The following is a 72,089-nucleotide window of genomic DNA, read 5'->3' on the forward strand; positions in this document are numbered from 1 at the left end:
AAGAAAGATATCAGGACTCCCAGAAGGATAATCCTCTCTTGGGTATCTTTCCTTTCAGGTTTGATGGCAATTACATCAGGTAGAAAGGAAAAAAATACACAAGAATATAAAGTTCATCTCAATTCAATAAATATCTGTTGATCAGTTGTTCTGAGATGAGCACTCAGATAAAGAAGGTCGAAGGGTAGAGTCTAAGCTTCTTAGACAGACCCACAGCCCTCCACATCTTAGCCCCAACTCCTTGGTCTTTTTCCCCCTATTTCTCAAATCCACACACACTCTTTTGAAATCCAACACCTCCCTCTGTCTGCTCCAGCTCTACCCTCTCTCTGCCAGAGATACACTCGCTTTTTAATCTGTGAAATTCCTACTCTTCAGTCAGTGCCCAGACCAAGAATTTTGAGAAAAATTGAAGCCATCCTGAGAGTTTTCAACTAGCAGTTTGCCCAGTTGATATAAGCTAGGCTGCAATGTTTCCCTGATGACAAAGAATTTTATAGAATACCAGTATCAGATGAGAAATCCAACAGGACAAAAAGCAATACCACTCCATAATCATACCCGCACAGCGATTAAAGCAAAAACACGACACAATCACAAGAATGACCAAATATCCCCTAGCAAGACTAACATGAGTCACTATTGCTTCTGTTTCAGTGATGCCTCTAAGTCCCCTCCATTCCTCCCACCTCCCAGATTGAAAGAATTAAGATGCTCTGTCACCAAACTGCCCTGCTTTCTTTTTACTTGATCTTTTTTTTTTTTTCTGTTTCTAGACACCTTTATTGCTTACATAAATCTTGGGACGAAGAGTTATACCACATTGAGGATAGATAAACTTAGGGTTTCTTAAATTTCTTTCACTCTTTTTCTTTATTTTGACAAGGCTTATTTTTTCACCATATGATCATTTCCACATAGATATGAATCTTCTATGAAAGAACTTTTTTTCTATCACCATCCCTTATACCCCTTTGACACTTTCTCCTTCCCACCCCCTCTCAGCCTCAGCAACCTCACTACATTTATTAGTGTCCACTAGCTTTTAAGTATTGTGTTTTGTTGAATCATCCATTCTGTAAAATTCAGTGTTTGTCTTTGTCTTTACTACACAAAATTCCCTCAAATGCCTTCCATTTTGCTAAGTATGGCAACATTTCACCTTTCCTTATGGCTGAATAATATTCCATTGTGTAGAAATACCACATCTTCTTGATTCAATCTTTTATCAGTAAGCACTTAGATCATTTCCATGTCCTACCTATTGTGAATTATGCTGTAATAATATTGTAGAGCACAGGATTTTTTGAGTTGATGGCTTCATATTCTTGACATAGATCCCACAGTAGTATTGCCTAGTCATGCAGTATTTCCATTTTTTAGTTTTTATGGTAAATCCAGACAGCTTTTCAAAATGACTGCAACAGTTACATTCCCACCAACAGTGGGAATCCACCAACAGTGGGTTCCACTTTCTCCACATCCTCCCCAGCACTTGTGGTTGGGAGTCTTTTTAATATACACCATTCTCATGAGTGTGAAATGATATCACACTGTGTTTTGAGCTACATCTTCTTATTAAAAGCACCAACAAATATTTTCCCATGTATCGATTGGCCTTCCAGATATCCTCTTCGGTGAATAAATTGCCCTGCTTTCTTTCTTTTTTTTTAAGATTTATTTATTTATTTATTTATACAAGCACTGGGTACAGTCAGAAGCGCGGGAGGGTGAGAGAATTCACCAGAGCCAGAGCAGGGAGCAGAGCAGGCAGAAGGACCGAAGTACACTGCCAAGGGGAGCAGCGGGCGGCAGGAGAGGTCTACGCGCCATGTGGGGCCCTCGCCTGCGGCCGGGGATCAAACTGGCGCTGCAAAGGCTGCAGGCAGCTTGGCAGCCCAGCGTTCAACCACTGTGCCACCGAGGAGGCCCATAAATTCCCCTGCTTTCTGACAACACCAGTTTCAAACTCAAATCACCAAACACAAGTCCAAATCTTCTATTAAACCCCTCCCAATTCATTCTTACCTAGACACTCCATGGTTCGCTGTGGTGTGTATTCTTCTTTCAAGCAGCAAATTACAAACCCAACTTTACCTACAAATGTATTTCTGGTGGCTTTCTGCAGGTGGTCATTGAAAATCTCTTCCTCCTGGTTTTCTCTAATCCAGCAGAGTAAAATATCTGTATGCACCCCCTTGTTCATTGTATTATTTAAATAGCCTAGAGTTGGAAATAACCTAAGTTCCCACTGACAAATGAGTGGATAAAGATGTGGGTTGTGTGTGTATGTGTGTGTGTATACATACATACATACATATATACACACATGTATGTATGTATATAAATCTTTAGGAAAAAAAGACAAAATCCTGCCATTTGCAACAACATGGATGGACCCAGAGGGTACTAGCTTAATGAAATAAGTCAGAGGGAGAAAGACAAACACTGCATGATATCATTCACATGTGATACATAAAGAAACAAAACGAATGAACTAAGTAAAACAAAAATAAACAGTTAGACTATAACACCAAATTAGCGGCTACCAGAAGGGAAGAAGAGAGAAGCTGGATAAATCAGGTAAAAAAGACTCAATTGTAGAGAACAGTAGAACTGGATTTTTACTGGTAAACCTAACCTAGTATATACACATGCTGATAAATTATGGTGCAACCTGAAACTTACACAGTTATTTTTTTAAAGATTTATTTGTTTATGCATACAAGAACTGGGGTGTAAGTCAGAGGTGCGGGGGGTGAAAGGATTCACCAGAGACAGAGTGGGGAACAGAACAGGAAGATACACTGAAATACACGGCTGAGGGGAGCAGCAGGTGAGACAGGAAATATCTGCTGTGCCATGTGGATTTAGCTCCCTGGCCAGCCTGGCATCGAGTTCGTGCTGCAGTGGCTTGACAGCGCTGTCTTTAACCCCTGTGCCACCAGGGAGGCCCTTATACACCGGTTATAATGCAATGTTACTTCAATTTAATTTTCTTTAACAAATAAATATAAATTTAAAAATTGCTTGAACTTATCTCATGTATGTCTATGTTACCTTGCATACTTCCAGCTTCCTAGAACTCTATTTAGAACCACATTCTGTTGAAACATTTCCTCCTCTGCTGTACTGCTCAGGATAACTGTCCCTCTCCTTCTCTCGCACAAGACTGCTTATTCCCTGATGACAGGGTCTGTGTCTTCCTCAGCACTGAGGAGGCGGTTAGGAGGTCTGTGGAATAAATACCCCACTCCACAAAGCAGCACAGAGGTCTCCAAGAGACTCAATACAAAGCACCAAATCGTTCCTAACTCTCCTTCACCCGCAGCCCGACCTCAACTGGAACCTCGGGGTGGGTGCATTAGAAAGTTGCTCTTCATCAGCACTTCAGCTCCTGCTTCTCATTTTTGCCTTATGTGCTGTTCTTAAATTTGCACAGCTGTCGTCACCGCTGCTCATCCACTGTGGCCACCTCTGTGACTTGCCCATCCCCTGACAGTGCTCTGCTCCTTTATTGAAGGCAGAGGACTGCAACTCCAGACAAGTAACTGGAACACAAGTTAATGAGTTGATGCCACCAAGCTTCTTCACCAGAGGGAAGAAAGGCAGAGTCCTAAGGCTTAAATCACCTCCATAAACAATCTGCAAATAGGAGTGGGAGAGGCTGGCGGGAGTCTCGGTTCTGTTAAATACACACAACTAGCAGTTTTAGGACACAGCCTTCTGGAGAGAAGTGTGTCCTAAAGTGTACCCCATTTTTTTTTTTTTTGGTTTAAACACATGGGCTTGAAGGCAAGCTGCATTTGTCCTTCTTCCTGCACCACAATGCACCTCCCAGCGAGCAGCTGCAGCAACCCATCTTCAAAGGCATGAAGTAGATGAAACTGCAGCTGCTTTTACCAAGGAAAATGCGATTTTGCTCAGGTTTACTGCATGTGGAGCAAATATTTTTAAGTGGTCAAAAATGACAGGTTTGGTTGTTGTTTTCTTCTCTTTTCTCTCCAAAATGATTCCCTGGATGACAAGGGCAGTGCAAACACCACTCACTCACCCAAGTTGAAAATGAAGACTTCCTGCTTCCTCGCTCATTCCTGCAGCATCAGCCCCTATTCCCTGTGCCTCTCTCTCATCAGAAAAGAATTAGGGTCACAGACAAACACACAGAGAGAAGCGCCCAGTATGACTCCCTGAAAAAGAAAGAAAGAGCTTTTCCTGTCATCTCTTTTTCTGTGGTTGAAGGGAGGTTGAAATATAATGAAATGGCCTTTCTTTCCAACAAAAATTAATTCCACCAGCCACAGGAAGGGTTGTAAACCAGATACCACTCTCAATAGTTTAAGAAACACGTGACCTGGAGAATCACCTCAATTTTGTCACCAGTAAAGCGGGGATCTTTTATCTGACCCCAACATCAATGGGATGTTATAGGAAACTTTTGTACAGTATCTTTAAAGTGCTTGTGGTTTCTCAGAGGGGAAAAAATGGAGTATGAGGTGAGCCTACAAAATAAAGTGTCGGCACGTCCAAAAATGAATCAAATAACTTCTTAAACCACATGCTGAAATTGACTTTGCAGCTTAGAATTCCAGCACATCCAGGAGAGACCCTGGCTGAGGGGTCACTGGGCCCTTCAAGAGCCATCGGGGGTCCTGCAGAGATCTGTGCCAGACCTGCATTGCCAGCAGGGACCAACCTTGCTCCTGAGGCTGGTGCTGTTGTGTTAGCCACAGCACAGACAGCCTCGGGGGAGTCAGTGGGAAGGGCGGGTCCTCCACTATCAGCACCCCATTGCACCATGGCTAATACCTGCTGAGGGCCCTTCTCCATGCTTTTCATGCATTTACTCAAAGAATCTTATGCAGAAAATGCCATTATTGCACCTATTTTAAATATGAGGAAGCTAAAATGCAGAGAAGCTAAGTAACTGTCTTCAAGTCTTCAGCCAACAAGTTCCAGCCCTGGGACTTAGCCCAGGGCACCCAGCCCTGTGCCCATGCTCTTGAACACTTTGTCACACAGCCATCTCACAAAATAAATCACAGCATTTTAATGAAGAGCATTAATTAAGTGCACCAGGTTATAGGGGGCACCAGTGCCAGAAAGTGAAAGGGAATGCTGCGAAGACCACACTCTGCCAGCCCCACCCTCACACACTCAGGGAACAAAGCTCTGATCCTCAGTGATAAAAACCAGACCCAGTGCTGACTGTGCACACACTGTTTTCTACATTTACACAATAATCTCATGAGGTAGGTAATATTAATGCCCTTTTACACATGAGGAAAACTAAGGCCCAGAGGGGATCAAAAGCTTGCCAGGTGGCCATGCAGTAGACACCCTTACAATGACCCTATTCAGAGCAGACACATTGACAGGACATGCACCAGCCTTCCATGAGGAACTGCAGATCCACAGCACATCCCCCCTCCCCATCAGCTTTCTGTGTCCCCAGCATCCAGGATGGGGTCTGCAAGGGCAGCTTTCCATAACAAGTCGCTGAATGCATGCAATGAATCAGTCAATCAATCCATGAAAGAGTGTGGTTCATAATTAAAATTGTAGCTTTAACAACCAACAATCCTCAAAGATCAGAGAAGCAGGTAGAGTAACAATGTTAATTTCAGAGTCACTGCAGGAGGTTTGCATGCAGACCTAGCTTCCAAGGAGTAGCAACCTGCCCATGTAGACATTTTGCTGAGCTTCCTGCAGTCTGACCTACTTCAGGGCATATGAGGGTTTGCAGAGCCACTGGTCTCTGTTCCACGCTGACTTATAAAAGTGGCTACTGCCCTTTGCAATTAGACACTCTAAGACCTCTATTCTGTGCCCTTAAATATATACAGTGACCTCTGTGTTGATGTGGCCAAAGGACAAGGAACGTGTGGAATTGTTCCCATTAAAATCAGCCCTGGGGCATCCACTGCACCACGAAGTGGAAGGCCTGGCTGGGTCCTCAGGTTTTTATTACAGGATCACACCCTTTCTCAGCCTATAAAGTTCTAATTTCCCCTCCCCCATCCACCCACCCACCAACACCATCTCCTGCCTCTGCCCCTTCCCCTCTCCCACATAGAAGTAAAACACCTTCCACAGTCACTGAATTAAAATTCTCCGGCTATGTTTCTACAGTGACAGAGAATCTGAGGCTACCAGAATGGCCAACGGAATATACTCTCTGCTGTACAAACTTTGGGGTGGTTTTTCTGGGGGGGTAGGGGAATGAGAGGGGAGCAGGAAGGAGAGAGGCACAGGAAACAGCAGACAAGTTGTGGCACTAAACTAAAGGTAGTTCTCATCTAGTGCATGGGAGACTCACTTTTTTGAATCACGTCTTCCTGGATTCACAGTACAAGGATGCTTCAGCTCTTGGCAGGATATCAGCTACAGAACCTCAGGACAGGGCCCCAATTACACTGCTGACTGTAAAGAAAAAAACTTGAACCAATTTCAGAACAAGAGTTAGAGGGATGAAAAAAATCCCTCTGAAAGCTGTGCGCTCTTACAACATTAGTTGGAAAATAGTTCCCTCTTGTGGTCTGACTGGAAATTGCCGCACTTACTGGAAAGTTTTCCAAAGCCTGGCCGGTAAGTTTTGTATGTGTGTAATGAACTGTGTGGGCAATCGGGTAAAAATTACAAGTGAAATCAATTATGTTTAGATTTATTTATCCATTATCAAACAAGTGGGGCTATCCTAATATAGGTGCTTCTTTAATACACTAAATAACAAGACTTAGTACAAACTAGTGAGGCGTTGAAATTATAATTTGAAAAATCAGTGGCAACTGTGACTGGAAACACAAATAATAGAGAATTCTAGAAGTGACAAAGTCACATTCTCTGGTAATACTACAAAGTTTTTGACTTTTAGTTGCCATTTATAACTGAAGGAAATTCTAAGTTTCAATTAGAAAAAAAATAACCATTAGACTAAGACCAATTAGTGACTGTTACAAGGGAAAGAGAAAGAGAGGTGGGCAAATTGGATGGAAGGGGTCACCTATATGATTGAGAATAGAATTAGACTTTGAGTGGTGACCTTAATGTAATAGACACACAAGTTGATTTTTAATGATGCATACCTGGAACTTTCATATGGTATAATGCAATGTTACTTCAGTTTTTAAATTAATAAAAAAATGAATAAAAATAAAGTGAGAAAGGGCCGCCCTCCCACCATTAGTATCGACACCTGTGGTCTTACACACATGCCTAACGGTGGCACCTGGAGCGTGGTGTGGGCGTGCGTCAGCGGACACACCTGAGACGAGACTGAGCATATACGGGCTGCAAGTAACAGATGACCATGAGGCCAAGTATAGTAGAGGCCAGAGAAGAGACCAGGAGAGAATGCCAATGCCAACGCCAGAGAGCCCAGGAAGAGTAAAGATTAGCGGGGGACTGGGAGGCCTGCCAGCCTCCTGGCCCCCCAGGCCCCAGCTGCCCTGCACCTGATTGCCTCACCACCAATGGTATAGAAAGATCAGTAAAAGCCTGAAAAGGCCACTGAGGGCTCCAGGACGCCTCCTTTACCCATCTGCCCAGATCATAGAGAACCTGCCCTGTGCCTTCCTGGCACTACAGTGGGAGAGGCAACATGTGAGCAGAACCAAAAGGGTCAGCCGGGGGTGCCACAGCCATGGGGAGTGACCCCCAAAGCCATGGGGAGTGACCCACACAGCAGGTCACCAAGAACACAGCATGGCTGGAGTGGCTGGCCACGTGCCACAAGCCTCTAATCCACCAGGCAATTGCACAGCAAGTCCCAAGGCGTCCCTTTTCCCTGCTGGACTATTCAAATCTCCTCCAACCACATCACTCTCTTGCTCCAATCCTCCTGGGGCCTTGCATTGCCAACCAAATCTCTTATCTGCTGCCCTTTCTCATCTCTGGAGCCCCACTCACACTGTCTTCGTGTGAAAAGCTTCACTGCCCAACCAGCAGCTGCACACAGTAAGAAGTCAGCCTTGCGCATCTAGACACAGTTGGAAGGAATATCACTGGTATGCCACTGGTCACACTCTATATGCCCACCCTGGATCACTGACACCCCCAACCTTCCTCAGCCAGTATCACCAACTGCAAGTTCTCTGGGGCTGAAAGCCCTGTGAAGTGCTGAGTGGCAGGGCCTGGCCTGGAGCCACCAAAACCAATCTCTCTGGCTGGGCCCTCTCACCCACTTGTACCCAGACTTCCTAGCATCAATGTTTAGGAAAAAGTATGGAGGGGGTTGTCTAGTAGAGCTTGGATTGTACCACTCAGGTCTGTCAACACCTATTCTTCACAGCCTTGCTTGTGAAGTCCAGGACTCTGAGGAGGAGCCCGCTGCCCCCTGGCTCCTCACCTGTATACAGACACCTTTCAGCAGCCACTGGGTGCTGGGGCTGGGAGAATGCCCTGGGTGCTGAGGCAGGGCCCTGAATGCCTGCTCTGGAACTATGATCAGTCATTCCTTTGTCTTAGAAATTCAGATGCCTGCGGGCCTCACTCTTGGGATTTCACTCTGTAAGTTTCTTAGCCACTAATCTATTGCATCTCAGGAAAGGTGATACCTTAGGAAATAGGTAACTGGTGGCATATCCAGTATATCAATGCGATGGAATATTATTTGGCACTAGAAATAAATGAGCTATGAGACTACAGAAAGACAAGGAAACTTAAGTTCATACTTAAGTGGTTGCTAAAAGGTTTCCCCACTGTAGTGCCAGGAAGGCATAGGATTACTGAAAGAAAGCAGTCTGGAAAAGCTACATATTGTGTGATTCAAAGTATATGACATTCTACTCTCTAGAATGTCACAGTGGTTGCTAAAAGCAGGGGGAGGAGGAAGAGGTGACTGGTGACCTGGAGACTTTTAGGACATTAGAAGTTAGTTATTCAGGAAGGCTTTGTTTTTGTTAGTCTATATTTAGAATGCTAAATTATTAAAGCCTGATTTTTTTTTGTAAGTAAAATCTATCTAAAAGAAATTACTGAACTAGGGATTCCATCTGCATTATATTGCTAGATCCAAAAATTTCAAGTCTGAGTTCATTTTTATTTCCTTTTGAAATTAGAGTTACTAAATAATTCCAAATCTAAAATTATATAATCTCTAATGATTGAAAGATAATTTCCAATTTCACCTTTCAAAAAACATTGATTCTATAATGAATACATGAACCCATACAAGATACAACACAAAGGATTAACTCTAATAGTACTAATATTAAACTACAAACTTTAGTTAAATAATAATGATGAATATTAGAAATAATTGTAACAAACATACCACACTAATGCAAGCTTTTAATAAAGCTGCGAGGGGAAGTTACAGTATGGCCCTCAGGGGAACAGAGATAATCACATTTCATTTCATTTCAACATTGTGGCAAGAAGGGTAGCCTCCCAAGTAGTTCTGTGTCCATACCCTGGTTGCTGTGAGCATGTTAGCCTGTACTTTCTGCTCCATTTCCTATGAGCCTAAAACTACTCTAAAAAATAAAGTCTATTAATTTTTTCAAAGTTCACATGTAATCTGGTAATTTTACTAATGACAGACCTTTCCCTGGAGAAAAATCTCAATTCTAATGACCAAAAGTTTGTACATTACCTATAAGTAAAAAAAAAAAAAAAAAAATTAACAGGGCCTTCCTGGTGGTGCAGGGTTGTTAAAGACATCGCTATCAAGCTGTTGCCTGCCACTGCAGCATGAGTTCTGTCCTCCACACCCCCAGGAGCCAGGGAGCTACCCACATGGCTCAGACCTCTCCTGTTCGCCCGCTGCTCCTCTCTGCAGTGTGTTTCAATAGATCTGCCTGTTCTGCTCCCCACTCTCTCTGGTGAATCCTCTCACACACACACACATCCCCCCACACCTCTGGCCTGTACCCCAGTTCTGTATACATAAATCTTAAAAAAAAAAATTTAACAGATCTCTTCTCTAAAATCTCTTGCTGTCTGTTTTAAAGTAGCTTTCCTTGTACAAAGACCCCCTTACTTTCTTCTGCATCCTATTTTCCTTCTGAAAACTCCGTATAGTGATAAAAGAAATTGATATAGAAAGGGACTAACATAAACACCCTTTTGGGAAAACAAAAGATGAAATAAAGTCATTCTTCCTTAGGAAGCAGACTTTATTTTACATCATTGTTCATTTTTAAACAATGTTTGCTTCCCCTCCCCCCCCACCCCGCCAGGTGTAGTCCCCATAAGAGTTTCCTTCACCAATGCACCCACCCCGTGCACCATCACCTCAGTCCCCTGTGCTTCTCCTCCCTCCCTCTGACCCCTCTCCCTCCTCCTCCCCTGCAGTCTTTGAAAAGGAAATGGTGAAGCCAGGACTACTCCGCTAGGGTGTCACCACTCCACTAGGGCGTCACCACTGTTATAAATCCCTTTCTTCTCGTGAAGAAGTTACTCTACATTCAATGTAACCCAGGGAGCTGAACTAGAAAACTGCATTAATAAACCGAACTATGTACTCACTCACTGCTGTAATGAACTACCACAAACTTAGTGACTGAAAACAACACGGATTAATGATCTCACAGTTCTGGAGATCAGAAGTCCAATATAGGTCTCATTAAGCTAGTATGAAGGTGTCAACAGGGCTGCATTCCTGCTGCTGGCCCCATACCTGGTACAGTTACCAAGTCAGCTGTATTGGTCTGAGTGTTTCTCATGCTACCATCTCTCCCTGTTTCTCCCTTTTCATCTTCCTCTTCCACTTTTAAGGAACGCTGTGATTACACTGGTGCTTCCAGGATAGTCTAGACTAATTTTAAGATCAGCTGATTAGCAACCTTAATTCCACCTACAGCTCTAATTCTCCTTTGCCATTCAGCCTAACATGCTCACTGCTTTCAGGCATAGGACAGAACTACTGGGAGGCTGCTGTTCTATTTATCACAATGTTGAAATAAAATGAAATGCGGTTCTGCTTTGTTCCCTTAAGGTGAAATTATTTTTCTATGATTCAATGTTAAAAGTTCTCTTGCTGAAAATTTTTCAACTATCAGTCTTAAATGCAAATAAATCTTTGTCCAACATTAAGAAGCATGCTCTAAGTAATTATGAAAAATTACAGTGGAACTAGAGATTAATAATCATTCAATACTTATTAGGGTTAATAATGTCAGGTGTACTTGAACTTAACTCTCTCAAGTCTCCAGTTTAAAAGTCTTTGGTCTCTGTGAAAGAAAGAAAATCAGGATAAATTTATGTTTTAGATCCAACTATCCCAACTCACTTCCTCCTTCCACAGGTAAAACATCTATGCTCGGGGAGATAAGAAACTTAAACACAATCTGAACTGTGTGTGCTGGGAGCAGAGACTCTCTGAGGAAGGAAACTGGGTCAAGAGATTTTATCATAGTTCTCTTTATCTTTTGAAATTTATACCATGTACATATTCCCAAAAAGTATTCTCATTTTTACAGTATAGCACACAGCTCTATCACAGTGGTGGATGGTAAAGGATGAAGAGGTGAAGGTCCTTCATCCCAGTTCTTCCCTGCTCCAGTGGAGAGAGAGGGCACTGGCCCTTCAGGGGGTCCCTCATCTGGAATTGGTGCTCACTGACAACAGAGGAGCTAGGCTAGAGGCACTACAGGACTCCATGTAAGAAAAACAGCAAAATCAAACTTCCTGAATGCTCCACACCATCCCCAAAAGGGGAGAGGCCCAGTCATACTCGGGTAATAATAGATCTGGTTTATGCATTTTGTAAAATAAGTAACTTAAAACTGAATGGGGGTTGGGGGAAGAAAACAAAGGTCAACAATTAAAATAAAGAGAAGCTGCATAATGCAAAAATAAAGTGCATTAACAATAATAAATCTAAACACTGATTATAAAAAAGAAGAATTGACTGAAGATGGGGGGGAGAAAATAAGAGCATTATGCTTTCAAAAACTGTAAGTAATAACTACTGTTTCAAGTAACTGGAAATAAAAGAAAAGCCAAGCAATAAAAGAAATGGAAACAGGACAATATATTTATACCAAACATTAAAAAAAAATTATACTTTTAACAAAGTTTTAAGTTAAGCTTTCAAATTAATTACAAAAAGAAAAATCTAGTTGGGTCCAATAACTAAATCTAAACTCTTATAACTGAGGTAGTCACACATTAGGAAATTTGCTGATGCACACACACACACAAATGATCTACTAACAAAATATTACAAAGTGAAAAAGGAATAGAAAAGGGTCATTTCATGTTCACAATAACATTGACATGAGTATGAATCACATGACTGCAAAATATGTAAAGCCACAGTTAAAATACAGGGAAACTTACAGAGACAATGGTCATAGATTTGAATCTATTCACCTGCATCACTTGGCGCTCACTGGTTGATCAAGACACCTTGGACGTGCTCAAATAGATAATCTCCCAAGACAACACGAGTCTTCAGGCAAGGCTGACTTGCCTTGCCCTGGCTGACCTTGCACTCTGACTGCAGCTCTCTGGTGGGCAGGACCTAGGCAAGTTCCAATCTGCACACAGGGAGTCCCTAAGCCAGTTCCTCCCCGAGGTAGTAGATGCTAAAACTGTCCAACTAGGCAGAGCTCTCCGTCCCCTTCCTTGAGACTGCAACAGCAACCAAGTTCCAGGCAGGGCCTCAGCTTCCTGTTACTCTTTCTCCCACACACCTGGGTTCCCAGGCCCTCAAGGTGAAAACTCTGTACTCGCCAGCAGATGCCAGGTTAAGTAAAAACAAAAGATTTAACTATACTTAATTGTTAAAATGTTTAAAATATATATAATAGAGATTCAGATTTTTCATTCTTGGAGCTAGCTTGTTCAACCTCAACAAATTTGAAAGTCAAACAAAAATCAACACATTTTCTAAAAAATGTGTATCCTAAGCTATATGTAGGTTGCGTCTGACCTTAAGAGAGCATGGGAGAACTAGGAGGAAAACAAAAAATGAACACATTTCACCATCTTCCCTCCCCTGATCAACTGAGTAACAAGGTAATATCACCAAACATTTCCAAAACTAACCCAAAAACACCAAGGGATTACTCAACTGAAAAAAATGAAGCAAATCGTAAGTAATGAAAAATTATGCCCATCCATGATAAATTATAGGGATACAGTTGTAAGAAGACATTTAAACAAGTCTTCCCTTTTGTCTCATGCATTTACCAAAGTAGGTATTTTTTATTTCCCAACCCATCATTTGTCAAAGAAATTACAGAAACTAAAAGCTGAAGGTTAAACACTTTAAATAAGAATTCATACTCCAAGGAAGTAAGAATCTTTCAACTTTTATTTCTAGGATACATTCATCTGTAACCTTTTAGTTTTCTTTACAATTTTCCCCCTAAGAGAAATGAATACAATAAAAATATAATCCAACTACCAGCAATGTTCATAACCAGAAAAGAATCTAAAATCTCTGGTGTGATAATATAGGATTTTTTAAAAAATATAAACTTCATACCAGAAATAAAGCCTGAATATTCTCTTTTTCTTTAAAAATATAATTTTCCTTCTTTGCTCTTCCATGTAAATCTTATAATCAACCATTTAGTTCTAAAGTATATTTTTAAACTAGTAATTATAACACTACCATTTTTTCCTACTTTGTATCCCATACTGTACTTTAAATCAACTAATAATTGCAGAACTGTTTTTAAAAATGAGATGCCAGTAGGTTGGAGCAAGATTCTTCAAGATACACCAATTTAAAAGAAAAAAAATTACCAGTAGCAAACTAAAACCAATGTTGACAAATTGCATTTTATTATGTTTATAAAATTAAAAAATGTATACAAAGCACTTTTGCAAACTGTAAAGCCTCTAAGAGGACATTTTTTTTTTTTTTCCATGTTTTGACTAGAAAGTCTGCTGACTAGTCTAGAATGTCAGGGACAGAAGGCTCTGTGAAATCTTGTTTTCTGTACCAAATTTGGGAAGAGGAAGATTATAAACCCAACAAAGTTGGGTTATTGGTTGAGGGATGTCTCACAAATATTGACTGGTTCGCAGTGGCATTTTTCTTACTAAGAATAAAGGCCAAGGGACATAGAAGCCCAGTACTTTACACCAGATTAAGAAGTTAGGCCATCTGTCTCTAGCTACGGATAAGAAATCAGAATTGTTTTTCCCTACTTCTGACTGGTTCCTCTAAACAGAGCTTCCTTATCACTTAAAAATAATGATAGTATTCCAAAGCCCAACACAAATGGTCTGTGAATGGTCTCCTTTCTTTAATTTAGGAAGATAATCAAAAAGCCTAATATAAACATAGGTACAACAAACCTGAACCAGAATGACACTCTACCTTTAAATAGACAGCATTAACCACAACTACTTTTTGGGATATTTTGTGGAATACAGAAAGCTAAGCAAAGGATTAAAAAGTTCAGTAACAAAATCATCTCAATGAAGGCTTCCCTTGCAAAAAAAAAAAAAAAGATAAACTTCTTTCTAAGAGCCACCTTAATGAAACTAGATAGGTTTGCACACAGGAACAGCAATGATGGGCTGCGGAAAGTTGTTCATCTGTATCCAGAAAAAGGTGACCAAAAGAAAGCATACTCAATTTGCTAAACAATGAGTGAACTACCAAGAGGGAATGGGTTTGGTTTGCTGCAGAAAAAAGGTTTTGCTAACAGAGCCGAACAAGAAAGGTATGCTGGGAGAAGTTGCCACAAGGGGCTGAGGAGCCTTTTTTCCTAGCATTTCTGAACAATCTTCCTGTGGCTCTCTGGGAGCAGGCCTAGCCTAGCACAGAGAACAGGCTAAATGGCCTAATAACTTCTCTTTTGGTCCGCTGATGCATTTACTCTTTTCTTTAGTGTCGTCATTCCCAAAGAGAATATTCAGGCCGAATTTTTTTCTTTGTTTTTCCTGCATTGGGAAGAATTATAAACTAACAATTTGAAATACCCCCAACTCTGAGTATTTTACGTCATTATATGAAAACTTGAATAATATGGAAAACTTAACTTAGATGCCATTTACACATCAAACAAGCCCATGTCACATTTTGATGATTCCATAATAAAAGTTGGCAACGATATGTAAAACCTTTTTGCCAAAGTTTTAACTATTGGACTTTAAACCAATTTCTATATTCCATGTAAAAGATTATTTATATTGGAGTAACATGCCTTCATGTTTTCTAAATACAACCAAGATTTTTTAAAAATATACATTTTTTTTAAACCAATCCACTCCCTTTTACAATCACACTTCAGTCCAACATTTAAAATATAAACTCAAACTGTCAATGAAAACAACAATGGACCAAGTGACAATATCATTTAAATGAAACAATAATGCAAAAATGATCAGCATCAAAACTTAGAAAATAAACAGAATCACTGGAAATCTGCTCATATGCTTAATGTGTTCTGAAACAAACCTCACACAGAACAAATCCAAGAGTGCTCATCAGACAACTCATTCCTTTCTCATTTTCTCATTCCATGACACATGGCTCACTATATTTACTAAAATTTATACAGTGATTAGTCTAACAGCAGAGATTAATATTAAGTACATAACCTACTCCAGAATTGGTGTATGCTCCCAATAATTCTTTTATGTGCTCCCTGAATTATAAAATGGTCCAATCTTTTAAGGAGCATGATATGAAAGGGCTTATATCTACTCACATACATTGTGCATTAAATGATACTAAGACAGTAAGGTGGGAGAAAGGAATAGAAAGGTACAGTAAATTTTCTTTAAACAATTCCATTACATTAGACAGTACTGTCAATGACATGAATTTATTTTAACCAAGTTAAGGGAAAAAAAGGGAAAGCATTACCAGCAGAATTTCTTGGAGAAGCTAATAATAAAATATTAAGCATACATATTTGTATATTTAGTTGAAGAATCTTTGGTAGCAATAGTGTTTCTTCCACATTATAGGACTTTTCAAAATAAAATGTCAAAATTAACTTACTAATCAGCATAGGAAAGATAAATTATAGTACTCTTCTTTTGGTTTTCCTATAAAACATACTTGAACCTGACTGTTAACTTGTACTAATCATGCACTTAAACACACTGTTTAACTTACGTACATATAAAATGAAAGACTAATACCAGAAAGAAATTAGACAGTAATGAGAATCAATGACAAAACATAACAATGACAACTGTTCTTAAGTAATTTATTTTTAAATTATAAGATTTACAATGCTTTGATTAAGCAAAATAGCAAATGGAAATTAAACCAAGTGAATAAACCAAAACAGAAAGAAAACTATTTTTCTTGAATATCAGTACTTAAGCCATTATTATAAGTATCTGATGTCCCAATCACATCTTGTGTTGACATAAGTATAATCATTTCAGACATTTCAGTTGTGGGTTTAATTTCTCATTTTCAGCTTTTATGAACTGTAATGGAATTTATTTCAAATCCTATTATACCTAATGTCTGTACTGCAATAGCAGTAAATCTCACATGTGCAATCAAATGTGGAAATGGGGCACAGCTTCTAGCCGCAGACAGAAATTATACACTGCATTCAGTACAGTAGAGTACATTATATTAACCAGAACGTAGAGTTTAGTACACTTATTGCAGGGTTGGCATTTCTTTCCCTTTGAACTGAACCAGCTGAGCTTCTGAGCTGACATATTACTGCTGTGTATTACTGCTGCGGATAGTAAGACTGCTGTGGGGGCTGAGGGAAAGGGTATGAAGGCTGCTGGGGTCCTGGGTATGGAGCCTGTCCAGGGTTCTGATGGTACACTGGTGGATATGGCATGTTATACTGGCCATATGCATAAGGATTATAGCCCATGGGCATGGGCATTTGGCAATACCTGATAGGAAAAAGAATACCAAAAAAAAGGATTAGTAAATTCAAGAGTAGAAAATATGTATCTAACAACTATTCTAAAACAAAGATTTTTTAAGAAAAACATTTTTCTCTATTTCTCAGTCTATTAGGAAACAAGAGAGGGAAAAAAACCACAGCTATATTAAGGTAGTAGTGAGAATAACATGGTCTTATCCTATTATTAATTGAAATTAAAGAACACTGAGTGTTTAATACTATCCAGAAACTATTGCTGAAAGAGGACTATTCAACTATGACCAGGAATTAAAATGGAGACCCTTCATTTTAATGTGGCCATCTAATAACTACATTTTTATTTCTTAAAGTTCAATATTGCACATAAATTTACCATTTATAAAGTTCTAATATTTGAAAGGCAGAATATATTTACTAAGCTTGGATCACATCTTAAAAAGTAGTCAAAGGAAGGCTGCGCTGGGGTCCTGGGTATGGAGCCTGTCCAGGGTTCTGACTTTTAAGATTTACAATTTCCCAAAAAGCTAGTCTTTCAAATATTTGAACAGTTTATCAGAATGCCAATATTTCAAAGTTTAGGTACATAAAGAAGGCCTTACTATTTTTGCTATGCTAAGTCAGACAAGGCACCTATCTGCTTATCATCTAAATAAAAACCACAGAAACACTTTCTGAATACCATATAGAAGAGATGTATTTACTATAAACCCATTATGTAAAAACTAAAAACATAAGCATGGGAAACAGCTATTCAACACTAAATAACTGGTGCTAGTATTATTTTTATTTCTGTTAATAACCTGACAATGCAGTTTATTCATGATACTTCCATTCAGTGAAAGATGGCCCTGTTTTTTAAAAGGTTAACCAGAGCAAAAAACATTAGCCATTTATAGGGATAAACAACATTTCTGCCTTACCCGGGATATCCTGGATAGGTGGGATAGGGGGGTCCCTGGGCCTGTGGAAGGGGAGCTGAACCAGGCGTCTGTGATGGAGCTGGCGCAGCAGTCATAGTACCCACTGGAGCTGAAGCAGTAGCAGGATTTGCTGGAGCTCGATTTGCTGGAAGCACAGGCGGTGGAGGCCGAGCTGGGGGCTGGGGCTTAGTAGGCTGTAAGAAAAAGTCAGCACTGACTACAAAATGTTTCATGTTTCTATCAATTAAAGTAAATGCAAGTATATGAGAAACTGCAACATCTAATTTAAATTTATATTTCTAATTCCCATGTTTAAAAGTTGGATTATTGGTCTAGAAATTATCACAATTGAAGAATCATTCTCCAGTCTATGGATATAGCCACTACGTCAGTAATTTTTAAGATTTTTTTATTTATTTATACAAGAGCTGGGGTACAGGCCAGATGTGCAAGAGGGTGAGAGGATTCACCAGAGACAGAGTAGGGAACAGAACCAGCAGACTGATGAAATACACTGCTGAGGAGAGCAGTGGGAGTGACAGGAGAGGTCTGCTGCACCATGTGGGACCCTCACTGGCCAGCCGGGATCAAACCGGCGCTACAGAGGCTGCGGACAGCTTCACAGCATGGCACTCAACCACCTGTGCCACCAGGGGAGGCCCAACGTCAGTAATTTTTAATCATTACTACTTCCACCAATAGTTAGGCATTTAATTATGAAGGAACAGGTCAGGTACAGTTATTAAGGTAATCTCCTGGTTCCAACATTTTTACATGAAAATTTTCAAACACAAGAAAACTTAGAATGATATAATAAATAACATATTTGCCTATTAAATTCAGTAATTATTAACTTTTGTCCATATTTGCTTCATCTACAGGTTACATCTCATGTATTTATCTTATATATTGGCAAAACCATTTGAAAATAAGTTGCAAATTTCGTGGCAATAGTCCTAAAAACTTCATCCAGCATGCAAATCTCAGTATTCTACATGATCAATACCATTTCACCCTAAGAAAATTAACAAGTATTCTTTAATATCATTGAGTATCCCCCTCCACATTCAAGTTTCCCTATTTATCAAAAAAATACAGGTTTTTTTATAACCAAGTTCTAATCAATCTTCAAATATTGTACTTTAATTATTAATAATCTTTTCTCTTTTAATCTAGAATATACCCACCCACCTACTTTTTTTCTTTCTCTGAACCTCACTTCTGGAAATGACCGAGTCAAGTATCTCACAATTGTTCCAATTCTAGATTGTTTCCCAACAGCACCATTTAACATCTTACTGTATCGCTGTTTTTGTTATAAACTGAAAGTTGGTTCTATAGACTTGATTAGTTTCCAAACCTTTCTTGGCAAGAAATTCATGAGTGATGCTATACTGTTCATATTATACAACACTGGAAGGCTGATCGCCTGAGGAAAGTGGCGATCAGCATACATCTATAATGTAAAGTTTATTTCAGTCTTTCAGCAAGCGATCATTAATTAAAACTTCTATTTACAAAATGCATTTGCTTACTGACCGGCATGGTTCTTGGCGCTGGAGTTGGAGGAGTTGGCGAATGCCCCCCCGCTGGAGAGGCCTGGTAGGCAGGTGTAGGGATTGAAGGAGCACTAGGTTCTCTGGCAATGCTTTGTTGCAAGTCCCTTTTAAAGACAAGTGTTAAAACAAACTCAAAATAATAGTATTTCATATTATATTTCTGTTGTTGACTAGAACTTAAATATTTCTTCTTAACCACTATTTAATAAAATGAAGTTAATCCCTATTCTAATTCTCAATAACTGAAAAAAATAAATTTTGTTTCAGTGATCAGAGTTAAAGCTGGAGTTAGGAACATGTCAAGCCAGGGAAGTGCTTCTACATACCACCCACTGTTAATAAGAGGTCATTTTCAGATGGAAAAGCCTGGCTATAACCTATCTAAGGTTATCAGAAAAACTACAACTACTCAGTGACCAAGCTACACTTAAATTGCTGTGTTACATCAGTGTTTATAGACAACAAAGCAACAGGCAAGAAAGTGAAACTGTTGAAACTGTTAGGAAAGTTTCCTGATGAAAATATTCAGAGAAATACGGCACTGAGATATTTTATGTTGGGGGACCTCATAATTTATATGCCTTGATCTTGACAGTTTTTGTTCCTTTTTCCTGACTCCAATATATACCCTTTCTATAAAAGTTTTGTTAAATTTTGTTCTCATATTTACCTTTACAAATACAGTATTTTCAGATGGATGCTATGTCAACTTTCTACTGATTACCAGGCATCAAATGAATCCTGTGTTACTAGCTTGGCTGTCTCAGCAGAAGCCTTCAGGAAGAAATTTTGCTGACACTTTCTGAGCCTGTCACCCTGTCTTCCCATGTTCTGTAGCTCTAGTTTTATGACAGGAACCTATTTGGCACTTCTAGGTAAACTGCCTGCTTTTTGGCATTTCCTGAGATATGTCACCTTGAGTTACTTGGTTATCATTTCTGTGGCATCATTATACTTCCTACATTAAGAGTTTAGGTTTTTTTTCATCCTTTTGTTCCCAAGTCATGCAATCTGTTTTTGGCTTTGTAAAATACCCAGAAGAAAAAGAAGGAAATTGATGACATACAGCAAAGCTCAACCCAAAAGTCTCTTCACACCATTTTCATAAAAGAAAAACATTTTACGTACAATCTGATACACAAAACAAACTTACTTTAAGAGTTCATCTCTTTCTGTTTTCCGTGCAAACACTATATCACTGCATTTGTTCTGGAACCTTACCAGGATTTCAGTCAGGTCATTGTAAAACTATAAGCAAAGAACAAACATAAGTAATTTTTTAATCTAAGGAGGAACACAATCTATAGCTCATTTATCAAAATGGCTAAATCACTAAAAGAGTCTGGATAAGAAACATTCCTATCACTTAAGTCTAACAACTTAATATTAAATGTCCTGAGTCCTAAAGAAAATAAAAATTAAAAAAATTATTTTTAGAGAACACTGTACCAAAAATTACATGGAACAGCTAAAAGTTTTCATGATCACATTCCTAATTTCTATAGAAGTTAACTATATAATAAAAACACTAAACCCTCTTAAGTGGAAAAATTAGATCCGCACATTCACTTCAAAAATGCAGGCATCATTCAGAAACTGAGAATTTCCAAAAGCTCTCTTGAAAGTTTTCTCAGTATATCTATTTTGACAAAGTAATTTAAAACAAATTATCTTACTATCCTCTCTATTTAGAAGGCTTTACAGATTTCTACTTCTGTTTAAACCGTTTTACATTATATGCAATGTATTTACATCAAGGTAACTTTATTTAATGATCATTACAGAGTTAAAATACCTAAAGAAAGCATGTTTCTGAAAGCAAAGTAATTGATAGAGTTTTGGTAAAAATAAACACACGCATTTCTCTAAGCTTTTTAAAGAAAAGGCAAGAAAATACTTCAAATGTATGAAGCATTCTGAAATGCTGGCAAATTAAAGTCTATCATAATCCAAACAATCACCACAGAAGATATAAGCTATGCCCGCCCTCCTCCTTCTCCACCACAAATCACTGACTACTCCTATTCCCTTACAGCTCATTCAAACGGGTCAATTTTCCACTGCCACAAAAGTGTCATTAGCTGTTGACATCTCTGGGCTAATTCTTGCTGCCAGGAATGCTTACATCCCCTTTCTCCCTGGTGAAATATATATACTTCATTCTTCAATGATTCCATGAAATACTGCCACTTTGTCTCTTCCCTTTTATAACAAATCTCTCAGAGGCAAACATTAAAGCTAACAAACTCAACATAAAAGATAACTTGATCTAACTGGACACACCAATTAACTTCCCAAACTATATTTTCACGACGATTGTTTTTTTATACATACCTTCGTGCCCTCCTTCAAATTGTCCACAAGTTCAACAAAGTTGTCATATGCAGTAGCTAAATTCTTCAAAACTTCTTCTCTTAAATTAGCTTCATTGTTACATTGTTTCATTTTAGAAAATTCCTGATGTGAGACCTTGTTAAAAGAAAGATTTATACACCTATATTTATTTATCAAATTAATGTAGCTCATTAACATTTTTTATATTTTTCCAGCTGAAAGTCATATGATTACATGCAGAAATTACTTAAGTTTACATATTATTTCTTCTGGAGAAGCACTACATTTTAAATCTTTCCTAAAATAGTAATACCACAAAATGAGTGGGTTTCTGAATATCATATTGATTACAGATTTAGATCAACATATAACACTTGCAAAAAACAATCATAAATAGGCAAAGATTTAATCCAAGTGTGTTCTTTCCAATTTTTTTAAACAGGAATCTTATTAAAGTATAAAAACTTCACCTGAATATTTTTAAGAAGTTCTTCCTGTTTCTTTAGAGATTCTTGGACTTTAGTTGTAAGTCCTCCATAGATTCGATCCAGTTCAGTAACAGAAAGAGCTTCTTCATTTATCACACCATCTTGAGCCAGAGCAGTCAAAAATTTGCTTGTCATGTCAAAATTCACTGATTTTAGGTCATTTTCCAGACCCTCTCTTTCCTTCTTTATTTCATCAAGATTTGTTAATAATGATTTTAAGACATTTACAACCTAAACAATTTAAAAACAAAAACAAAAAAACTTAGCTTTTTGCCCAAAGAAACAGAAGTCAATTTCAAGGGATTTTAGTGGACTCAGAGCACCAACAACAATGATAACAGTAGCAAGAGCTTCAATTTACGTAACAATTATTAAGTACCAGGTACTGTCCCAGACTCTTAAATAAAATTTAATGTATTCTTTACAATACTCCACAGGATATACTTTTATTACCTCTATTTCACATCACAAGTGGAAAGGTGAGTCTCATTAAAAATTAATATGCCCAAGATCACACAGCTACTAAGGAAGAAAGGGATGCAGAGAGGGAAGTAGAAAGATAGCTATGCAGACAGTTATACATAGATAGAGCACGCTAGAAGAGAGAGACAGAGATAGATACAGAAAGGTACAAATCATGTGTACATTTTATATACTGGGAGAGAAACAGAGATGTTTATTACACGTCTCTTCATATCAGAGTATGAACTCTCTTATTCACTTAGGCGTCTCTGACTTATAGCCACATGATTCATACACACCACTTTATAGTAACAGCATTATAGCATACAAGTGTCCTCTAGTGTGACTTACAAGTTCCCCCTTTCACTCATCTCTTCACACTTCTGCTAGGATCACAAAGGAGAATGCCAATCCAACTACTCCCTTCTGCTTGTCCCAAGGATGCTCATTAAAAGACAGCTAGGATGGGCCTCCCCAGTGGCACAGCGGTTGAGCGCTGGGTTGCGAGGCTGCCCGCAGCCTTTGCAGCGCTGGTTCGATCCCCGGCTGCTCCCCGGCCACAGGAGGAGGGTCCCGCATGGCGCGCAGACCTCTCCTGCCGCCTGCTGCTCCCCTCAGCAGTGTACTTCAGTCTGCCTGTTCTGCTCCCCACTCTGGCTCTGGTGAGTTCTCTCACCCTCCTGTGCTTCTGACTGTACCCATTGCTTGTATAAATAAATGAAAATAAAACTTTAAAAAAAAAAAAAAAGACAGCTAGGAGATAGACAAAGGCAGAAGGGGACAGCCACGGATCCCATCTACAACCCTATCTTCCTTCTTAGCAGCAACCTTTCCAACTCCAATGGATCTCCTCACCAACTGACTGTTTCTAAGAATTTCTGTCCTACACTTCATTCCACAGTGCTAGTAAGCTCCCTGATAGGACTTCCTTTCTGAAGACCAAATACCTGAGGAAAAATCTAAAGTTTCTTCTAAATAACACCATCTTTCTTTTAGCCTCTGTTTACCACTCCCTATATCCTGAATGTCCTAATCTTAATGTTGCTTTTAAAAAGAAAGAAAATGAGTGTGTGGGCAATAGAAAGAAACATGACTTCTAAAGGTCCAAAAAACATCAAGCCACAAGATAATCTAAAATGAAGGATGAGTATAAGAATCATACCTGGCTGGGCACGGTATGGTCTATAAAAAATCTGATAATTAGAAAATGTGGACAAACATCCTACTACCAAATCACTTCCAGGATACATTAGTAAATTTAAAAAAGAGACAAAACATATGTACAGTATGCTGCTTTGTGAGAGAGTAAGGAAATCAGAATATAAAGATATATGCACACATATACACATATGTATGCTCATGTATTCTTTTCAAAAAGAAAAGCACTAAGGACAAACCAGAAAAGAAAATGATTACTTATAGAGAGTAGATAGAAACAAACTAGAAGGAACACAGATGGTATTTCTCTGCATGCACCTTTTGAATCATGAACTTTTTTTCCCCTTAAATTCAAAACACAAAATTAAACCAAAACCTAAATACAAACTTCTTTGTCCATCAAAGTAAAATATGATTATATAGAAAAAATGTTTTAACTCTGACTATACTCCCTTAGTGGACAGAATGGGCTGTGTAACCAGGGGCATTTATTACCTGGAAAACTCAATTTTCTCACTTGTAAAATAAGACTACTACTACTTATCTCAGGACTGTTGTGAAGACTGAAATAATCCATATAAAGCTGTCAACCTGGGCCTCCCTATGGCGCAAGGGGTTAAGCATAGCACTGTGACGCTGTCCACAGCCTCTACAGCATGAGTTCGAGCCACGGCCAGCCAGGGGCTACCCACATGGTAGAGCAGACATCTCCAGTCTCACCAGCTGCTCCCCTCAGCAGTGTATTTCAGTCAGTCTGCCTGTTCTGCTCCCCGCTCTGTCTCTGATGAATCCTCTCAACCCCCCACACCTCTGGCCTGTACCCCAGTTCTTGCATGCATAAATAAATTTTAAAAATCAAAAAATAAAAATAAAGTGGCCAACCTAATTTTTAACACAGGGTTAATAAAGTGTTCAAACATTATTAGTCATTATTTTCAACTGGTATTTAGGTTTCATGTTTTAACTATTCTTTGGGTACATTATGGACAGAAGAGTAACTAGCCAATCCCAGTTACTTCAGGTAAGTTTCTATATTCCCAAGTCTCTCCCTTTTATAAAATTAAATACTGTGTACTGAATTAAATACTGTGAACATATGAAGTATCTTGAATTTAGCACCATGCTCATAGGAGATATTCAATACATGAAAATTTGTATTACAGCATAATAATAGTATTGGTGTAATTACCAATTACATGATATATCATTTTATTTTGAATATAAACACCTCAGTTGATGTCTGCATTTTTATAAAGAAAGGAATTTTAATAAGGAATGGGGAACTTATTATCTATAATGGCTTGAATACAGTTTTCATAAGTTGATGACCACTCACATCAAAATATATCTTCTTACCTCACTGCCTTGCATGGTCTTTGCTGGGTTAGCAGAAGGGATAGCAGCATTCAGCTCAGTTTCTGGCTTACACATAAGGGCAATGGTGTCCCGGTGAGTCTGGTAACGTTCTTTCACTTGTCCATCTGCTTGCACAGCTCTATCCAAAACTGTTCTGAGGTTGGTTCCCTCTGGGGGAGAAGGGGAAATGGAGAATGTTCCCAGATCCCAGCACTGATTTCAACAATGTTTATGGCCTAGTTGTACTTTTAGTTCTCTTCCCCAACTTTACTTCTTTGCCCCCTTTATATGTCCCAATTCACCAGATAATAAAATCTCAGCTCCTGTCAGTTTTCGCCTTTTTATTTTCAGAAAAAAATGAGAAAATCAATTATAAAGTAAAAGCACAGTTACACCTTAAAATATACTTGGTGTTTCTGTTTATTTTTTTCCTACAACCCACGTTATAGAAAGAAAGCATTCACTACAAAAACTGTTACAACTTATTTAAATAGCAGTCTTCTCTTGAAAATCACTGATTCAACTAGGCATAAAAGAGCGAATATAACTTTAGAAAAATCTCATGGTATTCATTCTTTTTATAGATAAATAAAACACTTCTCCAGCCACTTTGAAGACATAATTTATCTTAGCAAGCACAAAAATCTTAATGATCAAAGTCTTTAAAAAAAAATCTGGTTATAAATTAACTGTTAAAACTCCTCTTTTGTTCACTACTAAGTGAAATAAATTACAACAAAACACATGATCTTATAGTTTTAAAATATGAACAGGGCATAGAATGGAAAAAGAAAGGCATATGATTATTTTAACTTTCACTTTATTTTCACCTGAAGAATCTGAACTTCTTATAGTAAACATGGATTGCCTTTGTTTTGTTTTTAATTTTACACTGAAATGTGGAGAAATACTGTGCTTTCTTCTAAGTCCAAACTGGAGTTGCTTACACTGAGTCCACCAAGACTTAAAACACAACCAAAATGCAGTTTTAACCTCCCCCATTGTGAAATTTTCTGGTCAGGACCAATTTCCATAATTTTTCCATTCCCCAAAGGAAAATAAGATAATCACCTCACAGACTTTTCCATCATCACAAGTGGGTTACCTATGCCAAAATTAATCATTCTTTAATTTATGACATCCCTGGTACTGCCTTCAGAAAAATCTGTCCCTTTCTGTAGCCCCTTGGAGCTCTCTTCCACTTGCTAGAAGTGGTACCTCCTAATTCATGAATCACTTCATTAAATTCAATTAGATACTTAAAATTTACTCATTTGAACTTTTGTTTTCATAAGAGCACAGTTTCAGTAAAAAACATGTCTCACGCACCTAATTTAATCAAGCAAAACATAGGTAGAGATTCGGTATTTATTCACATCAAAGTCATTTTTGCGCATTTTTACCTGCTCTTAAAGGCTTATAGAGCTCATTAGATGGTGTCCTTTGCCAGCGTTCCTTGAATTTTGTTCTTAAATCGTTATCAGTGGCTTCTTCTTCATCCAACATTCTTAATGACTTTTTAAAAGAAGGGAAGGCAACAATGAGATATCATTCCTGGTGTGTAATTTAAAAGTATGATTACTTTAAACAAAGACTTTCAATATTAAAATAGAACAACTTTCAACCTTCAAAGTCATGAAAGAGAAAAATGATTAGTCTACATGCAAATAAAAGTTTTAGAATTCCATCTCAGTACAACAAACTGAAAATTAACATATAAATAAATGCTTTTTTAATATACAGCTGAGAAGACAGGATAGTAGGGAGCCAGAAACAAAAGACACAGGGGTTAGAGCCAATGGTATCTGCCAATTCCTGAGAACTTAAGTAGATATTTGCACTTTTCTGTCAAACACTAGAGTAAATATTTTAAGTTTTATGAGCTGTCAATAATCTTCTTTTGCTTTTTTAAATGGTAAAAATAATCATCAACTAGTGAGCCATATAAAAATCATTCACAAGCCAAAATTGCTCCATTGTACCTTGCCAACTTCATAGGGCACTAATAGCTTAGCGTATGAATTTAACAGAATGAGTATGAGACAAGAAACAGGTGGTGCTAGTAAGAGTAGGAAGTCAGGTCAAAGGCACCACCTTACCTTCCCTCAAATTGGGAAACTTCCAAGTGAGTGACATACAGAGTTCACAGTCACATTATTTAGAATAGCAAAGTAAAATGGTAACAACCCAATTATCTTTCATTGATGAATGGATAAATAAAATGTGGCACATACACATAATGGAATGAAATGAAGTACTGACACATACTACAACATTGATGAAGCCTGAAATATTATAAATGAAGGAAGCCCAAATCAAAAGGCTACCTACTATTTATGATTGCACTTCTCTGAAAGGTCCAGAATAAGCAAATCCATTGAAATGGAAACTATATTAGTGGTTTTGAAGAGCAGGGGGAAAGGGGAATGAGGAGTGACAGCTAATGGATACAGGTTTTCTTTTGGGGGTGATAAAAATGTTCTAGAATTAGACAGTATTGGTGCTTACACAATACTATGAATGTATGGAAAGGCCACTGAATATTACACACTAAGAGGTTAGAGTGGTAAATTGTATGTTATGTGAGTTTTACCTTAAAAAAATCATAGGAAGTTGTATCAGATAAATTATCCATGATATTTAAATCAATTAAATATGTTGGAAATTAAAAAAAAAATCATAAATTTTTTTTAAATACAATGACTGAAGAACAAAAATATGGAAGAAATTAGAACAGTCATATAGTACTAGGAGGAGTGTAAAATGGTACCGCTACTTTGAAAAACAACTAAATAGTCAATGAGTTGGAAGGCTGGCCTCAGAGACTTGTGTATCAGAAATTTCTCACAGTATACTCGTTTTATAAGATGGTCTTGAGTTTCATCAACATGCATTTATTTACCAATAAAATGTGAATGAACCCATTCTCAATCAGAATTCTTCTTGAGACTGAAGGACAGACACTGGACCAGAATAAATTCACTGAGATGATGAGTACTACCCTGTAAAACCCAATGGGAAGAAACTTCTAATCCTAATCTCTGGTGAACACGAAGGGGTCAAAGAATTTTTACTTAAAAAGCAAATCTCTCAAAACATACCTCATCTAAGATCTCCCTATTTCTTTGTAGTAGTTCAGGTAATTCTTTGATCAACTGATCAACAGTCTGGATGCCTCCCCGTTCAATCACAGAGTTGGACTTAGTCAATATAGATTGAGGAACAGTATCTCCAGATATATCTTCAATTGCTGCTGGAAGATTAAGGGAAGCTAACACACTGAAAAATAAAAAGAGACATTCTAGCATCTGAAAGTCTAAATCATCTTTAAAACATAGTGTCCTATAGCCAAATCAATCAGCAATGAAGCTAGCACCCCAAAAACGTAGTTAAGTCCTAGCAACTGAAAAACAAAGTAAATATGGAATGTGATTAATATTAAGACAAAATCATTAAATTAATAAGTTATATAAGGTCATAGTAAATTAAAAGTCAAAAAGTAAGAAAAATATGACAGCATTAAAATAAACTGAAAACTGGGTTCACATCTCAAACTTAAGGAAAGTCTTTCAATCTAAGCAATTAAAACTTAAAAATTGTATCCTAGGGCCTTCCTGGTGACACAAGGGGTTAAGCCCCACACTCACTATCAGTCACTAAAGCATGAGTTCAATTCCCCAGACAGGGAGTTGACCCACATGGCGCAGCAGACCTCGCCTGTCTCACCTGCTGCTCCCCTCAACAGTGTATTTCAGTAGATCTATCTGTTCTGCTCCCCATTCTGGTGAATCCTCTCACCTTGCCTCACCTGTGGCCTACACCTTAGTTCTTGTATGCATAAATAAAAATAAACCTTTAAAAAAAAAAGGCAGTCTTTACTCATACTAATTGGTGTACTATAACTGACAAATCAGAAATAATAGTTATAATTTTATATCATCTAGGCAAAATGTCATAACAGTTGATCTTAATTTAAAAAAGAACAGTTGATCTTAAGATGAATTTTCATCAACATTCAGCTTTGTGGCATAATAATTTTTCTGTTATTTTGTTTATATAATGGGGTGATATTAAACTTACATTGTTTTCTTGCTAGAAAAATGAGGTCGAAATCCATGTATTCAGCAAAATTAAAAATATGAAAAGGCAAACCAGACTAGGAAAAAAATTTCTCAATTACATATATTTGACAAAATATTTGCTTCTAAATTACATAAAGAACTCCTTAAGGATTAAAAAGAAAATTCAATTTTAAAAAATGAACAAAAGGTTTCATTAGATACTTCACACAACATATATGAATGAGTATAGAGCAGATGAAGTTACACAGTATCATAAGTAATTAAAGGAATAGATATTAATGCAAAAAATACCTTGCATTAAAGAAATGCAAATTAAAAGCAACAATGAAATACTGCTGTACACATGTAAAAAATGGCTAAAATTAAAAAGACTGACAAAAGTCTAACCCACATATGGTGCAACAGACCCCCTCCTGTCTCGGCCGCTGCTCCCTTTATCTATTTCAGTAGATCCGCCTGTTGTGCTCTCTATTCTGTCTCTGGTGAGTCCTCTCACCCTCTGTACCCTGTACCTCTGGTCTATACCCCAGTTCTTTTATGCAAAAATACATTTAAAAAAAAAAAAAGTAATGGGTGCATTTATTGTTTAAAATTATACTTACAATTTTTTTTAAAAAAATCAATGAATTATTTTCTCAGTTTTCAATCCACCAAAACAAAAATTAATTCAGAATACTGAAGGTACCATGATCATAGCTTAATGAGTTAATTTCTATCTCGCCTCTCCCTTAAATTAATATCCCCTAAAATACAAATTAGCAATCAAATTCCTTCCAACTATATTTGCTAAGGCTTAACAAATATAGTGTCCCCATGAAATGTCTGTATATGTAAACTAAAATGTTCATAAACTATTTAAAGAACAAATCAAACAGAAAACATTCAAACTTTACAGATAAATTTAGGAAATTTAAGCTCTACTAACCCATTTGCCAAAGTGGTGGCTTCCCTCATTTGAGCAATTGATCTGTTAACTAAGTCAACTTTCCTCTGATTATAGGCAGACAAAGCCTGCTGTACTGACACAGGAACCATCTTCTCAAACAGATCTAAAATTAGGAATAGAAATTTCAACAAAAAATGCCCAATACTCAAGCTGTAGAGTGACTTCTTTCCTTTACATTATTTGCATGAAGAGTCTACAAATACTAAAGTTAAAGATCAGAAATAAATCACCATTGAAAGTACAAGGTGAAGTGAATTTCTAGGTCACTATATTCACTGACAATGACAACAATGAGAGGTTATCACCGAGTTTAAGGATCATTAGTTAAAGAGTTACATGTTAAGAAAGCACTGTGTTGATTATATTGAACAGTGGTCCACAGTGCCAGGATTCAATTTCCAGCTCTACCACTTCCTAGCTGTGCATCAGTAGCCTCCTCAGTCAAATGCAGTAATAGTACCTATCTCATGGGGCTGCTGTGTGGAATAAATGAGCTAATTTTGAAAACTGCTTAAAAGAGCCCGTTATATGTTTGCTAAATAGAAAAAAAAAAATCACCATTTCCTGAAAATTTAGAATACTATGCTTGAGAGCTCAGCTAGAGGCTACCAACTACTACATATATCTACACTACCCAAGGAACATTTATCTAAAACCAACATGACTTCAGCAATTTACTTGCTGAAGTGATATCTGTGGATGCTGATTTTTAACGGTAGAATCTTAAATAATAAAACAAATGCTACAGTGACAAATTCTGGTTTAAAATATTTATCGTTACAACAGCTTCAAGTTTTCTGATTGTTACATAACTTTACAGATTATTACCATTTATTTTCCACCTTAAAATTTTGCTACACAACACTAAAGTTTTATTCTCATATTCATTTGAACAACATGAATGTTCATAGCACACAGTAACAACTGTATCATTTAGCTATAAAAAACAGATTAAACGGAAGAGTAAGATTAAAATGCCTCTGAATACTTGACATACCAGTAAATTTCTGACTGATTGGTACATTGACTGGGGTAGACTTCACAAGTGTGGCTTTGCCAATAGGGTCTAGATCTTTAAGATCTGGTACTCGATCATGATAAATGAAGTCATTATCTTTCTTTGCTGCAGTGAGGGCACGGTTGATCTTGTCAGAAAAATCCTTCACATTGACATATTCATCGTATCGAGATGCCACTGTTTTAATCAATTCTGCTGCATGCTGAAAATAAAAATGTAAAAATAGTTATTTTCTTTTTTTTTTTTTTTAGATGTATTTATTTATTTATACAAGCACTGGGTACAGTCAGAAGCGCGGGAGGGTGAGAGAGCTCACCAGAGCCAGAGCAGGGAGCAGAACAGGCAGACTGAGGTACACTGCTGAGGGGAGCAGCGGGCGGCAGGAGAGGTCTGCACGCCATGTGGGACCCTCCTCCAGTGGCCGGGGAGCAGCCGGGAATCGAACCAGCACTGCAGAGGCTGCGGGCAGCTTCGCAACCCAGCGCTCAACCGCTGCGCCACAGGGGAGGCCCAAAATAGTTATTTTCTTAACTAAACATCCAAACATTGGTGGTAGTGGGTTATTTTTTTAATCTTTAATCTGAAGACCTTCATTTCCAGCAATGCAGTTAATGGCAGAATAACCTAGAAATTCCATCTCAAAATACCTCTAAAATTAAATAATACAAAGTAGAAAGCTCTTACATTGGTGAACTGCAAAAAAAGTAAAAGAAATCAGTGGGCCAATAAGTATAAACTGACAGTGAGGAAGGGTGGCTGTCAGCTACTTCTGTAACCCAAATGACTACCAATTATAGTGCACTAAAAGCCCTCCTGGAAACCTGAGAATAACAACAGATCTTCTACCTATTACCATTTACCGTGTTGTGTTCTCTCTTGCTTCCCATAAATAAACATGTAAGTGCACTTTTTTCTTTTTTTTTTTTTTTTGGAAGACTCATTTGAAATGCATGATCTTTTATTCCTAAATACCTAATATCTCCTACTATGGACCATCTCCTTAATACCTATGACCTCATATCAAACTGAAACAGTACTTTCAAAAAATTGGTTTTACCTCTTACCAGGTCCCCCATTAATGACTTAAATAACTCTGACGTGTATTCATTATACATAAGTCACTTTTTTATATTTCCATATCTATATTTTTATATCATTTTGAAAATCCTTCTTTTGGCAGTTTTAAATATCCCACCAAGATGATCAAGAGGACCCACCTTCTAGAGCCAAATAAACTGCACTGCCCAAGAAATGCACCTCATGTGTAAACCCAAATACAACTGGTTCCTGGTACTGGAAATGAATTCCAAGTGGCAATTTTACCCTTGCTATTATTTTACCTATTATGATTTTCTTGACTCCGATCTTGTTTTTGTTTCTAATTTACTCAAGACCAGCAAAAATTTCCCCCCATTGTTGACAGCAATGATTGAAAAACTGACTTAATGGTGTAATTATCTAAAGATCTCTGTCAGGTTCATAGGATACTCTTCTCCACTGAGTGAAAGATCACAGAGAATATGACTTATAGGTTATCTTTTTTGGTCTGTTTGTCTATTTCTGAGCTCAAATCAAGTTAAAATATTTCATGCCTACTAGAAGAACACCTCCTTATTTTGAGATATGAATCCACGTTTGTGTTCTACATTAACTTTTGACCTACAACTAAAGCTATAAAACTGAAAGTTCTTGAGAGTTCCTTTAAATCACACTACCCCAATATTCTCAGAACTGGTCTCCTCAAGATGCCCCACTCCGGCATGGAGAGGATTTTGAGCTAAGAGCACTGAAATCCTGAGGCTGAGAAGCTTGTGTTCTTGCCTAATTTCTTTGCCCTTCCCTAATCTCAATAGAGATCATCCTAAACTTTCCTAATCAGAGAAATGATAATTACCACTGTACTCAAGCTATGGAACTACATGCTCCTATTTAGACCAAGACTAAATCACAAGTTAAGTAATGCACATCTTTCTGGAACTAGATAGTTTAGACTGTTTTATATTTAAATACACATGGATAAATAAAAGAGAACTGAATACAAAGTTTACATGAATTTTTTTGATAAAATATAGTATTTCAAAAAGCAATCAGCAGGCAAAGGCTAAAGATAAAACAACCACTCGCCCTTGTTGATGGGGCAATGAAGGGAAAGGTTTTCAAGACTTGGGAATCTCGCTTAAAAAAAGAACAGATATCCAAGTTACTTAACATTTATTTCCAAGAGACTTACCTGTAATCTTGCAATCTCTTCTCCAAATTTCTTTTGCTGCTTTGCCAGGATAGACTGGTGGTACTCAGCATTGGCCTGCATGATACAGTGCTTTGCAGCCAAGACAGGGAACACCTCCTGGAAATAAAAATACTGACCAGGGGAGAGTCCAACCACACAAACCACCACAGACAACATGGGATGCAGGAAGAAAAAGGAAAAGGAGACAGAAATTAGAATCACCCCATTAATGGTTAGGAAACAGGTTAGTCATTAGATGTAAACTCAGAAGACGACATGATTTTGCATGAATTGGAATCAACGAATTCATTCTTTACTTCCAATTAAAATAAAGGATTTTTTTTAAATGTTACAATTTCGGTTTTTACAATTCTCCTTCATTGAGCCATGAAGTCAACATTTTGTTTACAAAGAAGAAAGGAAAACATGCATTAGAAAGAGAAGTAGGATGGACAATAAGAGGAATACCAAGCACATGGCTTTAGAAGCTTTCTTATGAGCCCTTACCCATCCCTTAGTTAGCTAAACCACCATTACTCACATATACTAAGGAAATTGCTCTATTGCTGACTGTTTCATCACATTTAAAAGACAAAAGACAAAGTAAGTTCCCACTTAAATTCATATCCTAAGAGATTTTTTAATAAAGATGATTTTTAGCCATATAAAAATTTAGTATCACATAAACACTAACAATTCAGTATTATATACTCAAAAACACACAACAAACAGAGAAATACACTAAATTAATGATAGTGTTATTTTGCTCCAATTTGGGGGGGGGGGAATCCAATTTTTTTTTTTTTTTTTTTTTTGCACATAGAACTGGGATGCAGGCCAGAGTTGTGGGGGGTGAGACGTTTCACAAGAGACAGGGCAGGGAGCAGAACAGGTGGATTTACTGAAATACACTACTGAGGGGAGCAGCAGGCCAGACAGGAGGGGTATGCTGTGCCATGTGGGTTAGCTCCCTGGTGGGGGATTGAACCCAGGCCACCGTAGTGAAAGCACTGAGACTTAACGCCTAGGCCACCAGGGAGGCCCCAAAATTCATTTTAAAAGATCCAAAACATGAACCAGAAAGGCAGTTATGTTGGCGGAGGTTCTTCTAAAATATCACATCCCAACGGGCAACTTCTTAATTCTATTACTTAAGAAATAACATGCTATACAAAATCCAAGATATATACTAGACAGTCTCTGTCTAGACAAAGAAAATAATAGAATCAAAAACCAAATTACTACCTTGTGTGCTTTCCTGACTCCCAGTGAATAATTTCCTAGCTTCCTGGATCACTACTTGCAGATATTTCAGTTTTATAACTAGAATATGAAAATACTTATGAGCTTTATTAGTAAAAAAGGCCAAAATAAAAGACATCTAACTCTCAAACTGCACTCATGCCACTTTTCAAGGTAAGGCTGGAACAACTTGGTACTTAAACAGGAGATTTTCAAGGAATACCAGGAATGCTGCCGAGGTGGCTTCCGAATCTTTGTAGGTGACATTCTTCTCTCCGTGACAGGACTGAACTAAAGGCCCAACAGGAGGTAACGGCACACTGTGCAGCTGAACATGAACTCTTTCAGATGAGAAAAAGATGAGAGGCGATTCCATGGCCAAGAGTCCTGGGCAAATTTCTATTCATCTCTTGGTGTATTTTAAATCTCCAGGAATCTTCACATAAATTCCTCATTGCTCAATTTCTGACTACACTAATGTGTATTATTGATGCACTAAACATGCTTTTTTTACTGCACCAAAGAGTCTGCAATTTCATAATTAACAAAGATTTTTGAATGACTTACAAAACAATAAATTCCCCCATAAAAGATCATGTAACAAATACCATAAGCTATCATATAAATGATACTAACTTCTTGACTATTTCTGTAAAAGAGTAACTGAAACATACTACATATATTTCACTCAATCTGTAAGTGTCCTTTTTTAACCATTCTAAATTTACTTGTTAGTCTAATCATCTACATTGTCATTTACAAATGAACATCATGACCAATCTTTTCAAATGCTACTTCAGAAAAGTGTACATTAAAACAATACTTCCTGTGATGTCTGGATTAAGATGTTTTCTTTAGCTGTCCAATAGTAGCCCAATTTCTATCCCTGTTGACAAAACTTAATTCTAATCAAAGTACTGGATGAATTTGTTAAATTTTCTTTTCCTTTTTTCCTTATGTCTGTTTTTGCGCTTTAAGACTCATCTTTAAGAAAACAGGACAATAATTAAAAGTGTGAAGAATCAACATGCATAAGTATTCATGCTTGTACCCAATCACTAAAGATTCAGAAATACAAAAAGCCATTACTTGATTAAATTTTTGGAAACAGATGTTCAAAAATTTCCAGGAATTTTAGCTTAGAAAAGCAAGTTTAGTCAAGAGTAGAGGCAAAAGTATCCCCTAAATATAAAGGAACACTTCATGCATCTTAAATAAAAAGGTATCACTGCAAACAGATTCTTCAAATGCCTCTCCTGAAATTTCAAATTTCTTTATAAAATATAACTTTCAACTTGCTTCTTGTACAAAGAAGTGTACAAATATTTCCGCATGCAAAATAACCAAGTGTTTACAAAAACAATAACTAACCTTGGGGAGAGTATCTTTGTACTGACACTGTTTGAAAGCATCACCAAAATAATCGGCAGCTTGATTAGCCAATTTAGCTATGATGGCATCTTTCATTTTATCTGGAATAAAATAGTGAATTTACCATTATAAATAGTTAAAATAAATATGAAATATCTGATGTATCATAATCACTCATTTCAGACAGTGAGATCAAAAGTTTGCATATTTGTCTTTAAAAAATGCTTACTGAGGAAATCAATTCTTCCACATAAAATCAGGCAAATCAAAACAGTAAAGATAGATGAATAGTTGCCAAAGGATGGAAGAAAGGGAACTAAAGAATAAATGCCATTGGGTATGGGGTTTCTTTTCAGCTGATGGTAATATTCTAAAATAAGAAAGTGGTAGTGGTCACAAAACATTGAATTATATACTTCAAAAGGGTGAATTTTACTGTATATGAATTATATCTCAATATAAGCTGCTGTTTTAAAAGAAAAAAATTATTCCAGTTAATGCTGTTTCTACGTGATTGTTCCCATATTTTCAATTTCTCTGTACTTACTCATGTAGCCCATATTCCATCTCTCATACTAACTTAAGAGTTCCATATTCACAGGTCAGGGAAACTGCCTGGATGGCGCCTTCTTATCAATTAGGACTGATTTAAATAAGACCTCCTAAAAGAAACTTCCTGATCAGCACATCGAAAATTAGCAAAATACCCCCTACATCTTTACCCCACAGCCAGACCACCAGTCATCTTATCGTCTATTATGGCACTTATCCCTAAAATTCTTTGGCTCTTTCATCTCTGGCTTATCCTCCCCGCACTAAAAATTTTGTAAACTTTCTGAAACTAGAAATCTTATCTAGAGCCCAGAGTGGTGACTGGTACACAGTAGGTATCCCATAATATTTGCTGAATGAATGCATTTGACACATTACAAACTTACATAAACATTACTCCAGAGTTTAGTGTTTTCCTACAGTAGCTCACTATCACCTTCTTATTTTAAAAGCCTATCACTTCTTTTCACATGCAACCAAATAGAGAATGAATTGAAATTACCTCTTGTGGCCTTTAAAAAAAATACTTCTTGGGCCTGTGCCAGCATAATAAGACTGAGAGTCCCAACAGTATCTGGAGAAATGTCCACAGTAGGTTCTCGATTTAAGGCAGATAAAACCGTCTCTTTAATATGTAAAAAGGCACCACTTGCGAACTACAGGGAGGAAAAAGAATTTCTTGAAAATCTACAGAAACATAGAGCAAGACTTAATTTTCTACTGTTACACACAAAATCATTTCAAATATGAACAGTTGAACGATTATTTAAATTTTTAGATTGTGTGAAACATCTAAATTCAGTTGAACGATTATTTTATTTAAATTTTTATATTGTGTGAAACATCTAAAATATCTGACCTACAGACCAAAAAAAGAGTATTTTTCTGAAACACTAGCATAATGGAGATTTTAACAAAGATTAAAAATAAATATTGCAGTAAAAAAAGTAAATTAATGGAACAAATTGATTAAGCTTTTTTTAGATATATTTTCTCAAAACTAACATGAAAATGTTGGCAGGGATAAAACATTAATATTTTTAGTACTGAAATGCTCGTTTTGGCACCAAACAAATTTATCTCTCAAATAATTAAGCAGCACTTAGGGGATACTTAAAATACTACAGTTCTCTGAGGAACAGCATTACTCTCCACTGCTAATGATTTCTATTTGACTTTCTAAGCTCTCTTGTAAAATGTTCCCCATCTGATTTTCCTTCCCAATTACAGTTTTGCTGAGCTTAATACTAACTTAACTTTGCTTTTAGGAAACAAATTACATTGGAGAAAAAAGTGCGATTAAAAGGTGTCATGGTTGTACAGACAGGTTATGGTAGAAGTAACGTAGGGCTAACTGTATGTAGGGTAAAGAAAATGTCAGGCTTTTCTGCCCTTCCGCCATCAGGATAGATGATGGATCCTTGCCTGAATGCATGCCTGATGGCGGGCACCTGGAATAGGATGTGGGCATAGGTAGATGGGATTCAGCTGAGCTAACACTGTGATTTTTTTTTAAGGGCAGCGTCACGGGGGGACGCCAGCAGCAGCAGCAGCAGCAGCAGAACCTGAAGGAGAAGCCGAAGCCGAAGCAGAAGCAGAGAACGCCAGAGAGCCCAGATAGAGTGAAGACTTGCTGGGGGCTGGGAGGTCTGCCAGCCTCCCAGCCCCCCAGCCAGCACCCCTGCCTGCCATATGCCTGGTGAACCCCAAATAAAAAACCTGCAAAACTATTGAGGACTCTGACTCCTCCTTTACCCGGTCTGCATGGGATCAGAAAACCTGCACTGTGCCCATGTCCTGCCTTACACTGTATTATAATGAATTTCAGTTATGAAATTCTGTAAAATTAGAACAGCTACAAGCAGTGATCAGCTAACCTTGCTTAGTAAACCAATCACAAATTAGGAAGGACAGCAAGGGATCCAGTTTCTCATTCACAAATATGGAACTGGAAGCCTAGATAAGTCAAAAAAAACTTAAACAAGAGCATAAGGGTTCTTGGGGGCCAACAACCTAGACATGTGAACTACAAAAGTAATTCAAAGATTGGAATGTTTCAGTAATTCAGGATGCCCCTCTAAAATCCCACATGCCAATTAAATGAGTTACAGTGAACAGAAAACTAAAATTTTACTTCATTATCACATTTTAAATATTTGCCACCTATAGCCTCCAAAGGAAAAAGATTAGGCATCATGTTTGTCATCTGTGCTCATCCAAACTGTATGGTAAGTAACAATTTGGAGTATACTGTTTGCTTGAAATGTATTTTCCTCTTGCTTTCCTAGAACTGAATTCCTCACCTCTCCACTAAATTTAAACACTGAAAAATCCCAGCCCATCTCTAAGAAATGCAGATTCCACAGCCATGGGAGAAAGAGAAAACACTTGAATTCCATAAAATTTGAAATCAGAACACCTGGACCTCTTAACTAACATTTTTATGCTTTAATCTTCTTGTCATTAAAATGAAGACAGATATTTAACATGGCTGTCAAGGTTTATCTGTGTCAAATAATATACATGAAAACACTTTGTAAATTATAAAGTGTTACAAACCATGAAGATGACTCAAGATATCACTTAAAAATAATCACTTATTATTCACTGAATTGAAACAAAAAAATTAAAAGCTGAGTAAACAACAATTGCCAGAAGTTAATATGCCATATTAGTAAATAATAGTACCTAAAATATAAATGTAGCTAATTTAAAAACATTACATATATGACATTTAAATATGACCTCTCCACAAGCCTCAGTTAAAATTTTCTTGCCAAGAAGTCTTAATTTTTGTCACAGTGAAGAATTTTGTATGTCTCACACTAAGAAAAAATATATAAAAAGAATGTACATATTGTTTAAATGAGGTCATTTATTTAAAAGCGTAAATTTAGCAAGGATTTCATGTCATACATTTAATCATTTGTTCTCCCAACATTTACTGAGCCTTTATTATGTGCCAGGCACTGTGCTAGGTGCTGGATATATGGGGACGGTGGGTATATGGGGACGGGGAAGATGTGTACAAGCAAGCAGTTTACCTATGGGCTTCAAAAATATGAATCAATTCAATAAAAGTACATTATTTTTCAAGGAAAGGCCTGTGTATAAAGAAACATTTCTAAACCTAAATGCATGTTATTAACTCAACTTAGTGTTGATCATTATGTAGGTGCTACTGTTCTGCATACCTGGTAATGCTTAGCAGCGATTTTCAATCCTTCATCATTATCCAGGTTTTGTTCTGCTGCAATCTGGCTAGCTAAGGCTGCACAATTGAACAACACACAGCTCTTTTCATATCCTAAGCTTGCAAGAGCTGCAAAAAATTGAGAAGGAAAAATGTGTGAGATTATTTTTTCTAAAGAAAACAAATGTTTCAAAGAGTAATACCATGACCTCTTCACATTGGCTCTCACAAAAACAAAAAGACCTGTTTCCTCACCCATATGTTCCCATACTTCTAGCTGCCCTGCCAGGCAGTTATCTCCACAATAATATCCCCATCATCCAAAACTCAAAAGATCAATAAATTTTTCTATCCTTCCCTTTACCTCCGCACTGTTATTAATCAGGTTCAACATGAAAAGTCATTCTCATGTCATTTCTCATTTAAATTCAAATAGATTCTTTCCATTTTCCATCACTTTTCTCAAATGTGTATCTTTCCATCACATTTAAACCAAATTCTCACTACTAAAACCTAAGCCAGTGCAAGCACCCTCCTAGCTAAATTTCCAAGTCTTACTCCCTTATGCCAATACAACTCTCAGAGGACTAGCAGATATAATTTGGTTAAAATATTGATACAACCCTGATCAAGAATCTGCCCACTTCATATTTATTGGGATAGCTACTAACAAAAAAAAGGAAAACCAGAAACTATTAACTGTTGGCAAGAATGCAAGACTGTGAAAACTAGAACTGCTGCATACTGTTGGTGGGGATAAAAAATGGTATAGCCACTATAGAAAACATTATGGTAGTTCCTCAAAAAATAAGAAAAGCACCATTTGATCCAACAATTCCCTTTCTGGGAAAGGGAAAGATATACGCCCAAAAGAAATGAATGCAGGATCTCAAAGAGATAGACTCTTGTTCATAACAGTATGTCTCACAATACTCAAAATGTGAAAAGCAACCCAAATGTCCATTGATGGATGAACAGATAAACAAACTGTGATATATACACACAATGGAATATTATTCAAGCTTAAAAAGGAAATCTCGTCACATGTGACATCATGGATGAACCTTGAGGACATTCTAAGTGAAATAAGCCAGTCACCAAAAGGCGAGTATTGTATGATTCCACTTATATTAGGTATCTAGAGTAATCAACTTCATAGAAACAGAAGCAAAATGGTGATCAGCAGGAGCTAGGAAAGGACATAAAAGGGGAATTGTTGGTTAATGGGTATAGAGGTTCAGTTCTGTAAGACCAAGAAGTTCTAGAGATCTGTTTAATAACAATTTGGTTATACTAATACTACTGAACTATATACGTAAAGTGATTAAGATATAAATTTTATCTTGTTTACCACAATGAAAAAATTCAACCACAGTAACATTCACGGTCTTACATGTTGTACTAGTCACTATACATCAAGCAAAATAATCAATTAAAAAAACACACTGAACAAATCATCTAAGAGAATCAGAACGTGACAGTTGTGTGTTTGTGCTATAGCATGGTGCCATAAAGTAAAACTTGCAATAATGGCTTGTTTTCAGTTTGCAAACCATCTCGAGCCTCTTCACCCTAAAGAGAAGCAAACATACCCACAAGCTAACCTAATTTCTTAAATATATGAAAAATCTAGAATAATGAGGATGCAAGTACTGGCTACAAAATAAAGATCAAAGTGAACTGAAAAATTAAGCCCAGAGTAAATAAAGATGATTTCAACAGTAGAAAACATTTCAAAGATATTAATTAATATTCTTTTTTTTAAGATTTATTGATTTATGCATACAAGAACTGGAGTGAAAGCCAGAAGTGCAGGAGGTGAGAGGAATCACCAGAGATAGAGTGGGGAGCAAAACAGGCAGATGTACTGAAATACACTGCTGAGGGGAGCAGCGGGCAAGGCAGGAGAGGTCTGCTGTGCCATGTGAGTTGCTCCCTCGCCATCACGGATTGAACTCATGCTGTAGTGGCTGGCAGTAGCTTGATAGTACTGTCTTTAACCCCTGCACCACCAGGAAGGCCCCTAATTAGTATTCTTAAAGATGGCAGTTTATAAAACAAGAACAGGATGTTACTAAAAAGGAACAGAAATCCATAAATAAGAAAAAGCTTCTGGAATTAAGAACCTGACTGCTACAAGTTTTTCAAAATGAAGGTCAGAGACTAGCTCATAAAGTCAAAGAAATAAAAAAAGTAAGAATTATGAGTAGCTCAAAAGAGTCAGCAGCCCACTAATAAATCATTTCAAAGAAGAGAGAAACAAAGAAAAGAGGAAATTATCAAATGTAAGAGAATCACACAGGGTTAAAGAGAGATATTAGTCTGTAAACTGAAAGGGTCAACTGTCAAACACAAAGAATAAAAAGAAAGCCAATTAGAGCTTTTGAGATTTCTAACTATGAAGGATAAAGAGAAAATTGTAAAAATATTCCTTATCCCAAAAAGAAAGAAACCAGTCGCCTTCTACAAAGTTTTAAATACAGGGCTTTTCCTCAGTTACAAACGATAGTAAAGAACAAAGAAACAATGTATAGAAGTTCTAAAGAAACATAATTCTAGTAATTCCACAAATGTGTATTAAGGCCAGACTGGCTGAAAAGAGAGCAAGTATTTATGGTAAATATTTATGTCTGAAAGGTAAGAGAGTCAACTTATGTTGTAAAGTGTTAGTTTTACACTGGGTAAGGTGGGAGGTCAAGTTTTAACCAAGAATCACTCAGCCCAGGGACCTCCCTGGTGGCATATGGAATTGAGCACCACACTGTGAAGCTGTCCGCAGCCTCTGCAGCATGAGTTTGGATCCCTGGCCAAGGAGGTGACCCACATGGTGCAGCAGACCTCTCCTGTCTCGCCCGCTTCTCCCCTCAGCAGTGTATTTCAGTCAGTCTCCCTGTTCTGTTCCCTACTCTCTCTCTGGTGAGTCCTCTCACCCCCCCATACTTCTGGCCTATACCCCAGTTTTTGTATGCATAAATAAATCTTAAAAAAAAAAAAAAAAAACAGAATCACTCAGCCCACCTTGTGGACAGAGACATCAAGAAGCAACAATGATCGACACAGATTAGACAAGGTAGCCACTGCATAAAATGCTGAGGTGTGATGGTGGCTCTGACCAAAATGGCAGAAGTGCTGAGCAGTGCTGATTTTGAATGTTTCAAAGGAAAACCTGGTAAGATCTGCTGAGGAAGTATTTGGATGTGGAAAATGAAGTGAAAGCATGTCAACAATGACTAAGATGTTGACCAAAGTGCCAACTGTCATAATTTCAAACCAAATTCACATGAGGGCAAAATCTTTTCTCAGTAAGTTACTTAAAAAGATATTTCAGCAAAAGAGAAAAACACAATATCTAGAAAATAATGATGCTAACCTAAGGGAACAGTAACAGTACAGGATAACAGTTACGCAGCAGCTCTAGACAGCACAGTCCAGATTTAACCAATAAAAGAGATGAAACCCTAAATGAGTCTATCAGGAAAAGGGGGATCTAAAGAAACAAATAGTAAGACTATGGTAAATATGCGCTTTACCACAGCACAGAATGCATGTGGTAAGGGAACAATTATAGTTTCTAAACAAACACAAAGCAGTTATAGAAAATCATTGTCAAAATATGAAGCAAGTGATCAACTATGTGAGAGGAAGTCAGTGGGCTTCCACAGATAAAATTAAAACTCTATATATAACAAAATATATGTCCCAGTCATCTCTCTCATAAACAGTCTGTCGTTTTGTTTTGACAATTTCTCATGGAACCAAGTTTTGTGAAAACGTTTTTTTGCTCTTTTAATTAAATCTTATCTTTTTTTTCTTTATGATTTATTTTATTATATGGAAATCTAAATCAGATTTTTTTAGTAAATGTTCTCCTTTCTTCCAAAGAGCTCTTTATTCTTAGTATTCAATTTTATTCTTGTTTTTCACCTGAGCTCTACTTTTCTTACTAAGTTTTTCAAATGAAAACAGTTTGATTACAAAAAATAAGTTTACTAAAATTTAAATAGCTATTTAAAAAAGTGTTAAAAACATTAAAAATCACAATATATTCTAACTCCCACAGAACCACTGTTAAATTTTTTTGGTGAATCCCTTCACAAATAACTACATGTATATTCACATACACAATTTTTCATAAACTGGATACTATTTCATACTCAGGTTGCCTGGAATGCACAACCCAAGAGGCAGCAATCACTCCGGGTTCTACCTGAATGCTGTCCCAACTGCGGGGCCCCTTGAGCTCATACTGCAGCAGTTCTGATCTGTAATAGTTCTTTTATTCAAAGTTCCATCAACACAGTTTTACATCTCAACAAATATATTTTACATTATCATTCTAAGTATTCCAAAAATAGACAATATTCTAATAAATCAGTAGCCCATGTTTTATTTAACCAAGACATCACTAAAAGACATTTAATTCTTAATACTTGCTACTAGAAATATCCTTTTTTTTAAATTTTACTTTTTTAAAAAAAAATATTTATTTATCTATAATTATAACGGATCCACCAGAGACAGAGCAAGGTACAGAACAGGCAGATAGACCAAAGTACACTGCTGACGGGAGCAGCAGACAAGTCAGGAGAGGTCTGCTGCACCATGTGGGCAGCACCATGTGGGCAGCTCCCTGGCGCGGGATCAAACTTACGTTGCAGAGGCTGTGGACAGCTTTACAGCGCTGCACCTAACCCCTTGCACTACCAAGGAGGCCCGCTACTAGAAATATCTTGATAAACTACCTCATGCTTTATTTATACCATTATTTTTTGCTTCCAACTTCTTCCAGGAACTTGGTTCATTACTGAAGTAGTATCAGTTATCTCCTGGATCTCTTGCCATCCATTTCTTAAGTCTACCAATTTACTTGTCACATCAACACTAGCGATCTTTTTCTCATCCTTGCCTCCCTCTCAGCATCCTTTTTCCCCAAACCTTCACTGCAAATTTCTGGAAATAGGCAACCCTCATTTGCTGTTTCCATTTCCTTGCTTCTAGTTTAGCCTCAACCTGATGCAATTTGTCTTCTTCAACATCCCCTACTGAAACTTCTCTCACTGCCAAATCCAGTGACTTCTCCAATCTCTGCCACAATGACTGTCAACAATGTTCCAACCTGGATGAACATCAGAGTCACTTGGAGATATCTTCAAAGACCCTATCCCAGTCCATCATCCCCAAAACTTCCCCCATCACATCTGGCATTCTGTATCTTTATCTTCAAAGGTACAGCTGTATCTATAACATTTCCAAGGGTAATTCTAATGTGTAGTCAGGTTCAGGAACCACTGGACTACAAGCTCTCTGAAATTCTTCTGGCATTTAATTACATGTCTTTGTTTTTCCCCAGTTTCTCTGAGATCTGAAAGCATTTTCTCAAACCTATTCCCAGAAAACTGTTCCTATTTCCTCTGGATGTTATATCCCCAGCTCTGGTTTTTATGCTTTTTCCAATCTATATTCTAGAGGGGATATATTTATTTTCATGTAATGACAACTGTTCCCAAATCTATGACTCTCTCTCTTCTCTTGAGGCTTAAAATCCATTATTTCCAAATGCCAAAGATAAATTTCTACCCAAACATAACACACCAAAGTCAAACTCAACCTGTCTAATGAAAGAAAGAAATAACCAATAGGTCAAGCCAAGTAATAAATATTAAAGTCAACTCTCAACCCACCCCTATTCTTCCTTCTGACTGACATTAGACCAATCCAGTCACTTTCACCTCTGAAGTGTCCCTCAAATTCATTCCTTCTCTGACTTTTATCTATTCCTTGTCTAATCTCACCTCTCATCAGTCTCCTCACTGATGAGACTGTTCTGTTTCTCTCTAATTTTGGAGTTAAAAGATTTCTGGATTTACAACAGTCTTCATCAAGTCCTTGCCATATGACATAAGAAGGTCACTTAATCTTTCTAAATCAGTTTGCTCAACCAGTAAGAATAGTGCCTTTCCTCCCTGAGTTACTGGGAAATTCAGAAAGATAGTATGTGTAAAAAAAGCTCTTTTTTTATAAATAAATATATTTTTAAAAATAATGTAAAGGTAATGCTACACCATTAAAAAAAAAAAAAATTCTCTTTTTACAGTCACTTTTTACAATACAACAGCCCCCCAATGCAGGTCATATGCTCCAAAACACAGTAGATAGATGTCTGAAACCAGAGAGTGTTGGATCCTTTATATACTGTATTCTTTCCTATACACACAAATCTGTGATAAAGTTTAATTTATAGGGCCTCCCTGGTGGCGCAGCAGGTTGAGCATGGTGCTGTGAAGCTTCTGCAGCCTCTGCAGTGGGGTTCGATCCCAGCCAGCCAGGAGAAACCCACATAGCATGGCAGACCACTCCTGCCTCGCCCGCTGCTCCCCTCAGCAGTGTGTTTCGGCCAGTCTGCCTGTTCTGTTCCCCGCTCTGTCTCTCGTGAATCCTCTCACCCTCCTGCACATCTGTCCTGTACCCTGGTTCTTGTATAAAAATAATTTTTTAATATTTACCCAAAGGACACAGAAACATCAATTCCAAAGAACACCTGCACCCCTATGTTTATAGCAGCACTGTTTACAATAGCTAAGCTTTGGAAACAACCCAAATGCCCAAAAATAGATGACTGGATCAAGAAGATGTGGTACATATATACCATGGAATATTACTCAGCATTCAAAAAAGATAAACACATGCAATTTGCTGCAACATGGATGGCGCTGGAAGGGATCATGCTCAGCGAAATAAGCCAAAAAGAAAAAGAAAAATACCGGATGGTCTCACTCATAGCAGGAATCTAGAAAACTTAAATAAGGGACCAGGAAAATGAATAACTATAAGAAAGTGAAAATCAAAATCAACAAAAAACTATGAACCAGAGACACTTTTAGGGGGGCGGGGGTGGGAGGGGAGGGATTGGGGTCAGAATGGGGGGCTGCAATTGTATGGGGAATATAACAATAAAATTTATTAAAAAAAAAAAATAAAAATAAATAAAAAAATAAATAAATTTTTAAAAATCTGCGGTAAAAAAAGTTTAATTTATAAATTATACACAGTAAGAGATTAGCAGTAACTAATAATAAAATGGAATAACAATATACTGTATTAAAAGTTATATGAATGTGGGCTCTCTCATGTTCTCAAATTATCTTATTTTATGTAACATTTTCCAGACATGGTTGACCACAGGTAACTGAAATCAGACAGTAAACCAACCCCAAGGGCACTACTATACTCAATAAATGTTAGCTATTAACATATAAGAGGGAAGAATACAAATCATGAGTATAAAATCTGTAACACTTCTTTCTAATGTCTTTTCTAATGTCTTCACCCTCCATAATCCCCAATTGAATGGTTTCAATCCTTAGCAATGATTATATTATTATATATTACATATAATTCATCAGTATAACATTATATAATATTACATAACATATATTCTATAACATGGACACATATTATACAGTTGGATAAAAACAGTATCATTGTTCATTGCAGTTAATATTTAATGAGCACATATATTCACTCATTTAATCCACAAAAGAATTCAGTGAGATAAATAGTATTTCACAGGGCTATTTCTCACTTCAAAGATGAGAAAATTAAGGGAAGAGGTTAACTTGTCAAATCAGTAGATCAAAAAAGATCTGATCTTTGGTTACAATTTTCTACCTGTAATGTTACTTTCTACCTCAATGAGCTAAGTTCACCCTTCAAGGTTGAACTAAAACATTGCTTGCTTTCAATAGGCAGATTAATTTCTCCCACACCTATGTTCCCATAATTTTTTCACAGACTGATATACTACCTACTGTATCTAAGAATGATCAACTGTCTTCCCAACCAGACTGAGTACAACTGCCTTGTTTTTGTAACTAGGACAGTGCCTGGCAAGGCATAGGCTCTCTGCAAATATTCGGAAATTGCATTAAAAACTGAAGTTAAAATGAAAATGAAATGTAAAGATTTTTATTATTTATAAGGAATCACTAGGAGAGTAATTTTAAAAACCTAAAGTAATACAAGTGTTTAGACCAAGCTGACTACTGGTTCTACTTAAAAATAACATACCTAATTTTACAGATCCTCCAAAAAGTGAACCTTTATCAAAAGCATCCTTCCAGGTAAATGTCAAGCAGATCTTGATAAAAAAAGAAAAAATAGAAAATTATGTTACCTTCCTGAACCTTAAATATTTTATCTCTTTCAAAGAGATAAAATATTTTGTCTCTTTCAAAGAAAAATCCACAATGAGAAAAAAGGTAAAAAGCTTCAACATCTGAAACATTATCTTTCTCACCAACCAACTTTTTCCTTTTCCTTTACCAAAATTGTTTTTTTAAGTAAAATATTTGGCATTAGGGTATTTCAAATGAACTGCTTCCATAATTATCATGCAGACATTGTCCTCTCCAAAAATTTTATCTTATTCATCTTTACAAATACACAATGATTTGAATAAAACAGGCATTTAAAATATGACTGTCAAATAAGCTAAGAAAGTAAAGACAACAAAGTAAGTACTACACCTTTCCCAGCAGATAAAATTGAAAACTACTCCATGACAAAAGTAGGAAAACAGCACTTTCAGGAGGATGAGAAGAAATAACTTATATCATGAATTGGGTGGTGGTTATACATTGATATACTATCTATACTTTGTAGAGATTCACATTATACACATGGTATGTTCACTTTTCTTTATGTCTGTTATACATGAATAAGAAATTTACTTAACAGAAAAACTGTATTTCACTTTGCTTCTAAAATATTCCAATATGAAAGTTCAAAAAGAACATAGCCTCTTTTAAATTATGTAATGCAATCCAAATATTTTTAATACTATATCAGAATTATATTTGGAATCTATAAAACCAGAGATACAGAAGTAGAGAGAATAACATAACAAACTACCACATTCCTGGAGACATTCTTCAAAAGGACAGAAATTCCAATTAGAAGCCTAAAAGCTCTCATAAAAAGAGAAGTATAAAAGTCACATAAAGCTCTAAAGATAGTAAAGAGGCACCCGTTAATTTAATAAAATTAAGTTACCATAGGAGGTAGGAAATCAGTGGTTTGCCATTGTCATGTAACCTTAAAACAAATTAAAATTAATAGCTTACCTGATTTTCCGAAAATGGGAATTTAGGTTCAATGGAACAGATCTGATCATAATATCTAAAAAACAGAGCAAAATTAAAAATTGCCAGAGCAAAATATTACACACATCTATGTAAATACAACTTTTGAACTTCCAAAGATTTGGGTTTATCCACTTCTGCCCATCTCCACCACTGCCCCCCAGTTTGTCAAAACTACCACCCTCTTTCTGGTAGACTACTCCAAAAGTTTCTATTTTCCCTACTCATTCTTTTCCATCTATTCCACACAGAGCAGTCAGAACAATCATCAAAGAAGCAATCTTCCCGCTCATCAGGACGGCCTTTGAGTTAGAGCAAGGGGGGTGGGGAGGGAGATATGTGAGTATGGGTATGTTTGCTGTTCTTGTTAATAGCAAAATTTGAATTATTCAAATAATTTGGAAGTTGTCTTATAGGAAAGTATTCTTGTACTTGGGAAATAAACTCTGGAGTATTAAGTACTCAAATATTTTAATGAATTTCCATTATACTTAAAATTACATTAAGTAAATTAATTACCAAATTACTAAAAAAGTCTGGCACTACTTGACCTCATTAAACTCTCCAGTCTCATGTCAGAACATTCACTATACATTCTATTAACTAAATTTCATGCTTTCTCCTGGTTCAAGATTTCACCCTTTTTTTTTTCCCCTCTGTACCTGGAAACTTTTCCCTTTACAATTTCCCATTATTCTTGTCTAAGCTAACACATCATCTAAGAAGTTTTTCGACATCCATTCACTCTTTCAACTAATATATACTAAAAGTTCATTATGCATCAAACACAAACACAAATTCTAGGACAGCAGAAAACATTTAAAAATATGACTTTTTTTGTGAGGATTACTTTTAGAGGGGAGACAAATAAAAACACAGTAGACGGTGGTAAGTGCTAAAGTAAGAGGGATAAAGTGAGTATATGGGGGTGAGGTGAGAAGAATGAAGTTTTAAATAATGAGATCATCTGACTACGTAAAAGTAAAAATGTTTTAAAAACATCCTGAATAACAGAGAAGGTATGAAGGAGGTGATGAAGAGAGCTAAGCAGTACTAGGAGAAAAGAATTATCAATCAAGGGAAGGGACGCCAAGAAGCTAAAGACGAGAGTATACCTAAAAATATCCCTAACACGGCAAGGAAGCCATAGAGCAAGCATGGGAGAAATTAGAAGATGAACTCAGAAAAGAAATGATGCCTTGAGCGCAACTGTAAGACTTAGCTTCTACTATATAAAGAGGGGAACTAGCAAGGGTTTGGACAAAAGTCACACAATCAAACGATTTTCATAACATTACCATAGCTGCTATGCAGAAAATTGATTTGCAGGTGAGGAGTAAAAGGTAAAAAGTAAGAAATCAGGAAACAACTCCAGTAATCTAGTCAAGAGATCAAGGACCAAGATGGCCCAAATGGTGGCAGACATATCAAGGGCAATTAATCTAACTCCTTCTTACACTAGCTTCCCTCTCTATTTACAGCTTCTTAGACCGCTAACTTCTCCTTTATGAAACTTACCATAGATTACAATACATGTATTTATAGGATTACATTTAACGTCTTTTCTCTCCAAGAATTCTAAACTCCATGAGAGCAACGTTATAGCTAGTTCCAAACAAATGAACTAGTAAGATACTGTTTCAAGAAAGCAAATTTTTTCTCACCTCTAAAAACTAAAATCTGGGCCTCCCCGGTGGTGCAGCGGTTGAGCGCTGGGTTGCGAGGCTGCCCGCAGCTCTGCGGCGCCGGTTCGATCCCCGGCTGCTCCCCGGCCACCGGAGGAGGGTCCCACATGGCGCGCAGACCTCTCCTGCCGCCCGCTGCTCCCCTCAGCAGTGTACTTCGGTCCTTCTGCCTGCTGTGCTCCCCGCTCTGGCTCTGGTGAATTCTCTCACCCTCCCGCACTTCTGACTGTACCCAGTGCTTGTATAAATAAATAAATCTTTAAAAAAAAAAATTGCTAAAAAAATAAAAAAAAAAACTAAAATCTAAGATTAAGATTCTCTGTTTTGGGCATAAACAGGAATTATTAAAGAAAGAAAAAACATATTCAATGGATAGAACAGCAAGCAACAGCATGCCCTAAGGTGTTGAACAGCAAGGAAGCATATCAAAGATTGGCAAACTTTTCATTTAGGCTTTGCCATGTAAAAGGCAAAATCAAAATATTTTGTAGACACATACCTAACATGAGAAAACTCCTGCCTTGCCCTGTACCCATTTTGCCTGAGGCATGTCACATGATGAGCGTATTAAGTACACAACTGTCCAACTGTCATGAACTAAAGATGTCCTCTGAAGGAAGACTGTCCAGGGAGAGATGCTGAAGGGGAAGAGATGCTAATGAAGAGGAGCCCAGAGGAGGGGAGTAGGGAGTGGGCAACACAAACATCTTTTTCTCCGTGCAGTGACCCAAACCCAGATACATGTTCTCTCCTCCCAGAGAGCCCAGTCTTATCTACTTGGTCAGCTGACACAGCAATTGCTGAATCACCAATTCCCAGTCTGAGATTCCAACATTTGGTGCCAAGTTGTTGGGTCAAGGCAAACACCAACATTAGTTGTTCTGGAGTTTATTCCAGACAATAGCTAAACAATATGGAATAAACTCCAACAAAACAAGACCAACTAGTGCTATTCAAAAGAAAGCAGCCAGTGCTTACCACAGATACAACAGCAAAATGCTGTGCCAAGAGTACCAAATACAATGAGCTACACCTAGGAAAGAATTCCACCACCTACCCCACACACAGCTGAGCCAAGATCACAGGTATTAAAGTTCTCTAGACAAGGAAAGAAGAAACAAAAAAATCTACCACACCCCTCTCTTCACCACTGAAGTAGGGTAGGTTCTTAGAGTACCATTAGAGTTTAGGCCAGGATATACCTCTTACAAAACCTGTGCTGCAAGTTTTCCACATGTAGGAATATGGTAAGCCAAATGCTGCAACTAATACCTACCTTTATTGATTTTATTTTAAAAATAAATGAAATTGTTTTTCTCAACTATAAAATTCTAAATATACTTAAAAATTGGAATGCTAGAGTGGGCAAAGCTCAGGATTTCAAGTCAGACAACCCTGAGTTTGAATCACAACTACACCAAGGATTAGCTGTGTGACTGTGCAAGTTATCTGATCTCTGTAAACCCCAACTAAAGTGAGACTAATACCTCATTTAAACATGAACAAGTATTACACCATAATTAAATATTTATAAAGCTAGAACACATTGTACATATTTGATATAACAGTAGCTACAGATTATTTTGCAACTATTCAAAAGTCCTGTTATAACATGTTCTAGTACTTTATAAAATTCATTAATTTTAGAGCAAATATCTAACAGTTCAATTTAAAAATTCTCAAAGGGGAAAAAAAAACTAAGGGATGAACACATTTCTTTGGCATATTCAAAGATAGGTATAGGACAAATTCCCGTTAGAAATTCTCATTTTCAGGGTCCTCTCTGGTAGCTTAGGGGTTGAGTCTCAGTGCTATCAATGCTACAGCCTGATTTCCACCTGAGTTCAACCCCAGCCAGGGAGCTAACCCACATATGGCACAGCAGACCTCTCCTGTTTCACCCATTGCTCCCTTTAGCAGTGTATTTCAGTAAATCTGCCTGTTCTGCTCCCCATTTTGGTGAATCCTCTCACCACCACCACCCTTAACTCTACACCCCATCTCTTCTATGCAAAAAAAAAAAAAAAAAAAAATCTCATTTTCAAAAACACTTTTTGTGGGGAAGTGTGGGAATAGAGAACAATCCACCTTAGTCAAAATAATATTGCAATTCATGTAAGCCCATCTAGCTTCAGGCTATAATAGGGCAATAAAATTCACAACCATCAACCAAAAGAAAGAACCTGAAGAGCTGGGCGCAGAATTGGTCAAAGTTAACAGTTTAACAAAGTTATCCTCACATTTATTTTCACACATATTTCATCAGCTAATTTATCAAATGAAGAATCACAGAGAGGCACTGTTGCAGTATAGTAAAAATGAACGACTCAGAGAATCAGGAGATCAGGATCTTAGACTCATTCTGCCACAAAGTTATCTATATGGACTTAAAACTCCTGTGTGAAACACTACATAAGCAACAGATTCTAGCACAAGACTCTTTACTCTTGTGAATGAAGACAGTCCGAACAAGTTCTTTCATTTACTAAATGTTAGAAAAGTCAGAACCCAGAAAAACCAGATTTTGTCAATGTTCCTATACATTTTCATGTTTATTCATCTATGCAGAATAAAATTAGTGAGACTTAAAATTAAGGTCTGGTAACTACAGATACTCCATGAGACCAAGGACCAAGTATTATATATCTTTATATCCTCGCACTGATTATCAAATTGTAACAACGTCATAATGCTAGTTATTATCTCCATATCGTCACTCCCAAATCAATAACTGAATTATGCAATAGCTGTGAAGCAGAACTACAATATTTTCTTTCCTGATTTATGAAATATTAGTGGTTGGAAAAAAATTCAGAAATTACAGGCAGCTATATCAACTTTACAAATTAAAAATAAACCATAATGCAAAAAAAAAATATTATCCCACAAAAGTATGACAGACAAATCTTTCAAAAAAATTTTAAAAATCTATATAGGGCCTCCCTGGTGGCACAGCGGTTGAGCGCTGGGTTGCAAAGCTGCCCGCAGCCTCCGCAGCACCAGTCCGATCTGCGGGCGAGGGTCCCACATGGCGCACAGACCTCTCCTGCCACGCCCACTGCTCCCCTCAGCAGTGTATTTCATCAGTCTCCCTGTTCTGTTCCCCGCTCTGGCTCTGGTGAATTCTCTTGCCCTCCCGCGCTTCTGACTGTACCCAGTGCTTGTATAAATAAATAAATCTTTAAAAAATAAATAAATAAAATAAAAAACAAAATCTATATAAAATAACTGAGTAAAAGAAAACAGAACTAAAACTACAAACTATTGGACCTCCCCGGTGGCGCAGCGGTTGAGCGCTGGCTTGCGAAGCTGTCCACGGCCTCTGTGGCGCCGGTTCGATCCCCGGCTGCTCCCCGGCCACCGGAGGAGGGTCCCACATGGCGCGCAAACTTCTCCTGCCGCCCGCTGCTGTACTTCGGTCCTTCTGCCTGCTCTGCTCCCCGCTCTGGCTCTGGTGAATTCTCTCACCCTCCCATGCTTCTGACTATACCCAGTGCATATATAAACAAAACAAACAAATAAATAAAACATGCCTCTATTAAAAAAAAAATTTAAAAAAAAAAACTACAAACTATTAAAAAATGAATGTGGAATCCGGTAGCCTAGGGGTTAAGTCTCAGTGCCATCACCAAGGCCTGAATTAGACCCCAGACAGGGAGCTCACCCACATATGACGCAGAAGACCTGTCTCACCCACTGCTCCCCTCAGCAGTGTATTTCAGTAAATTCGCCTGCTCTGCTCCCCACTCTGTCTCTGGTGAATCTTCTCACTCTTCCTCTCCCACCCCCTCACCTCCTCAAGCCCCCATCTCTGGCCTACACCCCAGTTTATCTACACAAAAATAAAAAAAGAGCGAGCGAGCTGGGTTCAAGTGTATTTCAGTAAATTCGCCTGCTCTGCTCCCCACTCTGTCTCTGGTGAATCACTTCCTTTCCCACCCCCTCACCTCCTCAAGCCCCCATCTCTGGCCTACACCCCAGTTTATCTACACAAAAATAAAAAAAGAGAGAGCGAGCTGGGTTCAAGCCTCATGAGGGCCAGCAACTAGCTGTGTGATGGTGGATAACCCAGCCTCTGCTTAAAAAAATGAAACAAAAGTGAATGAGAATACTATACATCAAAATCAAGATATGAATGTTACCAAAAGTAGATTAAGGGCCTCCCTGGTGGCGCAAGGGATTAAGCACCACACTATGAAGCAATCCACAGCCTCTGCAGCACAAGTTCGATCCCCGGACGGCCAGGGAGAAACCCACATGGCGCAACAGACCTCTCCTGTCTCGCCCACTGCTCCCCTCAGTAGTGTATTCAGTCAGTCTGCCTGTTCTGTTCCCCACTCTGTCTCTGGTGGATCCTCTCACCCCCTCATCTCTGGCCTGTACCCCAGCTCTTGTATGCATAAATAAATAAATCTTTTTTAAAAAGTACATTTAAAAAAAAGACAATCCTAAATGTATTAGCAAAACAAAAAGATAAGCAAATCATTCAATACAAAAAGACAAAGAAGAAAAGGAAAATAAATGAATGATAAAGGCAGGGAACTAAAAAAATGTAGACTTGGTAAAAGGGAAAAGTGGCTCCATACCTATAGCAAATCTGATCATGGGGGAAAGCATACATGTGTACAACACTAGGAGTAAGAAAAAATTATAGCTCCACATTACTAGATTAAAAAAATTTGCAACATTTCTGTTAATAAAAGATACCATAAACAAAGCTGAAAGATAAAAAAATCTGATTTGAAGATGATATTTGAAATATAAGTAATGGGAAGAGAATAAGTATCCAGAAAATGTTAATACCTCCTAAAAATCTGTAAGGAAAAAACAAACTCAATAGAAAAAGGACAAAAAAAAGAATAGGCAATGGACAGAAAAAGAAACTAAGTAACCACAGAGAAATAAGGACAATGCAACTAAAACAAGTTATCTCTCATCTATTAGTTTAGCAAAGAGCACTACTACTGTCTACATAAAAACTGCTTTGGAGATTTTTATCAAAGTATGTTAATTCTAAAGAACTGCTAAGTACTCTAAGGTTAACTTTTCTTTTTTTTTAAGATTTATTTATTTATGCCATACAAGAGCTGAGGTGCAGGCCAGAGGTGTGGAGAGTTGGGTGAGAGGATTCACCAGAGACAGAGTGGGAAGCAGAACAGGCAGACTGACGAAAGTACACTGCTGAGGGGAGCCGCGGGTGAGTCAGGAGAGGTCTGCTGCGCCATGTGGGTTGCTCCCTGGCTGGCCGGGAATTGAACTCGTGCTGCAGTGTCTGTGGATGGTTTCATAGGTTGTGTCTTAACCCTTGCGCCACCAGGGAGACCCCTCTAAGGTTAACTTTAAAAAATTATTATACTTAGTATCAAACTAATGGTCTTTGCAACTCAACTGTCTTATCTTTAAAATTGACACCAAGGGGTCATAATCTCACTGAGCAATCATTTCAGTATCCTTTGGGTGAACCAACCCCGGTCTCTACTAATATTCCTTTGATTCATGGAGGATGGAGAAGTTAAACCAAAAGAGTGACTCAGACAAGGGCAATTAAATTAGCCCATTTCCCATCATCATAAATGGACACAAGCCAACCAATCAGAGGCCTCCCATGGACTTCTGCCAGAGCTAAAGAGAAAAGTACTCTCATGTAAGATCCCAGTGTAATGGATCATTATAATTACAGTAGAGCGGCCCGTGGACATCTCTCCCAATACAAGAACAAAGCTGGCCTAAGAGGGGATCTCCATGGAGCAACATGATTTCCTAAAACTAAGGAATCAAAATGCCTACATTTCTCAGTCTAGGAATAAGTTAGTTTTACCTGCACTTCTCCTACCTGTATCATAAAACAGCTGCGTTTCTCAATGAAACAAAATACATCACACATAGCAAATGAGACTATTAACAAAGGAGACCGAAAAGTTTTTAATCATAAAGTGCTATACAAAGGCTCTGCGATCCTAAATAGACAGTACTATAAAAGAAATGTTAATCAATACAACATGAGCTCAGTATTTGCTAAGATAACAAATTCACTCCATCATGCGCATCCCTGTGTATAAACTGACTTCAAGCAAACTCCCTGGAACGTTCTATTATGCCAATCAAGTTTCATTTCCACCGTAGTTCCTAACCTATGGAATTCTCCAGCTGCAACCTGATTATAATGAACTTAGACATTTGTTCCACTGTCCCAATTCTCCCACTTCCCTTTAACAACTACTATTATGAAATCTAAGCCATATCAAGATAGTCATAAGACCAAAAAAAAAAAAAAAAAACCGGGAGAAGTTAGAGACCGCCCCCCAAAAAAGTAAAGAAAACTTGTCCTTGTTCAATGCACCAAGAGAAACCTGAACGCGGCTGACCGCTCTTCTTAGGTATCGGGTCCCCCAAGCCCCAGGGGACCGAGGGCTGGGGCGGCCCAGCAGGAAGAGCCAGCAGGTCAGCGGCGGCGACTTCTGCTCCCCGGGGAGGAATGCAGACCGCACCTACGCGCCGGGCCACCCCAGGGCGGGGCGCGCCGCCTAGACCGTGGGTGGCCAGGAAAGCGGGCGGAAAAGGGGGAGGCAGGAAGAAGGGGGGGCCAGGGGCGGCTGGCTGGCTGCAGCAGTGTCCCCACCGCCCGGCCCCGCGCCTACCTCAGGAGCGTCTCGAGCGCGCCCTCGTGTTTGTCCAGCGGGCGGCCGAGCGCGGCCCGGCGCAGCTTGCTGAGTTCCTCGGCCGCGCGGCAGTACTGGGCCTGCTCCTCCCCCGCGCTGGGGTACGTCTGCTGGATGAACTTCACCAGCGGCTTGGCCAGGTCCACCTCCGAGGTCTTCTTCAGTTGTACCGAGATGAACGTCGCCATGGCGAGCGCCTCGGCCGCGTTCGGGCCAATTCGACCGCGGGACGGCGACGAGGGCCCGGGCGCGCGGGGTACCGGGCTGGCGAACCGGCGGACTGTCGGACCGACGGGCAGACGGACGTACGCGCTGCCTGCGCTTGGGGTCCGGCCACTTCCGGGAGCTCGCGCGCAGGCGCAGGCGGCGCGGGGCGTGCGCGCAGGCGGCGGTCACGTGACGGTGTCGGCTGGCGACGCGGCTCTTGTGCGCCTGGTTCCTGGGTCAGCGGGCTAAGGGCCTGGCTTTCGCCACTTGGGGAACTCTCGCCTTTCTCCTCACCGCCCCCAGCGGGCCGGCAGAATGCGCTGTAGGGTAAATGGTTTTCAGACTTTTCTGCCCTCCCACCACTAGGATTGCCCTGCCTGATGGGGCACCCGCAGTTGTTACATTGGTGCAAACTGTCTTATTTACTTCTGTGGGCTGTGGGAGGAGTATTGAGTTACTCACTGAGAGAAGCAGAGGCAGGAGAGAAGGGAGAAAGAATGCCAGAGAGAAGCCCGGAGTGAAGACTTGCTGGGGGGTTGGAGGCCTGCCAGCCTCTTGGCCCCTGGCACTCCTGCCTGCCATGTACCTGGTTGCTGCAATGCATGTAAAGCTCAATAAAAGCCTGAGAAAGCCACCGAGGGCTCCAGGACTCCTCCTTTACCTGTCTGCGGGATCAGAAAACCTGCTCAGTGGCCCATCCTGCCCCTACAGCGCGCATGTAAAATCAGGTTTTCTGCCACTCGAGCAACTTGTTGATGAAGAACGCCTGTGGCCACCTCCCTGCAAGAATTTTTGGTTACCTGTACGAGACTTTGCAGCTTTAGGGTTATTATGACCCAGGTAGTTCACTCAGCGGGCTGCTGTGTACAAGTGCAAAGCACAGAGAAAGCAGAGTAGGCAACACCATTGCCATTGTGCAGCTTACAGCCAGGTAAGGACACAAATACTAGGGTGGAACAAAAAAAGTATGATGGATAAAACTGTACGTGGGGGGCGCTGGGGGGAATAAACTAATTTTAACAAGAGAGTTAGAAAAGGCTTCTTTGAGAAAGTGAACTTGAAATGATACCTGCAGTTTGAGAAGATGCTTGACATTAGAAGAGAGGTGGCAAGGAAAGTAGTGTAACAGGGTGGTCCCCAGGAAAGGGGGAGGTTCCGGGTTTCCTGCCCCACCCAAAAGAAGGGTGGAGCTGAGAGAAAGAGGCAGCTGCAGAGGAGAGTGAGGACGGAAGAAAGGAAGCAGGATGGACAGCCAGGAGGAGACCTGGAGGAGGCACTTGGAGTTGAGAGACATGTGAAAAAACTGCATTTGCCTTTTGGTCGTGGACTGGCTGATACAGATGTGGGTGAGAGACCCGTGGGGAGGTGACAGTGGCGGGTTTTCTCTTGATTTTGATTTTGCTCTTTTCCTTCCAGGCTTGTCTGGTTGTTTCTGATCCTTTTCTCTGGGTCCCCACTGGAAGATGCTTTAGACTTGTGGCAGGCTTTGGGGCCTTGCTCTGGGCCAATCCTGCTTCAGTGGACTTTTACCCACGAGAGGACGGGTGACTTTGGGTACTTAGTTTAGCAACTATATTCTTTGCCTTTCCTGTATTGTTTCCTAATTATGTTAAAGTTCCTTCCCATCAAAGTCTCATATGTTTTGTGTTGATGTGGCGGATGGCAGAACCTATTTAGAGCAGCCAGGTTTGGGGGGTCTAGGGTGCCCCCACCCTATCCTGTAACAGAAGTACCCAGGGAGAACCTCTACACCAACGGGGTGGCCAATCAAAGGCCCTAGAAGGTAAGCACTTCACAAGTTCAGGAAGTTTAACAGTGTGACAAAAAAATTAAAAAGCAAGTAGAGAGTGAAATGAAATAAAGTTGGAGGAGTAAGCACACATCAAATCATTCAGATCCTTTTGGTCAAGTTCAAGAATTCACACTGTAGAATAATTTCAAAGGAAGCAATAAGTGGCACTTAAACAATAGGGACATGGTGCAATTTACATTTTAAAAAGGTCACCCTATACATTAATCTGATATTGTGTCTCTGGATGTAGTATCCTGTATACAATGTACCCTGTGATGTTTGATGGGATACATTCCAGGCAAAAATGTTTAATTTGAATCTATCAAGCCTTTGCATCTAACACAATTTATAAAAACATAGGGGATAGGGCCTCCCCGGTGGCGCAGCGGTTGAGCGCTGGGTTGCAAAGCTGCCCGCAGTCCACAGCACCGGTTCAATCCCCGGCTGCTCCCCGGCCACCAGAGGAGGGTCCCACATGGCGCGCAGACCTCTCCTGCCGCCCGCTGCTCCCCTCAGCAGTGTACTTCAGTCTTTCTGCCTTCTCTGCTCCCTGCTCTGGCTCTGGTGAATTCTCTCACCCTCCCGCGCTTCTGACTGTACCCAGTGCTTGTATAAATAAATAAAAATAAATTAAAAAAAAATAGGGGATAGAGGAGTAAACTAAGTGACACTATAGGAAGTAACCAAATAAATCCAGAGGGTGAAATATTCTCCAGGAAAACTGGTCCTACCTCTTCAATTTATTCTTTTTTTAAAAGATTTATTTATACATACAAGAAGTGGGGTACAGGCCAGAGGTGTCAGGAGGGCGGGTGAGAGGATTCACCAGAGACACAGTGGGGGACAGAACAGGCAGACTGACTGAAATACACTGCTGAGGGGAGCAGCGGGCGAGTCAGGAGAGGTCTGCTGTGCCATGTGGGTTGCTCCCTGGCCAGGGATCGAACTCGTGCTGCAGAGGCTGTGGATAGCTTCATAGGTTGCATCTTAACCCCTTGTGCCACAGGGAGGCCCCCTTCAATTTATTCTTATGAAAAGAGCCACTGTTCTATCAAAAAAAAGTTAAGAGACATAATAGTTGGAATTGAATCCTAGTTTGAACGGACCATCTATAAAATGAATTTTCAGGACAATTGAAGAAATTTGTCTATAGATGTATTGCCATCTATAAAGGGGGAGAACATTAACTTCAGAGCAAATCACAGAACAGTATGTATGTTGCAATATCTTGTTGTGGTTACAAAATGCACTTATGTATATTTATGTACTATGAAGATAGATATAGAGAATTAAACATTAAGGTGTTAGCAATTGTAATCTTTGGAAGTAAAAATGTATAATTTTTCCTTGCCTTTTTGTGTAATTGTTACAGCATATATTCCACTTTTGTTATAACTGTTTTACCATGATTTTTAATTTTATTTTGATTGGAAGTCTAGATTAAACTTAATAAAATAGCAACTTTGGTGAATATGTAGAAAATGCATTAGAAAAAGGCAAGATGGAAACAGAGGCAAATCGTAAGACCATTTCAGAAATCCATGCTAGAGATCATGAAGCTAACATTAGCAGGGGTGAGCCAAGTTGATATGTTCTTGAGTTAAAAATTGAATTTAGGGCCTCCTTGGTGGCGCAAGGGGTTAAGCTCCACACCATGACTATGACTATGACTATGACTATGACTATGACTATGACTATGACTATGACTATGACTATGACTATGAAGCAATCTGAAGCCTCTACAGCACGACTTCAATCCCTGGCCAGCCAGGGAGCAACCCACATGGCGCAGCAGACCTCTCCTGACTAGCCCACTGCTCCCCTCTGCAGTGTATTTCAGTGGATCCTCCGGTTCTGTTCCTCACTCTGTCTCTGGTGAATCCTCTCATCCCCCGCATCTCTGGCCTGTACCCCAGCTCTTATATCCATAAAAAAATAAATCTTTTTAAAAAATTGAATTTTCTGATAAGCTGTACAGAAAGGTGAAGGGAAGGAAGTGATCACAGACGACTCCCAGTTTGGTATCATGTATATCTGAATGGTAGGTAGGTAGAATCATTTACTGGTATAAGGAAAACTGATGGATAATCCACTAATGGGAGCAGAGGGTGGGTGGTTATGCAGCAAAACCTATAGCGCAAGCAAGCAGTATACTTGGGGGGAAAATGATTCAACAAGAATAAATAGAAAGAAATAGACAAAGATACATACTGGGCAAATGGAAGCAAAAATAAGAGATTGTTATGTTGGCAACAGATAATTCAAAAAGATTTAACTATTATTAAGAGCTCTTCATAATAATAAAGAATAGAATTATCCAAGGAGGGGATATGTAACTACAGGCTACAATTAAAAGTTTTGGGACCTCCCCGGTGGCGCAGTGGTTGAGCGCTGGGTTGCTAAGCTGCCCGCAACCTCTGCAGCACCAGTTCGATCTCCGGCCACCGGGCGAGGGTCCCACATGGCGCGCAGACCTCTCCTGCCGCCCGCTGCTCCCCTCAGCAGTGTACTTCGTCGGTCTGCCTGTTCTGTTCCGGGCTCTGGCTTTGGTGAATTCTCTCACCCCTCCCGCACTTCTGACTGTACCCAGTGCTTATATAAATAAATAAATAAATCTTTTAAAAAAAAAAGTTTTTAATACCTATATAGCAGATAACCCAAAATATCTGCATTCCAAATACCATCACAAAAAGAAACTACAGGGCCTCCCCGGTGGCGCAGAGGTTGAGCGCTGGCTTGCGAAGCTGCCTGCAGCCTCTGCAGCACGGGTTCGATCCCCGGCTGCTCCCCGGCCACCGGAGGAGGGTCCCACATGGTGTGCAGAACTCTCCTGCCGCCCGCTGCTCCCCTCAGCAGTGTGCTTCGGTCCTTCTGCCTGCTCTGCTCCCCGCTCTGGCTCTGCTGAATTCTCACCCTCCCGCGCTTCTGACTGTACCCAGTGCTTGTATAAATAAATAAATCTTAAAAAAAAAAAACTACAAGATTAAGATAATTAAGATAACTACAAGATTATAGATAATGGAACAAAAAGGAATATTGCTGGGTCTCCCTAGTGGCGCAAGGGGTTAAGCACAGCACCATGAAGCTGTCCGCAGCCTCTGCAGCACGAGTTCAATACCCGACAGGCCAGGAAGATACCTACATGCCGCAGTAGACCTCTCCTGACTCGCCCGCTGCTCCCCTCAGCAGTGTATTTCAGTCAGTCTGCCTGTTCTGCTCCCCACTCTGTCTCTGGTGAATCCTCTCACCCTCCCGCACCTCTGGCCTGTGCCCCAGTTCTTGTCTGCATAAATAAATAAATCTTTTTTTAAAAAAAGGAATATTGCATAGGGATGATCCAAAGAAAATATATTTGGAAACAAGAAGGTGGATTAAATCTGCTCTGACTGATAATATGTACTACTAATCTCACTGTGAGAGGTATCGCCCTGCTAATTATAGGGCAGATAAGAAAGTATGTATCTTCCAATTTGTGGTTAGACTGTACTCTCTATAAAAATTAATACTTGTCTTCGGAAGATGGTGATTCAACAGCCACCTGAGAACCTTTAGAACAAAGAGTCTTATCTACAGCTGGCAGTAGAAGTTCCATCACTACTTTATAATTTCTGTTTCCCACCATAATTTAGAATATGAGAGTACCCCACTGCCCTTGCCCACCACACTCAACTCCAGGTATGCATCTAGCTAAGTGGTTCTAAACCATAGGTAATTTTGCCCCTCAGGAGATGTTTGGCAATATCTGAAAATATTTTTGGTTGTCACAACTTGGGGGAAGGAGGAATGCCACTGGTATCTAGAGAGTAAAGGTCAGGGGTGTTACCTATAATGTACAAGACAGTCCCCCACAACAAAAACTGATCCAAAATGTCAGTAGTACTGACAGTGAGATTCACTCTTGAAAAACATACTGCACAGAAGAGTTTCCAAATTCTGTGAACTATGCTCCTCAGGGGACAGTCTAATCCATTTGGAAGGGGTGAAGAAAGAGTGAAAGAATGAAAAAAGGCTTTGATTCCAAAGAATGAAAAAAAGAATGAAAAAGAATGGAAAAAGGGCTTTGATAGGTAGGAAGGAAGTATTATTGCTGATAGGTGCCCAAGAATAGTAGAGGAAAATTTAGGAACTGGAATACAAAGAGGGTTGAATTTCTTGAGGACTTTTCCATTAAGTTAAAAAGAAAATCATTCTTCTTTGTTGCCTCGATCCTCATTGAAGCAAGATTGAAGAAACAGAGCAAAAAGTGTGACTGGTTCCACAGTCACACCTCTCCTGATCCCATGGATTGGAAGTGACAGCTTATCCTGAAGACTATGTCCAAGGCTTCCACCTGGCAACCAGCAGTGACATTATCAGTGGTTTGTGCAGTGTTGGGAACCCCAAAAGGAATACATATATGAAAAGCAGGTTTGGGAGTACAGATAAGGGGTTTAAGATAAGTTATTCTGCCTGGGAGATGTTGAGGGCTTCCCACCTGTACACCTTTACCCACTGACTGTCCCAATCCTCATCTGTTTATCTTCACCTCTCTTTGTCCTGTCTCAAGACTTAAAGGATAAGGCCATGGCTTAGGACTTAATTAATGGAATCCCATCCTCTAGCCTCAGTAATTCAGGAAAAGAAAAAAACCCATTTCTGACATATTTAATATAAATATTATATTCTGGCATATTATATTTATAAAAATATAAAAGAGGTTTGCCAGAGGTCTCAGAGAAGGGAACTTTTTGCTCTTTTGAGAATTGATTAAAATGGCCTTTCTTTCCCCAGATTTGGATAAAGAAAGATATGTTTAGGGCCTCCCCAGTGGCGCAGCGGTTGAGCGCTGGGTTGCAAAGCTGCCCGCAGCCTCTGCGGCGCCGGTTCAATCCCCGGCTGCTCCCAGGCCACTGGAGGAGGGTCCCACATAGCGCGCAGACCTCTCCTGCCACCCGCTGCTCCCCTCAGCAGTGTACTTCGGTCCTTCTGCCTGCTCTGCTCCCCGCTCTGGCGCTGGTGAATTCTCTCACCTTCCCACGCTTCTGACTGTACCCAGTGCATGTATAAACAAACAAATAAAATAAATAAATAAATAAAACATGCCTCTATAAAAAAAAAAAAAGAAAGAAAGATATGTTTATATGCAAGAGTTCTTACTTAGGTGCAGTAGAAATGAACTGCAGGTAGTTTAGCAGAAAATGAATATATTAAAGGATATCATGGAGTTTACAGAGTCTCTTGGAAGACCAGAGAATCAGGCTTCAGGTTCACACAGGAGGATACATGCATTGCTCCAGAAACACACCACCTCTGCCCCGCTGAGCACCACTCTACCACTAACAAAGTACCTTGCCCTGGATACTTCTACGTGAACCTCTACCACTGCTACCTCTGAAGTTAGTACCACCAATCTTGCCAGAAGTTTCTGCATGGCTCTTGCATCTCCATGTCATCAGTTACGTTGGAATATATTGGCAGAGCTACACAGAGACTGGGGAACAGAATTTCTGTATTTGGTGAAGTAAGGACTTACAAATGGAAAGTTGCTCCCCCCACACACACCCCATCAAGAACGTTTCAAGGATGCCTTGCATCCATAAAGAATGCACATGTCAAAAAAAAAAAAAAAGTCTTTGTCTACTATGTCATGGAAGTTGTTGGCAACCCTCTTATGACTTTGTTGGGGAATTCACCTTCACATGAAATTGGCTTCCCAGAGGTCAAAGAAAAAAGCAAAAAAGAAACTGAGTTGAAAATCACTGAGTTGCTCAATTAAACCAGAAATGAAACCTATGCTTTTTCTTGGATCTATGTCCATGGCTCTATAAATCTGGAATGTTGTTTGAACCTATTTGAGTTGGATTGACTGTTACTTACAAATGAACACATCATAAATGATATAATGTATAAAACCTTCTAAATTCTTAAAAATGAAAGTACTGAATTACAGGCTATATACATTTTAAATTTGGATATATGTTACTATCGATATATTACCTTCCAAATGGTTTCTTCACCAACTCGCTAACAGTTGCCCTACCTTTTAATATTTATTATCCTATTAGATGAAAAATACCATCTCATTATACTTTTTATCTTTTTGTTCAATAAATTAATTTTAAAAAAGCAAATAATTTAAAAATGGGCAAAAAGCCTAAAAAGACATTTTCCCAAAGAAGTCATATAAATGGCCAACTGGTACATGAAAAGAAGCTCACTAAACAAGGAGTACAGACAGTACTACCTCATACCTACTAGAATGACTATCTTTGAAAGACAAGTGATAACAAATGCTGATAAGGGTATAGAGAAAACAGAACTCTTATATACTGTTGATAGGAATGTAAATTGGGATAGCCACTATGAAAATTAGAATGGCAGTTCCTCAAGAAATTGAAAATAGAACTATCATATGATCCTGCAATCCTACTACTGAGTATAAATCCAAAATAAGTGAAATTATTACCTCAGATAGGAATCTTTACATCCCTTTCACTGCAGCATTATTCACAAAACCAAGACATGGAAACGTACGTGGCTGTCCAACAGATGAATGGATACCAAAAATGTGAGAGAAATATAGTGGAATATTACTCAGTCACAAGAAAGAAGATAACCCTGCCATTTGTGACAACACAGATGAATCTGGAGGCCATTATGTTAAGTGAATTAAAGCAGAAAGACAAATACAGAATAGTGAAGTTTACAGTGGAATCTAAAAGGAAAGTTTGAACAGAGAAACAAAGTAGAATGGTGGTCACCAAAGTGTGGGGGAAATACCAAGAGGTTGGTTAAGGATACAAACTTTCTAAAATAATACAATGTCTGAGGATTTAATATGCAGCATGGTGACTATAGTTAATAATACAATCTTGCATGATTGAAATTTGCCTAGAAAGCAGAACTTTAGTGTTCATACAAAAAAAGAAATGAATGTGTTGACTAACTCAACATAGAAATTCTACCACAATGTTACATATATCAAATCATAACATTTTACACCTTAAATACATTACAATTTTATTTATCAACTCCTTGAGTGATGCTGACGAGGAAATGAAAACTGGAGAACTGCTGAAATTCACACAGACTCCACAAGGTGTCACTGTTGGAACACACAAGATCTGCAATATCACGACTGTTCACAAGATGGAGCTATTAAAATTTACATGTTCTTTCTGATAGTCTGCCATTCCAGTGTCACAAACAGCAAGGACTCCTTTTCCTAGGACAAACGTGATGCTAGAATAAAATTTATAAGAGCTGAGCTAGATACCACATCCTCCTAGCCAGCAATGTTAAACCCACATAAGCAGTCCAGGTGCCTTTCTTCATGCTGAATTTTTCCCATGTTAGCCTTTTGCTGCCACCTCAGGGCCATTTTAGTGACATAACAGCACTGATCCCTCCCCAAAGAAATTGATCAGGGTTTCAATAAGTTCCTTCTTAGAAGATTCCTTAGTCTCTGAGAAAATTTTCTGAGACTTCCAGCAACCTTCAAGCTCCTGTTACCAAATGACATGAGAAGAACAACCTTGACAACTCCCAGAATGTCCAGCTACAAGCTTTCCCTGTCAGCCTTCTACCTGCTTAATCAGAAGGAATCTCCCTCCCAGAACAAAGGATTATTGGAGGACTGCTACTTACAGAAATGTCATTTAACAGTTTTAAATGGTAGTTTCTTTGCTAAAAATCAGTTTTCAATTCTGCCTTACAGAGTGGCTTATTACATAGAAAAATGGGAGTTTGGGGCCTCTCTGGTGGCACAAGGGGTTAAGCACCGCACTATGAAGCAATCTTCAGCCTCTGCAGCATGAGTTCCATCCCTGGCCTGCCAGGGAGCAACCCACATGGCGAGGCAGACCTCTCCTGTCTTGCCCGCTGCTCCCTTCAGCAGTGTATTTCAGTCAGTCTGCCTGTTCTGTTCCCCACTCTATCTCTATCTGGCCTGTACCCCAGCTCTTGTATTCATAAATAAATAAATCTTTAAAAAAGAAAGAAAATGGGAGTTTGTCACACTTACTATTTTAAAATTCCTTATTTAAGGCAGTTTAGCCCATTAGATAAGAAAGTCTGGACTCCTGAAGTCATGTCTGGCCAGGTTGCTGTAACCAAAGTACCACAAAATGAATGGGTTAAACAACATTTATTACTCACTGTTTGAAGTCTGGCAAGTCCAGTATTGAATGCCTGCAGATTAACTGTGGATGAGGGCTCTGCTTGGTTTGCAGATGGACATCTTCTAGTATCCTCACTTGGTGGGCAGCAGAGAAATAAACTCTCTCGTGTTTCCACTTATGTACCAATTCAACCATAAGAGCTCCACTTTCATGATCAAATTACCCCCCAAAGGTCACCATCTCCAAAGATCATCACATTGGGAATAAAAGTTTCAGCTTTGGTGGGATTCACTAATACCCAACTGCCAGTGTTTGAATTCTAATTGCAATATTTAGTAGCTGTGCAACTTTGAGCCATTTATTCAACATTTCCAAGCTTTGGTCCTCACATCTAAAGATAAGTACTATTACCTATGCCAAATTAAATTAAATATATTATTAAATACTCCACAGACTGCCTAGCACACAAAGTACTCAATGTTAGCTGCAATTGCTATTATTTTTGTCATTATTGTTATTAATGTCACTATTGAAAGCCTTTCTTTTATATCTCTTCAGTGTACTGAAGTAGAAATAGTAGAAAGAAAAAGTAGAAAACAATATCACTAATAACAAATCACTGAATCCAAAGAATTATCAAAAAAACTTCATCAATTCTCATTTCAGTTCCCCACAAGTCAGCTTCTTATTAATACTGATCATTTTTATACCATAAATTTACTACTATATTCTACTGAAACATCCCTTGCCATGGGTGTGATTTTCACTGATGTTCTATTACTGAACTAGATTGTTTCACTAGCTTACCCTATAAACAGCATGACCATGATGGTCTTTATTAACATCCATTTTTAACATCCATTAAATCTTTATTAACATCCATTATTTTTACCTTAAAATGTACTCCCAGTAGTGACTTTGGTAAATCAAAGGACATGAGCACTTTTTTTTTATTGTCTCACAAAACTATGCTTCATCTTTGCTTTGTCCATATAGGTACCCAGCAATTTATTGAACGAATAAACATTCACTCTGAAAATCGTAAGAGAAAAAAATGAAGAAAATGAATTCATTGTCATTTTTGGCTGAGCATTGACATGAGTAGTTTCCTCTCACAGTTCGGTCATCTGTGACTTTTAGTGATGGTGGTCAGCAGAAGTAAGGAAGGAGGTTATACAAAACTAGACAGCTAGGACAGTGGTGATACGATTGATTCCTACAGGTTTCTGTGCTGAGGGGAGACAAAGGAACTTATGACAGAGTCATCAGGTAGCTCTGGTGTTAGGGTACAGTAACCAACAAAACAAGGTCTTTGGCAACACAACACAAGGGACATCACAGTCAAGAGCTAGTGCCTGAAAATATACAACAACCAGCATATCATTTCCTCCCTAAAAATGTCTTTCTAATTGCAATTTATGTATGTGATATCTTCAAGATTTCGGCAGAAATAACCCATTTTTCTCTCTATAATCCCTGTCCTCCTTTGCAGGAGACTGAACCTGTTGCAAATCTTAGACCCCTGGATAAATTTAGTGCAAAAAGCATCTCAAGCTAGAGTTAGTCAGTATAGAAGTGCTCGAAATTGAATGATCACTTACCCAAAAACCTCCATCTTGGGAATGAGGCTGATAGTGTTCATCCATTACACATGGTACTTATTAAATGTTTTTAGATAAACAAACCAAAGAATGAGTGAAAGTGCCCACTGTGAACTGAATAAAAATATTGGATGGAAGATTGAGTCAAAGATATGTAGGAAGGATTTATTTATTCTATCAGCATAAGGTCATCCCATTCAGACCCAAACTTCCTGCTGCTGTTCCCTCGCACTGTGATAAAAAAATGATATCCTGAAAAAAGTACCAAGTTTCCCTGGAGAGCTGAGGAGACTAGCATAATGTTCCTTCTATGGAAGTCTAGCCCCAAATAAAATTAATGAATGTCTACTGAATAGGTAAGATGTCTCCTAAATGATTTGGTATCTATCAACTCCAGTAGCAACAAAGATTAGTTGCTAAACACCTTAACAAGAGGACTATCTTGCTTGTTTCATCCCCTCTTGGCACACAGCAGATTCTCAGGAAAGAATTTTTGAATGAATAAATGTTATGTTTTATCTGCTGCCAGTACCCAGTCCCCATATCCAGTTAACCAGACTTTAATGCTCTTCAATTTCTTAGAAGAGATATATTGTTGCTTTTGTGGAAAGCAGACAAAAACATGAACCAAAGTAAGAAAGTATATTTGACAAGAAGCTAGTTTGAGAAAAATTGAATTAGGTAATGACAACCCAAGTTGTAATAATGAATGAAGTTTATAGCCAAAGACCTTACCAAGTCAGGACAGAGAAGATGTGGTCGGTCTGCCTGTTATAGGAGCTTTGAGGTAAACAATCTCAACCCAGTTCCAGGTAAAATTGTGAAACTGTCTTTGTCTGTGGCCCCTAGACCACCCACTCTCCTTCAGAACTTTTCTATGCTAACAATCCTTCATGTTTTCTCCATATCACAGCAAAAATGTGGTGGTGGCAGATTGAAATTATTTCCAAAGATACCTTCAATCCAGTTCTCGCAATGATCATGCAACTTTTCCAGACTACAGACAGTGAATATGCCACTACTGATTAAGCTCCCATATATTTTTTAAAGATTTATTTATTAATGCATACAAGAAATGGGATACAGGCTAGAGGTGTGGGGTGGGGGGTGGTGAGAGGTCTCACCAGCGACAGAGTGGGGAACAGAACAGGCAGACTGACCGAAATACATTGCTGAGGGGAGCAGCAGGTGAGTCAGGAGAGGTCAGCCACACCATGTGGGTATCTCCTGGCTGGGAATCGAACTCATGCTGCAGAGGCTGCAGACAGCTTCATAAGCTGCATCTTAATCCCTTGCACCACCAGGGAGGGCCAGCTCCCATATTTTTCCTTAAAGAAAGGGCTTGGATTTCTGACTTTTATTTTCTACTTTTTTCCAGATATATGCTTGAACAACTAGTTTTTTCCTAGACAAAACTTGATATGGATAATTTAGGGGAGGCAGTGGAGAGGAATGTAAAAAATATATAATTGCTTAAGATGTTTAGTGATTACAAACATCTTCAAAATCTTTACTGCTTAGAAATCCTTACTGCTTTCCAGTGTCTTAAATCCAGTGATTATTAGATAGAGACTTAACCAACAACTCCAAAACAACTTTCACTTAGATAAGAAGATAATCCAATGCAAAGTGAACTGGGTGTGTCTTTAAGCAGTTTATTTAGAAATGCTGTACTCTCATGATTGAACCTGCTCTTTTTAAAATTGTGAATCCCCATGATCCTCATTCTGATCAATATCGCTATGTTTCACTGATGGGTCCAGGGAGGGGGGTGGTTGGGGAGGATGAATAATGCATTTTAAATCTTGCACATTATATCTTGTATATCTAGCCTTACTGTTGAAAGGGATTTTTGAAGACTTAATAAATTACTATGCTGTAGCATGCTGCAAGATAGCCTCTTAATACTATGGAATAATGAAGAAACCTGATTGTTCAAGAGGTATATTTTTGGCTATGTAAGTGAACTTGGGTCTTTATAATGTTTGCTTAGAAATTATAGATCCAATTTTAGCTATAATCATCTTTCTATCAGTGCCCACATAATCCTCACAACTGCAAAAATGCAGTTTCCCCTATATCTTGTATGTCATATTCAAATCCCATGAACCACAAGAGGGAGCCCATGTCCAGAAATATACTGAAAGGGACAATTTAGAATTACTGCTGACAAGAATGGCAGTCCACTGAACTATCCCTATAAACAAACACAGCTAGCAGTCCCCTGATCAATATTCTCTACTCCTTCCCCCCAACATTGTTTTTAAAGATTCCTTGAGAAATCAGAATAGTTCTTCAGATTTCAGAATTCTTAAGCAGAATCCTTCCAGTGTGAGAGGGGTAGGGTCGGCTACCTTGGTAGGGAGTAAAGTGAGGTGGGCACAAGATTGGGTGATCCCGGGACCTCCTTGGTGGCGCGAGGGGTTAAGACACAGCCTATGAAGCTATCCACAGCCTCTGCAGCACGAGTTTGATCCCCACCCAGGGAGCTACACACATGGTGCAGCAGACCTCTCCTGCCTCGCCTGCTGCTCCTGTCAGCAGGGTATTCCAGTCAGTCTGCCTGTTCTGCTCCCCACTCTGTCTCTGGTGAATCCCCTCACCCCCTGCATCTCTGGCGTGTATCCCAGTTCTTGTATGCATAAATAAATCTTTAAAAAAAAAAAAAAGATTGGGTGGTGGATCCTCATAGCACCCAAAGAGGCCAAAATTCAACAGTGTTCCAGGGATACCTAAAGGTATTCCTGGCCAAAGTATCTTACACCAGCTTGTTCTCTTGCCTGAAATTTCTTTCATTAGGGAGATTCATTCCCTTAGGAGTTGGCCATGTTTAAATGCACTTTATCCCTAGATGCAAAAGGAATCTTTACTTCTTTCCACTCTCCTAGGCTGTTTATCACATTGCCCAGGAGGAATATTGGGAAAGAATAATGGAGGTCACAGGAAGAATTCAGTCCTGGGGATACAGTAGGCATCTGGATGGGCAAGCAGAGAGGCCCATGGGAGACACTATCAATTTCATCCTGCTCCGGGGGTGAGTGTGAAAATTCACACTGAGAGACACTGTTTATAATACATAATTACAAAACGTGGGATTTGCCTCACTTTTATAATCTAAGGCTAAATTGCATTAATTTTCAGTTTTGTAACCATTTTTGGTGGAAGCTGGGTATGTTTCTGAAACATACCCAGGCTTGGCTATTTTGAAATAAAA

General features: G+C 38.7%; 1 protein-coding gene across 3 annotated transcripts; it reads right to left on the bottom strand.

Moving 5' to 3' along the window:
• Nucleotides 1-16,613: 16,613 nt before the first annotated feature.
• PDCD6IP (programmed cell death 6 interacting protein) lies at nt 16,614-57,364 on the bottom strand (the record flags this gene model as incomplete). 3 transcript variants are annotated; one of them, XM_084247095.1, is made up of 18 exons in its annotated part: nt 16,614-16,788; nt 17,702-17,895; nt 19,241-19,364; nt 20,414-20,508; nt 21,595-21,729; nt 22,065-22,313; nt 25,059-25,228; nt 26,462-26,573; nt 28,160-28,337; nt 30,066-30,189; nt 31,084-31,306; nt 33,335-33,451; nt 35,948-36,048; nt 37,002-37,155; nt 39,694-39,821; nt 47,760-47,829; nt 48,815-48,869; nt 57,156-57,364. In XM_084247095.1, 18 exons carry the CDS (start codon nt 57,362-57,364, stop codon nt 16,614-16,616), a joined length of 2,613 nt encoding a protein of 870 aa, XP_084103221.1. The 3 variants fall into 3 exon arrangements, with proteins under 3 accessions (XP_084103221.1, XP_084103220.1, XP_084103219.1); XM_084247094.1 differs by having other exon boundaries at nt 19,232-19,364; XM_084247093.1 differs by having other exon boundaries at nt 33,335-33,466.
• Between the last annotated feature and the right edge of the window lie 14,725 nt (nt 57,365-72,089).

This window comes from Talpa europaea, assembly GCF_964194135.1.
Source record: "Talpa europaea genome assembly, chromosome: 11".
Classification (NCBI taxonomy): Eukaryota; Metazoa; Chordata; class Mammalia; order Eulipotyphla; family Talpidae; genus Talpa; species Talpa europaea.